At 45.8% G+C, this 72,089-nt stretch overlaps 1 protein-coding gene across 2 annotated transcripts; it reads right to left on the minus strand.

Annotated features, from left to right (window-relative positions):
• Positions 1-5,308: 5,308 nt before the first annotated feature.
• On the minus strand, positions 5,309-43,115 carry MFN2 (mitofusin 2). 2 transcript variants are annotated; one of them, XM_040326395.1, is made up of 18 exons: positions 42,932-43,115; positions 34,328-34,506; positions 30,890-31,025; positions 27,975-28,137; positions 26,389-26,513; positions 24,045-24,153; positions 23,789-23,896; positions 20,582-20,735; positions 20,261-20,328; positions 20,053-20,174; positions 17,022-17,148; positions 15,076-15,180; positions 14,871-14,973; positions 11,199-11,419; positions 10,929-11,084; positions 9,030-9,226; positions 7,565-7,699; positions 5,309-6,045 (listed from the first exon to the last, which is right to left on the minus strand). In XM_040326395.1, exons 2-18 carry the CDS (start codon positions 34,500-34,502, stop codon positions 5,976-5,978), a joined length of 2,274 nt encoding a protein of 757 aa, XP_040182329.1. In that variant the 5' UTR covers positions 34,503-34,506; positions 42,932-43,115; the 3' UTR covers positions 5,309-5,975. The 2 variants fall into 2 exon arrangements, with proteins under 2 accessions (XP_040182329.1, XP_040182328.1); XM_040326394.1 differs by having other exon boundaries at positions 42,905-43,115.
• Between the last annotated feature and the right edge of the window lie 28,974 nt (positions 43,116-72,089).

Raw genomic sequence — 72,089 nt, forward strand, 5'->3', positions numbered from 1 at the left:
TTATTAAGAAAACCAGTAATGACAGTCTCCATATTTCTTATGTTTGGTTTCCTTAAAGCGGAACTAAACCCTCCTATCATTTTCCGCCAAGGAAGCTATCCATCTAAGGCTCAGTTCACGCCTATGCGTTTGTTTAGTGCTTTTTTGCAGAAACACCCTACAGTCCATTTAACATGGTTTCCTATGGGACACGTTCACATCTATGCTTTTTTTCAGTCACTGCATTTTTGAAAATGGGTCAGTTTTTTTTTCTTAGATGCAGACCTTTTTTTAATATTTATTTTTTGGTTCAATAGACTTCAATAGAGATGCTGCAGAAAAGCATGTAGTGCGTTTTTCCCCGCAAAACAACCGAAAGCAAACAGCATATGTGTAAACCGAGCCTTAGACCCCTTTCACACTGGAGGCGTTTTTCAGGTGCTTTTTGCCTGAAAAATGCTTCCCCTGCAGTCCCAGTGTAAAAGCCAGAGTGCTTTCACACTGGGGCGCTGCGCTGGCGGAACGATATAAAAAGTTTTACAAGCAGCATCTTTGGGGCGGCGAAGGAGCAGTGTATACACCGCTCCTGCCCATTGAAATGAATGGGCAGCGCTTCGGCGGCGGCGCTACACGGGTACATTTAACCCTTTATTCGGTCGAATATTGCCGCTAAAACGACGGTAAAGCTCCGCTATAACTAGCGGCGTTTTACCGTTAACGAGGCCCGCCCCAGTGTGAAAACAGCCTTAGCATCTGTTTGATCTGCAATTGCCATGGTGCTGCACATGTAATCAGTTATGACTCCAGTCATTTAATGGGTTGACAGATTGGTTAAAGCGGGGATTCGCCCCCAAAAAAAATTCTAACATTACATTCAGCTCACTACCGACATTGACAGTATGCAGATTTTTTTATTTTGCCGTACATACCTCGTATAGCTATTTTCTTAGCCGGCTTCCGGGTAGTGAATCCCGCGGGAGTGGGCGTTCCTATGCAGCAGTTAGTGATTGACGTGATGACAAAAACTCCCACACCCGTCGCATAAGGAGCGTCACGAGTTGCCGAAAGAAGCGGAACGTCGAGTCGGCGCTATTACGGCGCCTGCACACCGACGTTCGGCTTCTTTCGGCAACTCGTGACGCTCCTTATGCGACGGGTGGGGGAGTTTTTGTCATCACGTCAATCACTAACTGCGGCATAGGAACGCCCACTCCCGCGTGATTCACTACCCGGAGGCCGGCTAAGAAAATAGCTATACGAGGTATGTACAGCAAAAAAAGATCTGCATACTGTCAATGTCGGTAGCGAGCTGAATGTAATGTTAGAATTTTTTTTTTAGGGTGAACCCCCGCTTTAAGACCACAAGCAAATGTGACAGTTAGAATTCCCAGGAAAACAGGAATGTAACTTTGAAACGGATGAATTGATAGGTTTAGTTCCCCTTTAAATTGACTGCTGCTATCCAAAAAAATGTATTAAGAATTTGCCTGCAAAATACTTCGCACCCTCTGATGGAAACCAGATCTTTACGGTCATGCTGAGCAACGGTCGTCTGAATCATTTTCATATCCATCCAGAAGTGTCAGATGCCTGATCCTCCTTGCGCTCTCTGTACTTCCATTCACAGGCCTCTACATCACTACAGAACAGTGTCAAGGTAGGGGAGGGGTGGAAGGAACCACAGAGGGAGACCAGGTATATGACACTCCCAGAAGCATTTGGATATTAAAAGTCTGCAGGCGGCCATAGTCCTACAACCAATCAAATATATGGGTTAGCACCTGCTATCTTCATCTTTGGCAACTTTTTTTTTTTCAATACAAAGAAAGAATCCAAATAGCATCACAGCTGCTTTCAAGGTCAAGGGTTAGAGGACTTTGACTATGAGAGCCGACACCAGACACTTAGCATAAAATGCAAGAATTGTCCCTTGTGCTGTTTTTTTTTTTTTTAACTAAACTTGGGCTTAAATGGTTCCTATAGAAGTAAATGTACTGAACTTTAACAAATTTAGAAACACTGGAACATTTTTTTAAATTCTTTAGCCAACTTCCATCTACCGGTCCTGTCCAAACCCTCCTGCAGCTTTTGCACCTTCCTTTTACTTTAAAGCTTCTTTCTGCAGTTTTCTGTCTTATATCTCTAACCTCCAGCAGAAGGACGACTTCCAATGTCCTAAGACATGACACAAAGCAGCCGAGTTCAGTCCTATCCCAGGGCAGCAGAAATAAAATAGATCTGCAGTTGACAGGTAACCCATAAACAAGCTGCAAAATAAAGACAATGCAGCAGGAGAAGCTGCACATCCGAATAAATAGAAAAAGGAACGTCACTGCATAGCATACTATACACTTCCTGCATGAGTGAAGCGTCCCTTTAAAGGGGAGTTCCGGCCTTTTTTTAGGTTTATTAAAAGTCAACAGCTACAAAAAGCGTAGTTGCGGACTTTGAATAAACAGACACTTATCTGTTCCACGGTCCAGCGATGCAGCCGTTCGGAGCTTCGCCCCCCCCTCTTTTTGCCGGCGCCTCCATTCACTCTGTCGGACATTTTTCGGCTTCCCGGCCGGTCACGCACTGCGCATGTGCGAGCGGCGCTGCGCACCCCGAGTGGTCAGGCGATCTCCTGGGACCTGTCACGTGTCCCAGGAGATCACCTAGAGGGAGGGGCCGCCTAAGGCGAGAGGAGGAGTTGCTGAGGCGGTCCCTGGGCAGAAGTAGGAAGTGGGACAGAAAGCCCCCAATCCCCCCCCCCCAAAAAAAATTGCTAAATGTGACATGTAAGAGGGTGAGGAGTGCTTAAAGTAGAAGTTGCACTTTTGGGTGGAACTCCGCTTTAAGTACAGTCTGGCCTTATACAGTTTCTTGCGTATGATCAGCACTTCTCTCGCCTATTTCTTTTTAATATTTTACAGGGAACACATGACCAGATTCCGACTGCTGGGTCTCGGGGTAAATCTGTACGGCAAATCACAGAGCCAGGAAGCTTCAATTCATTTTTTTGCCTGAGGTTCCCAACTAGTTAATTGGTTCCATTTTCCTGTTAGTTAATGATTGAAAGCAGACGTGAACACCCAATGCGATCAGATTCTGCAAATCGCACTGCGTTTTGTGAACCGATTTGGGGGGGGGGGTGTCAACATACAATACGGGGTGTGATTTGGATGCGGTACTCATCAATGTGAACTGGGACTAAAACCTGGATGCCGATTGGTTTCTGTGCAGAGCTGCACCAGTTTTTGCGCTCTCCAGTTTTAGTAAAATCTCCCCCATTGGGCCTTGCACACACAATTCTCTGGGCAAAGCACTGTTGTAGCCAAGGATTCTCTCTCACCTCCTATTGTGGGACAGGAAGTGAAAGGAATGGGACAAATGGCACAAAAAATAAAAAGGATCGTGATTATAACCATAGACGTGTGCACAGGGTGTGCAGAGTGTGCTTTGGGCACACCCTAATCATCCCATGTTCATTAGCATAAATCACTCTGTGTGCCAGCGTGAAGATGGGAAAGATCTTCCTTTTAGTAGCTCTGCCATAGGAGTGTTTACACACTTTTCTTTCACTGTGCCGGCGTTCTGTCGAGAAGTGCCCCCCCATCGAATAGTGCCCGGGCCGAACTGCGCATGCGTCGCAAGTCATAGCACAACAGCTGATTTTACAATGACGTAACCATTGTAGGAGGTATCTCTCGATGGGAGATACCATTTAACGTGCACAATTGAAACCTATACAAACAGCGGGGGGAGACCGTAGTTCTCAGATTGCGCCTCGCTGTTGCGGGGAAGCTTAACAGTGTGCAGATATTCCGGTTTTGTCTTGTGTTGCAGGGCGGGTTTGCCTGTGTGAAAGGGTAGGTTGCAATACAGACAAAACCAGCCCTTCACCACAGTCAAATGCCGCCCTCCAGCAGCAGCGATGCACAATCTGAGAACTACAGTCTCCCCTCGCTGTTTTTAAATGTTTAAATTGTGCCTGTGAAATGGTATCTCCCATCGAGAGATACCTCCTACGATGTGCGCATGCGCCATGGTTACGTCAGCCAAGCCGATCGCCAAATCGGCTGTTCCGTACGGCGCAGTACATCCCGGGCACTTTTCAACAGAACACTGGCAGGAATATCAATGTGCCAGTGTCTGTCTTATATTTGTACACACACCCTAATGCAATTGGATGCGCACACCTACTGTATGGCTATAACCCTCCCTTACTCTGTTCGAAATGAAAAAGAGGTTTTGCCTACAGTTTTACTTCAATGATTGCCAAACTACACTATTCCAGCAACTTCCACAGGAGCTTCTGAACCCAGAGAAACTACTGCATAAAAGTTAAAACTTTGAGAAAGGTCGGCATCAGGGGAGGGCAAGACCCAGCATCGCACGGTAGAATGCGATTTGCCATTTCTCAGTGTGGATTTCCACAAAGTCGCAATTTGCATATATTTTAGGCCCCTTTACAGCAATTTTTTTTACAAGCTAGGGGTACAAACCCACACCTAGTGCTGCCCACTCCTCACTTGCTCAGTCTGTCGATCTTGAATTGTTCTTGGTGTTATTTTACAGAATAAATACAAAGAGAATAAATTGGACTTTTCAAGGTGCAGAATGAGATGAAATAATATCAACTATAATATATAAAAGATTTTTTATTTAAAGAGCAAATAAAAAACATTTTTATAAAGGTAACAATTGGCAAGTACATATCAATAAAGAGCAATACCTTAACATTTTTTTTTTATTATTATTTGTTTATACACATATAGATGTGTGTGTGTGTATATATATATATATATATATATATATATATATATATATATATATATATATATATATATACATACACACACACACACACACACACACACACATATATCTATATATGTATAAACAAATAATAATAAAAAAAAATGTTAAAAAAGGTATTGCTCTTTATTGATATGTACTTGCCAATTGTTACCTTATAACATTTTTTTATTTGCTCTTTAAATAAAAAATCTTTTATATATTATAGTTGATATTTCATCTCATTCTGCACCTTGAAAATCCCATTAACTATAATATATAAAAGATTTTTTATTTAAAGAGCAATACCTTTTAAAAAAAAAATTTTATTTGCTCTTTAAATAAAAAATCTTTTATATATATCATAGTTGATATTATTTCATCTCATTCTGCACCTTGAAAATACCAATTTATTCTCATGCATTTATCTAACCAAGGGATGTGGTGCTAATAATAAGTTGGCGTGCCTGTGGTTATAAAGTTATTTTCTACTTTACACAATATCATAAAGCCTTAGGATTTGGAAGATGTAAAAAAACAAAACAAAAAAAAAACCACACACACATTCTATAAATTACAGAAACAAAATATAAATTAGATTGCCAACTCTAAAAGAGTCCAAATTCAATAGGGTTTGCTATATAGCTGACGGTTGGTCAATAACCAGCCTACCAATTCACATGGAGCCTGGACGTACCTCAGTGATGTCACTCTGGGAACTGATAGGCCAAACATTAACTCAATAAGACAGATTCACCCACATTGTGAAGTTGGTGAAGATTATGGATTGGGTTACGTATTATCCATATATCTATTCTGTTATTTATTTCCAAACTCCAATTGGAAATCTACAATCTGGAATGGCGCTCTTGGCACAGCGCTGATTGATACAGGAAGCAGAGACATCATACACCCGAGGTCCAACATTCTACCCCCAATGTTACCCGTGCCACTTGCCAAATTTTCATTCTGTTAAGTGTTGTTGCCAAAGCAGCATCCAAATCTTTCCCAGACACCTCTTCATCTTCCCAGCAGCAGGTTAGGAGCTGCATGAAATGATAAAACTTCCAGAAGATGGCAGGGGTGGTGATGGAAGGACAGAGCCCCCCCGGTGATCCCTGTACACAGTTCCTATGTATACCACAGATAAGGTGTGAGAAAGGTAGAGAAGAAAAACGTATTGGAAATATTGTGATTATATGAAGATACCGGACGTCCTATCGGCTCTGCTGTAAGTATTGGTGAGTGAACATGTTCAGTTCACTGTCCAGCCAGCCGGCCTTATTCCTAGAAGAAAAAAAACATTTCCTAAATATACAGCATTGCGGCAAATGTATGTTACACTATATTGGGACGCCTGCCTATACACACACACACACACACACACATGAAATTTAATGGCATCCCAGTCTTAGTCCGTAGGGTTCAATATTGCGTTGGCCCACCCTTTGCAGCTATAACAGCTTCAACTCTTCTGGGAAGGCCATCCACAAGGTTTAGGAGTGTGTCTATGGGAATGTTTGATCATTCTTCCAGAAGCGCATTTGTGAGGTCAGGCACTGATGTTTATTGAAAAGGCCTGTCACAGTCTCCGCTCTAATGCCTCATACACACGGTTGGACTTTTGACCATGCAAAAGTCTGCTGTGAGTCCGTCGGAAAAATAGAAAACAAGTTCTGTAAGGTCCGTCGGACTTCCGACCAAAAAAGTCAGATGGAGGCTACACACGGCCGGACTTTCCGAGAAAAAAAGCAGCCAGTCTGACTTTTTTTCCCCTCGGAAAGTCGGACCGTGTGTACGAGGCATAATTCACCCCAAAGGTGTTCTTATTGGGTTGAGGTCTGTGCAGGCCAGTCAAGTTTCTACACCCCAAACTCGCTCATCCATGTCTACCTCATGTGTTTAAACACCGTTTACATTTCCAGGCGCGACTTGCGTTTGTGTTTTTTGTGTGTGTGTGAGCACGCGGGGAGTGGGGACCGGGAAATTTTTAAAATGTTCCAGTCTTCTGGATTTTGGAATATTGAATTTGTTTTTTAAATCGGCAGAATTGGCTGCCGAGTAAACTGGAAGTGACGTCACTTCCAGGTTTTTACATCGGAGACCCTAACGAAGCAGATTCCTGCTTTGTTCTGGTCCCCAGCCAGCCGGCGGATGTGCTTGCTGGTCGCTCTGGCCTATTAAAGTCTTGTTTTTTTTTAATAAAACAATGTTATACTTACCTGCTCTGATCCTCCTCTTCTCGGGTCCCTCACCAATGCTCCTGGCCCCTCCCTCCTGCCCCCACAGCAAGCAGCATAGAAAGGGGGCATCCAAGCCGAGCCGCTGCTCTGTCTCTCCTAACAGACATGGAGCTGTGGATTGGCCCTGCCCCTTTCTTCTCATTGGCTCACTGACTGACAGCAGCGAACGCCAATGGAGTCCACTGCTGTGTCTCAGGCAATCAGGGGGGAGAGTCCTGGACACCTGAGGCTCTTACGCAACATCGCTGGTTTGAGATGGGGCTCAGGTAAGTATTAGGAGAATACAGAAGTTTTTTTTATCTTAATGCATAGAATGCATTAAGATAAAAAAAAAAACTTTGCCTTTAGAACCACTTTAATGCACCACAAAAATATAAATGGGCCCAAAAGGGTTCTGGGCATTGCTTCATCTTCTATAGGATATATACCCTGGGTTTGGGGGAGCATGTGACCCTCTCATCTTTCTCGCAGAATGCAGTGGGCAATCTTTAGGTCCAAACACTGTCACACGGGGAGGGCAGCCGCTCATTAAACCCAAATATAAGTGAAGCACAGAAATGTACCTCAATAGTTTAGCTCTGCTCTGCAAGCCATCCAAGACCTCGATCTTCTTATTGAGAGCGGCTATGTCCTGCTCCAGGTTCTCCCGGGTTACGTCCACCTGCTGACACAAGTGGGCGAAGGTGCCGGACAGCTCCCTGTGGGTGGGAAGGGGGTGAAGTTAGCAAAGTGGAAAGCACACAGGAATTTTAAATAGATGTTTGTATAAACTTTTAAACCGATTATCTAATGAACAGAGCTGGTAGACCTGTGTTCAGGAAATAACGTTTGTTTATTCCATAAAACAATTTGGCTATTTATACCCCCTTCCTGCCCAGGCTAATTTTCAGCTTTCAGCGCTCTCACATTTTGAATGACAATTGTGCAGTCATGCAACACTAAACCCATATGAAATTTTTATCATTTTGTTCACACAAATAGGAGATTTCTTTTGGTGGTATGTTATCACCACAGTTTTTTTTTTTTATTTGTTGCTAAACAAATAAAAGGCCGAAAATGTTGGGAAAAAAACACGCTTTTGTTGGTAATTTTTTTTGTAAATAAGTACATTTTCTCCTTCACCGATGTGCACTGATGAGGTGGCACTGATATGCAGAACTGATAGATGGCACTGATTGGCATCCCTGTTGGGCACTTGATGGGTCTGCAATAATAATCAATGCGCTGATTATCAGCACAGACCCCCCCCTGTTGAGAGCCGCTTATCAGTTCTCCTCTACTTACACCATGTCAGTGTGAATAGAGGAAAAGCCGATAACCGGCACTTCCTGGTTACGATCTGATCAGCTGCGATTGGACACAGCTGATCACATGGTAAAGAGGCTACGTCTTAGGCTCTTTACCGAGATGGGAGATGCAGCGAGTCAGTTCCTCCTCCTACTGAGCACAGGCACAGACCACACATTTTATTTTATGCCCACTGACCACCAACCCCAATGACATGGAGGCATTATCTACCCCAACTTGCCACAGTCCGGCCCTCCGAAATTCTGATGGACAGTAAACCGACCCTTTGGTTTAAAAAGATTGAAGACCCCTGCTATAGCCCAAAATAAAATAAAAAAAGCAGATAACCGGCTTCTGTTTACTTCCTGTTCAGCTGTCATTAACCGACAGCTCATCACGTGGCAAAGGGCCCGCGTGATTGGCCCTTTATCCTGTTCTGTGATCAGTCAAGTCCAAAGGTTATCACAGTGCGTGTCGGTCGAGCAGCGCATTCATGGAAAGACCTTTATTGATGCCCTCTCGGCACTGAAAGCCTGTGCTGTAGCCGTCATTCGGCTATAGCGTAGGCGGAAAGTGGTTAAGTACCTACCTTTCCTCCCATCAGGTTACACAGAAGACACGCCCACCACAAGCCTGATTTTCAACTAAAATCTTTAAACCGGCCATTTCCTCACTGTATACAATACACAATTTCCTCACGTCTGAAGCTGCTACAGAGACCGCCGGGGTGGCCTTACTCACTGTTGGACTTGGTGGCTGCAGTTGGATCCCGTGTAGCTGACAATAAGCTGCAACTTCTCAGCTGCGTATTCCACAAACTGGCGTTTGAAGGAGCGTTCTTTCGCTTTGGTGGTCCAGGTGAGACGTTCGTAGACATACAAAAGTCCATAAAGTCCAAACGACAAGGCAATAAGACGCCAGCCTACGGCTTTCCAGACCTGCAATAATGCCACAAGAAATGCATCACAACTGAGGCAAACCCACACCAAGCATAGATTGAAAATGTATGGAAATCCCAACAATTAACTTTCCCCTTTTGTCTGTTAAACATAATATTTATTTTTATTTTTTATAAATTGTATATTTTATTAAAATTTTCACAAAAATACAGAAAAGATAAACCAAACATCTGTCAGAACGTAGTAAGTATAATCATTGAAAAAGCACATAACATATGCTGAAGCCAAAAGAGATAGGGTTACAGTGCTACTAACATTACAATATCACAATATTGCAACTGTATAGGCCAGGAGGGTGTACTCTGCCTCTGCTGACAGCTGTTTCCTTGTTCCCAGCTATCTTAGGACTACAAAGCACCTCCCCGTGGTTATGTAAAAGAGAAGAGGGTGAGGTGTTCTGTTGTCCTAACAGTTCCTGTCGAAGGATGACCAGACTACTCCTCAGCAGATGCAGTACAGCGAGTGCAGGGCCGGATTTGCTCTCCCTGCCGCCCCAAGGCCAGGTTCCGCAATGCACACCCTCCCCACCAACCGAACTAACCCCCCCCATTCCAAAGCAATGGAGCATGGCAACTGGATGGCAGGGGCGGCACGGTTAGTTCAAATATTTAATTTTTTTTTTACTTTATCACTTTTTTTTATTTTTATTTATTTGTAGCTTGTCGCTTACTTTTTTTTTTTTGTATCATTTTCTTATTATTTTTCTTATTCTTTACTTTTTAATTACTTTTTTATTTTATGAATTTAATTATTTCTTATTATTTTTTTAATCAATTTTTTTCACTTTTTTGCTATCATACAGGAGAAAACAATTCCCTGTGTGATAGCAATTGGAGGTGACAGGTTCTCTTTATTGACCCTATCACCTCCAAAACAGGAGTCCTAGCACTGTGCTAGAACTCCTGTCACAGCTGAGATGGGAAGAGCACCGCTCTCCCCTCTCACTGTGTACATTGGCAGCAGGGACAGGAGACAGACTCAGTGGCCGGGGGGAGGATGGAGTTCCGAAGACAGAGCCAGCAGAGAGGTATGTGGGGTGGGGGGAGAGGGGAGGACGGACAGGAGCACACATTTACAAGTGATTTCGGTGACATTGCCGCAATCACTTGTTGACGAGCGAGCGGATTTCCTCATAACTTACCGCCCTTAACTCTATGTTACGGGCGTCGGAGGAATCCATGCCACTGCCGCCCCTTGGCGCCCTGCCGCCCCAAGGCCTGGCCTCAGTGGCCTTGTGGGAAATCCGGGCCTGAGCGAGTGTTGTCACCCTAAAACAAGAAGTGTGTTACCGGCAGGATCGCCAGGTGAAAATAAAGAGAAATAGGCTTGAAAAACAAAAGCCAAAGCAACCCCCAAATCTAAGGACCAATAGGATGCAATGGGGGGGATATTTACTAAAACTGGTGCACTCAGAATCTGTGCATAGTAACCAATCAGCTTCTACCTTCAGCTTGTTCAATTAGGCTTTGGCAATAAAACCTGGAAGCCGATTGGATTCTATGCACAACTATGAGTTGCACCAGATTTTGCCCTCCAGCTTTAGTAAAGAACTCTCAGTATTACACTTTTTTCCTTGGGTTCAGATATACTAAGTAATATCATATTAGCAATAAGAGAGACAGCTTAGTAGTAGGAAGCATAAACCAAAAAGGGTGGAAAAAAAAAAAAAAAACACACTTACCACACCTCCCACCACTAGAATACCCATGGATGTCCGGGACGTCAGCGACGCCAACCCAGTTACCATGGAAACCATCAGTTCTTCCTGTGTCATGGCACCTTGCTGCATCGGAGGCATGCTGGGATTTACTGGGGTTAAAGGCATATTTCGAGGCATCTGACAGGTAATAAAAACAGAAGAGGATGCAACAATATAAATGTTTCCCCAATAAGAGAGCCATTCCATATCCTTATACAGCAGTTCCTGCAGAGTTGGAATTCGCCTACATACCTGGTCGTTGTAGGCCATCAGGGCACGGCGACCATTTTTAGGTCCTAGGAACCGGTTGACAAGCATCGTCCAGCCCATAGAGAAGTGGAATTCGACGTCCTCCTGGAAGTCGGCGCAAAGCTTGTCACAGCTCAGGTCATAGCTAAGGTTAAAGCATTGGCGAGGAATCAGCAGGTCCATCTGTGTTCTGGAGGAAGAAGGAAGGAGAGGCAGAAGGCCCTCTGCATAGGGAAGAACAGAAAGGAGATCAGAGTCAATAACGAAAGCTGGCAAATCTATGTGCGCCATTATTATGAAAGGGAATGCATAAAAAAAGTATGCACATTCGATATCCGGAGGGGGGCCGCTGGGGATCCCGTAAGTCACTGCAGTCATCGCTGCTATAAAAATACAAGCCGTTCTATGACCGACGGAGGTGCTTAAAGGGGAGGTTCACCCTAAAAACCACTTTCTCTAATTACACTGGCCCCCCACATTACAATACGATTATGCCTGTTATGTTTTTTTTGATGCTGTACATACCTTCGTACAGCTATTCACCCGTGGCTTCGGGGTTGCGAGTCCCGCGGGAGTGGGCGTTCCTCACATGCTGTTGATTGACGTTTTGACAAAAAAACAGCTCCCCCCGTCGCGTAAGCTGCGTCACGACTGGCGAAAGGAGCCGAACGGCGAGTCGGCGATATACTGCGCAACACCGTTCGGCTCCTTTCGCCAATCGTGACGCAGCTTACGCGACGGGGGGAGCTGTTTTTTTGTCAAAACGTCAATCACCAGCATGTGAGGAACGCCCACTCCCGCGGGACTCGCAACCCCGAAGCCACGGGTGAATAGCTGTACGAAGGTATGTACAGCATCAAAAAAAACATAACAGGCATAATCGTATTGTAATGTGGGGGGCCAGTGTAATTCGAGAAAGTGTTTTTTAGGGTGAACCTCCCCTTTAATGTGCAAGCTCCTGTGCTCAGTGTGTGGAGGGAAGCTGCTCCTAGAGATCCGGGAAGATCACGTCTCTCACTATAAGTAGCACAGGCTTCTACAGTAATTTACAGCATCCCCAGTGATCTTATCAATATCAGATATGCATACATAGATCGAGCCAAGCTGGCCCAATGTATCAATGCCAATTTATTTTTATTTTTATGAGTTAAGCTTTACTACTTTAAAGCAGAGTTCCGCCTATTTTTTATTTTTTTAAAGTCAGCAGCTACAAATATTGCAGCTGCTGACTTAATATATGTCGGCACCCCGAAGCCAATCTGTCCCTCGGCTGGAGGCGCCGCCATCTTCGGTAAGGGAATCAGGAAGTGAAGCATTCGGGGCTTACTTTCTGGTTCCCTACTGCACATGCGTGACTCGCGCTGCGCAATCCCACTGGTCCCTGTCTTCTGGGACCTGTGTGTCTCCCAGAAGACGAGGGGGGGGGGGGACAGAGAAGGTGCCGGAAGTGGCACAGATATCCACGGGTGGCTTGGGTATCTGTCTGAAGTGGGAGTATTAGACAGGTATCTGCTCCCCCCTGAAAGGTGCCAAATGTGACACCGGAGGGGACCGGAAAAGCGGAAGTTCCATTTGTGGGTGGAACTCTTCTTTAATAACAGAAACACAGACTAAGTCAAGCAATCGCTCTCATGTACATCCAAAGCCCTGAAGATGGGGGATTCGGTTTTAAATATTTTTGTTCATTTTCATTGAAATAAATAAGCACTACAAAAACATCTACAGTCACATATAACATTTCTACATAACCAAACTATATAGAACCTATAACATTCCTAGAGTAGACATAACACAAAGATCATTTATAATGTCCTTTAATATATAATTATTTCTACTCTACGCCATAAGATTTTTTATTTCCCTTAAAAAATTAAATAATTTTAATTGTGATTTAATTTAATGGTGAAAACTAAGGTAAGCTACCAGTAGATACACCCAGTCCACCTAAATATACTTGACCCCATAGCAAATATTTTCCCAATTACACCATTTCCTGGCGAGTTCCTACCCCCTAGTAAGAAAAGTGCTTTTCTTCTCTCACTAGGGGAATTCTCTTAACCCCAAAACATTTTGTCTTTTAAATGATTATAAAAGCCAATCATTTTTCCCCAACAGCCTTATTGGTTCCTCCTTTTGGTGCTCCTTATCCACATCTCAGTTTTCACCCAGAGTCCCTCAGTGAGTAGATGGAAACCCGGATTTGGGAACTGACAAAACTAAACCTACAGCTATCCACATCATCAGGGCCCCAGAAATCCCTTAAGCAGTCCATAGATTACTTGATTCTCAGTGTTGATGGGGGGGGGGGGGGTGCCTCATACAGATCTATTGTATTCTGCCAGGGGAAAAGGGGCGGGGTAGCCTTTCCGGCCAGCGCGGCACACCGATTACTGCTAGTGGCTATAGCCGCCGGCAAGAATAGAATGTAAAAAAAACAGGCTGGTTGTACCCAAGTCGATTGTTGGATTGACTTGGGTACAACCAGCCTGCTCAGACATGGATCGAAACTCAACTGGTCCCTGCTGAACTGGCAACATTTTGATCCATGTATAGTTGGCTTTAGATCCGGTACCACTTTCCTCCTCATCACAACAGCCAAGCCTGAGGCTTCAGACAGACAAAGGCTGCCAAAAAAGACAGGCTTGCATCTGCCATGATGTATTTTTAGATACAGTACTAGAGCTCAGGAAGCCTTCGTTATGTTTTAAAAGTTTGCAAGTATCCCTTCGAAAAATTCAAGTCATAGTTATTTTTTCTCCAAAGAAATCAAAGAACAGGTGCAAAAAATAAATAAAAATAAAAAAGTAGCAGCACAATGTTGGCACTTGCAGTACTGGGTTCTTGGGGCCAGATTCACCAAAGAGATACGACGGCGTATCTGCTGATACGCTGTGGTATCTCTGTTTCTATCTATGCGGCTGATTCATAGAATCAGTTACGCATAGATATCCATAAGATCCGACAGGTGTAATTGTTTTACACTGTCGGATCTTAGGATGCAATACCGCGGCCGCCGCTGGGGGGATTTTGCGTCGTAAACCAGTGTCTGTATGCAAATTAGGAGTTACGGCGATTCCCGACGGATTTTCGTGTTCGCTACGTCGCCGCTAGTCTAGTTTCCCGTCGCAAAGTTAGTCATTTTTTTTGGTGCCCTAACTTTAGTCAGCAAACGTATTGCTGTCTAAAGTATGGCCGTCGTTCCCGCGTCGAAATTTAAAAATCAACGTCGTTTGCGTAAGCCGTCCGGGAATACGGAATTACGCTACACGCGTCGCCGTTTGAAAAGCAAACGGCGGGAGTTAAGAAACGGAGCATGCGCAGTAGTTCGGGAGCGCGCCTAATTTAAATGGCTCACGCCCATTTGAATTGGCCCACCTTGCGCCAGAGGCCGCCGGCGTAGTTTTCATCGCAAGTGCTCTGTGAATCAGGCACTTGCGATGAAAACTTGCGGCGGTGTAACGTATCTACGATACGTTACGCTGCCGCAGTTCTATGTGAATCTGGGTTCTTGGATCCCACCACGGACACTCTACGCAGCAATTGCATGTTCTCCACTGCAAGTGCTCTGGATTCTTCTAGCTCCCCAAAATCTTGGATCGTTGTGCAACTAAACGACTATGGGCAGCTCTGCCACCTATTTTCAGGTATACAAGTTGTCTCAGAGCTTCCTCTTACCGATCATCTCCTGCTGTGTGGTCTGCAGTGACACGGAAATGGTACTGGAGCATCGATCGGACAGGTTCCTCCCCAGCCCCTCCTCAATGTGCCGGTGAAGCTCCTGGAGAAAAAAAAAAAAAACAAACAAACAGCACGCCTGGTTACACAAGATGCCAGGACCTGAATTCAGGGCACTTCCTAATAACAGGAGCGGGCCACTCACATTTTTGTAAACCTTGAGGACAACTTGAGAAGGGTGAAACTCCAACTGGAACTCGTCCACCAGCACAGACAAACGGCGGATCTCCTCGGCCATGGCGTTGGACACCTGATATGTTATAAAATAATAAATGCCTGATTAAAAAAGTGGAGCCAATGGTTCACTGGAATTACAATTGATAGAAAATATGACACTCCTACCAGCAGGACATCAGATTACACTTCAAAAGTGATACTAAAGTCTCAGTTTTTTCATTTAAAAATAACTAACATGTTATACTTGCCTGCTCTGTGTAGAGGTTTTGCACAGAGCAGCCCCGATCCTTCTCTTCTCGGGTCCTTGGCAGGAGCTCCTGGCCCCTCCCTCCTGCGGAGTGCCCCCACAGCAAGCGGCTTGGTATGGGGGCACCTGAGCCCTCTATAGGACCAGTGGCAGTTCGTCCATAGAGGGCGCTAGAGCGCCGCCCCCTCTGGCTCTCGCCCACCACTGAGTCCAATAACATACATTCATGCATTGCATGAATGTATGTTATCGTTGCCAGCTGCCGCTGGTCTATTCAGAGATGGCCGGAACTTGAGCGCCGGCCACCTGAATAACGGCAGCTGATTGGCTGTGCGGAAGTGTCTATCAGAGCCAGCGGCTTTCCGAGTACAGCCCTCGGCTCCCGGATGTCTTATCCTCGGAACGTACGGGGGGTGCATTCCTTGGACAAGGCTGACGGCCGTCTCAGCCAATCAGGTTCCCCGATTCTGGTTATCGGTAACCCGATTGGCTGAAGCGTCACCAAGGCGGGAGAAGACATCGAGGGACGTGGAAGGAGTAAGGTAAGTGCATTTTACATGGCACATTGGCGACAACGGGCACAGTGGCGACAAAGGGCACAGTGGCGACAAAGGGCACAGTGGCGACAAAGGGCAGTGTGACGGGCCCAGTGGCGACAATTGGCACAGTGACTGCGTTTGATGGCATGGCACAGTGACTGCGTTTGATGGCATGGCACAGTGACTGCGTTTGATGGCATGGCACAGTGACTGCGTTTGATGGCATGGCACAGTGACTGCGTTTGATGGCATGGCACAGTGACTGCGTTTGATGGCATGGCACAGTGGTGACAATTGATGGCAGAGTGGCTGCATTTAATGGACACAGTGAGGCTGCAATTTTTTTCGTTTGCACGCCACTGTATAGGACTCAGACAAGGAGGCTTGGGAGCAAGCCTGCATGAGTGCCCCCATAGAAAGCAGCTATGGGGGCACACACCAGAGATGAGGAGCCAGAAGCACCGGGAGACCCGAGAAGAGAATGCGTTATTTTAACTGACAATTGCGCAGTCGTGGGACGCTGTACACAAATAAAATGTATGTCCTTTTTTCTCACAAATACAGCTTACCTTTAGTGGTATTTGATCACCTCTGCGTTTTTGCGCTAGAAACAAAAAAGGCCCGATGAGTCATGTGACCGCCCTGCGATGTCTTTCTTCGATATATGTATTCCAGAGGGAGGGGCTGAGCTCTCTCTCCGACGTCTGCTGGGAGGTCACATGACCTCTCTCTAAACATCGGAGGAAGACAGCGCCGGGTGGTCACGTGACCTCCCCTCTGTAATACAAACATCGGATGAAGACAGCGCCGGGTGACCTCTCGGCAGACGTCAGGGGGAAGAGCTTAGCCCCCCCCTCTGTAATACATACAGCAGACAAATATAAAAAGATACTGCACTAATGAATAAATTAAGCAAAAACAGTAGAGAAAGACCGCGCCGGGTGGTCACGTGACCGCTGATCAGGGATAAGAAAAAAAACGTATAAGATTTTTTTTTTTTTTTTGAGTTAACAAAACGCTTTAACCCTTGCAGTAGGGGTGCAGCTCCTCTGCAAGGGAGAATTTTAAAGGTCTGCAGAATTTGGATTTTAAGATGAACTCCACTGAAACGATCATGTCATTCATTACCTGTCGTTCCACCTCGTCTGTGATCTGCTTGATTTTCAGTCTGTAGTCCTCGCTGAGGAGCTCCAGTTGTTTCTCAATGAACTCCAATCTGTCTCTGAATTCTTCCCGCTTTTCCAGGCAATAAACTCTGCAGAAAGAAGGAGACATATTCTGATGTATATTGTGGAAAGACTGACAACCAGGACTGAGACAGTCCCTTAAACTGTGGAGTTAAAGGATACTGCTTTCTGATATCAGAGTATTATTTTCTAGCATTAAAGGCAACCAAAAAAAAGAGAACCGGTCACTATTGAGGATGTCATGCCCAATAACTGGCATCAGTGCTAGTTTCATGGTAGCGCAAAAACACCCCCAGTAGAACTGGGCTGCCGAGACCCTCAAAGCGCTGCCAGCACATGGATTTATTAACCTTGAGCACTTGACAAATTAATAAAAAAAAAAAAAAAAAAAAAAAAAAAAGAAGGAGTAAACAAAGATTGCATTACAATAATAATTAAAACTATTCAGTCAGGTTTTAACCACCTGACCTCTGGAAGGTTTTACCCCCTGACCAGGGCATTGTTTTGCTATTCAGCAATGCGCTACTTTAACTTGCACTTGCAACGCTGTACTCAAATTAGAATTTATATAATTTTTAACACAAATAGAGCTATCTAGGGGCGCGCAATCTAACGGAGGCGCAGCGTATCGTATTTACGCTACGCCGCCGCAACTTACAGGAGCAAGTGCAGTATTCACAAAGCACTTGCTCCGTAAGTTGCGGCGGCGTAGCGTAAATGTGGCCGGCGTAAGCGCGCGTAATTCAAATGTGTAAGGGGGGGCGTGTTTTATGTTAATGTGTGTTGGCCTGACGTGATTGACGTTTTGTAAGAACGGCGCATGCGCCGTCCGTGTACATATCCCAGTGTGCATTGCTCCAAATGACGTCGCAAGGACGTCATTGGTTTCGACTTGAACGTAAATTACGTCCAGCCCTATTCGCGAACGACTTGCGCAAACGACGTAAAAAATTCAAAAATCGAAGCGGGAACGTTGAGTGCGCCTCATAGAAGCAGGCACAGCGTTACGCCGAAAAAGCCTTACGCAAACAACGTAAAAAAACGAACGCCGGGCGCACGTACGTTTGTTAATCGGCGTATCTAGGTAATTTGCATACTCTCCGCCGAAAACGATGGGAGCGCCACCTAGCGGCCAGCGTGAGAATGCACCCTAAGATACGACGGCGCAAGACTTATGCCAGTCGTATCTTAGGCTAATGTCGGCGTATCTAGCTTTCTGAATACAGAAAGTAGATACGCTGTGTAAATTCTAAGCTGCACGGCGTATCTATGGATACGCCGGCGTAATTCTTTGCTGAATCTAGCCCAATATTTTCTACTTTCAGTTATAAAAACCTTTGGATCGCCAAACTTCTTAAAAATTTCTGGTTATAGGACATTTTTCCCCAATTCTACTCTCTAGCAGTAAATTTACTAATATAATGTATGTAGATGTTTGTTAATTATGTCAGTGTTTTGATATATCTTTTTAGAATAAAAATCCCCCTGAGGAAGACCACGACTATATGGGTCAAAACGCGTTGGGGTATCATTGTGAATGGCATTCTGTAATGTAAATGTTTTGATCCATTGTGTGAATACCACTATGTATAATGAAATATGTAACCAGAGCTCATATTTTAAACAAATGCAAGAATTTGATATTTTGATACAATAAAAAGATTTTTATAAAAAGTTTTTTTTTACCAAATCACTTTGCTGCTAAAAAAAACATTCTAACAGCTCCCAATCACATGATCACTGCGATAGCCAATCACAGCGATCACATAATTAGGAAGCCCAGGAATTTCCACATTTACCACCCTTAAAGGCTGATGGGAAGCCGGCAGAAAAAGGTGTACGATTGCCCAGCATCAACACATTAGTCAAAGATGGAGTTCACAGCCTTATATAAGCCACAAATCACAATTAGGCTTACACTGGGCTTCTTATTTTCCCTCTTGGGGGCTGCACAGCATAATAGGGAAGAAAAAGGAAAGTAAATGCTGCTAGGAACCATTAATGGGCAAAGCGCTGGTCCACTTTAACCACCGAATGAAGGCTACAGCGTGGGCCTTCATTACCGGGAGGCCATCAAAATGATGTCCACCGGTGCATGACCTGCCTGCGCGCCCCCTCAGATCCCGACCCCTTACCACGTGATCAGCTGTCCGCCAATGACAGCTGATCACGTGATGTAAACAGAAGATCGGTAATTGTCCCGTCCCCCCCACGCCGTCATAGTGAAGAAAAATAAAAGCCAATTCGCAGCTTCGAAGGATGAGCTCCGGCGTGTTCGCAAAGCCTGCCAGGAAGTCGGCACTGCACTAATCGCAGGCAGTGAGACATTGTCCCGATTAACGGCTGCACAGATCGGGAAATGTCTCACTGCCTGTGATTAGCACAGCGCCGACTTCTTGGCAGGGTTTGCACGTGGGCTTTGCGAACACGCCGGAGCTCATCCTTACCATTTTCTTTCAGAGGGACATCAGTCTCTCACAAAGAGTCGAGGCTGCCTCATCTGTCATCAGTGATTATCAGTGCCAACCAGTGCCACCCATTAGTGCCAACGTCACCCATCAGTGCCAACCAGTGCCCATCAATGAAGGAGAAAAAAAAAGTTAACGGTTTTTAAAATTTATTAAAAAACTATGCCCCCCCTTTCAAAATTTTCTGTTGGGGGATTAGCTCTTGCAGGGAGGAGCCGAGAGAGCCGCAGAAGGACCCCAGAAGACGAGGATTGGGGCCACTCTGTGCAAAATGAGCTGCGCAGTGGGGGGCAAGTATGACATGTTTTTTTTTTTTAAACAAAGGAAGCTTTACAACCCCTTTAAGCATGACACTGAAAACAGACAGCTGAAGGAATGAGGCTTTAGGGGAGAAAAGTCATGTGTTCTTTCATTCAGTTCTGTTTACTGCACTGACTACTAGGGGAGATTTCCCCGGCACACTCTCCTACAGCGGTCATGCCCTGGTCCAATTCACATGCTTACCTCTGTTCCTGGGCCGCCACGTGCACAGACTCCATGATTTGCCGTAAAACCTCGGCTATGTGTTTGGCTCTCATCGTATGTTGCTCAAATTTGGTTTTCACAGCTGACTGCGAAATGCACTCCTGTCCAGACAGAAATAAAAAAGTTCAATAATCTGAAATAAATGACAGAAAAATAAAATGTATCATTACTGACAAAGAAAACTTACCTCAAACCTTCTTTCAAAGTTCTGAAATTCAAACATGCGAACTTGGAACCCTTCAGCCAATGCTCCACCTGTCATAAAAAAAAGGATTATTGATAAGTAATGAAGAGCAACACAACCAAAAGGATAAAATACTGAAAATCGGTGCGACGCTGACTTTGCGGCATCACACAGATTCCCAAAAGTAGTTTCTGTACTACTTTTGGCAATTTCAGGTGCGATTTTAATTGACATCTGTGCAGAAAACTTCACAGATGTCTCTGAAATCATCAGGCTCGCATGCGGGAAAAACAAACCAAAAAAAAACCAAAACACAATGATCACCTCCTTCCGGCATTCCTTGAGCTTTCTGTATTCTAGCATTCAACACCTCTTTGGCGGACACAAAGAATATGCGATCGCTAGCCTGGGTCCGGTCCAGAACACCCAGCTCATCCACCAGGAAACTGGTACACCGCTCCATGTGTTGACGTCGCACCTGCAGAGAGATACAAGTTCTGAATACCAATCTTAAAAGGCGAAGTAAACCCGCGTGTTTTTCACCTTAATGCATCCTGTGCATTAAGGTGAAAAAACACCTTGCTGTGTCCGGCAGCCCCAGCCCCCCCCCATTTTACTTACCTAGGCTTCGAATTTCCGTGGGCGCGTCCCCGTCCTTTCCACAGAGTCCCGGCTTTGATTGGATAGAGTGATAGCAGCGCAGCCATTGGCTCCCGTGGCTGGTCCGAGTCATACACTCAGCATCAATGGACACCGAGTGTATGACTCAGGAGCGTGCCCAGAGGGGGCTATCTAATACGGGGAGGAGTCGCGAGAGCCGCCGTGGGACCCCAGAAGAGGATGTTCGGGGCCACTCTGTGCAAAACGAACTGCACAGTGGAGGCAAGTATGACATGTTTGTAATTTTAAAAAAAACACACGCAAACCTAGTGTGTCACTTTAACCACTTAAGACCCGGACCAAAGTGCAGCTAAAGGACCTTGCCCCTTTTTGCGATTCGGCACTGCGACGCTTTAACTGACAATTGCGCGGTCGTGCGACGTGGCACCCAAACAAAATTGGAATCCTTTTTTTCCCACAAATAGAGCTTTCTTTTGGTGGTATTTGATCACCTCTGTGGTTTTTATTTTTTGCGCTATAAACAAAAATAGAACGACAATTTTGAAAAAAATGCAATATTTTTTATTTTTTGCTATAATAAATATCCCCCAAAAATATATAATTATTGTTTTTTTTTTTTGCTCAGTTTAGGCCGATACGTATTCTTTTACATATTTTTGGTAAAAAAAAAAAATGCAATAAGCGTTTATCAGTTGGTTTGCGCAAAATTTATAGTGTTTACAAAATAGGGGATAGTTTTATTGCATTTTTATAAAAAAAAATATTTTTTACTACCAATGGCGGCGATCAGAGATTTTTTTCGTGACTGCGACATTATGGCGGACACTTCGGACAATTTTGACACATTTTTGGGACCATTGTCATTTTGACAGCAAAAAATGCATTTAAAATGCATTGTTTACTGTGAAAATGCCAATTGCAGTTTGGGAGTTAACCACAGGGGGCGCTGAAGGAGTTATGTGTGACCTGAAGTGTGTTTACAACTGTAGGGGGGTGTGTCTGTAGGTGTGACGCCATCGATTGTGTCCCCCTATAAAAGGGATGACACGATCGATGCTGCCGCCACAGTGAAGAACGGGGAAGGTGTGTTTACACACGGCTCTCCCCATTCTTCAGCTCCGGGGACCGATCGCGGGACTCCAGTGGCGATCGGGTCCGCGGGTCCCACAGCTTCGGACCGGGTTGCGGGCGCACGCCCGCGACCCCTCAGCTGGACTTAAAGGACAACGTTGATGTGCCATTCTGCCGACTTGAGTGGCGCTCAAGAGCTGAAATTCCTTGTAGTACGTCACTACGTTCAGGTTTGTGGCACGACAATTGTGTACCATTAGTATGCAAGACAAGATCCTGGCACACGCTCTTTGGACAAAAAAATAAATTTAAAAAAAATCAGACGCTCGGTTGTCCAACAATCGGATCGTGTGTACCAGGCTTAAGGGTGCTTTCCTTTCAAACATAGGCGCTCAGAAGGGATCTACAAGTACAGTGCCTTGAAAGAGTATTCATACCCCTTGAAATTTTCCACATTTGTTTTGTTACAACCAAGAGCATAAATGTATTTTATTTGGGTTTTATGTGATAAACCAACACAAAGTGGCACCCTATTGTGAACTGGAAGGAAAATAAATGATTATTACCATTTTTTTTTTTTACAAATAAATATGTGAAAAGCGTGGCGTGCATTTGTATTCAGCTCCTTTTACTCTGATACCCCTAAAGAGTGGAACCAATTGCCTATGTGTAATTTAATCTCAGTATAAATGCAGCTGTTCTGTGTGTTTTTTTTTTTTTTCATAATTTGCAATGATTGCAGAGTGACAATACATAACAGCCTGACAACGTTTTTTAGATTAGGATTTTTTTTAATAAATTAACCCTTTATATAAGGTAATAAGGTAGAGGAAATCTATAAATTTGGAATACCTAAGATTTAGGGATGGAGAGAAATGGGAGGAGTTTGAAGAGATGTGGAAAGTTTGGAAGGGGTACAAGCATACGATGGGATATTCAGAAGTGATGGGCGCTTAAAGCCTAAAGCTATACAAGTTAGTGGTATGAGGCAACGTTTGTGGAGAGACAGAAGCTAGTGTTAGCTGGGAAGAGTTAAAGGAGTTGTAAAGGAAACATTTTTTTTTGCCTAAAATGAATGTCTGCAAGGTAGACAGACAGAATAGTGTAATGATTCTGTAAAAAAAATGAGTAAATACCTATTAAATTCCTTCATCTATATCACCTCCGGCGTTCTAGTTTCTGTTCTCTCATTCACTTCCTGGTTTGCGGCACTCGTTCATGTAAGAACTACATTTCCCAGTATGAATTGCGGCACGCCCAGTAATTCACACCTCCTTGAAGCCTCTAACATGTAGAGAGCGTCCTGCCGCACAGATGTAGTTCCCAGGAGGGGGTGAGCACGTTACTGACCACCGCAGTAAACCCTCCCTTCACGGTGGTGAGTAACAATCAGACAAGCAGGAAGTGAACAGAACAGAGAAGAAATAGAGAAACTTCTGAGCAAAAACGAACAATGAGGAAGTGAAAAGAGGAATGTCTGCAGGTAAAGGATGCTTATTATGAAGAAATTTTTTTTTCCCTTTACAACCCCTTTAACTAAGAGAGGTCGGGAGGGGAGGGATGGGATGGGGTGGAGGAGGGAATCAATTTCCACGGAGACACAGATGTATCAATAAACCCTTTTTGATAATTAGGCACTGGATGCGCAAAAAAAAAAAAAGAAGAAGAGCAATAAAAAAAAAAAGAAATAAGAAACAATAAGGAAAGAAAAAAAACAAAAAAAGTAAGAAAATATACCACAATGATGTGAACCATATGTGAGACAGTGAATGAACGCCAAACTGAATAAGTCTCATGATAGTGTTCTCTGAGGTGGAATAGAAAAAAAATTGCTCTCACCTCATCCATATACTCTGGTTCTGAAGCAGATGCATCCCAGCGGTTGTTCAAAATAAAGATGTTTGGCCGTGACAGGCGGTCGTTCACCTTATGAAAGAACTGCTTTTCCTGAAAGACAACAATTTTGAGCTGGATTAGGGGGCAGCAGCCAGAATTTAATAGCAGTAATATGTGTAAGCAACTAAAGAGGGGATGGGGGAAGCCCAATGACCCAACGTGCAGAAGGATGAGGCGCTCTAGAAGACGAGTTACGTACGGTCTGCATGAGGGTGGACTCCGAGTTTGCCACCAAGACGAAGACATCGGCATCCAAGCAGAACTTGTCTATCCAGCTGTCCAGTTCTGTAGTCACATCAATACCGGGGCTGCAAATATACAACATACAGACTGTCAATCTTCTAATATGAATGTGCTTGAGGAACAGATGATGGAATATATATTGAGGCCACCCCCCCCATTACTCTGCTTCACCCTCATCAGAAGCACCTCTCCTATATTCCTCCACTGTGAGTTTATAGCAATATATTACATTTGTATGTACTAATCTGTAATATATGCTGGAGACAGCCGTTTTATGGTTTGAAACAGCTTTAATGGTTCCAGTTCACAATTCTCCATTGGAATCATTGTATGCGTTGTGTCATAGTGATGTCACTATTTCATGATGCATCAGTAACGACAGCGGGATAGAGACTTCCACACCCCAATCCTGGAACAACATCGCAAACGCAGCAAGCAGGATTTTTAACACAACAGAAGCGCAATAGACCAGTGTGCAGACAGAGTATAAAGGGATGCATTTTTTTCAGAAATGAAGCAGGACTGACCATCATTCCAGCCACCCAACTATATTTTTACTGGAGGTCCTTTCTCCCAACCTGAGAATTTTTATATTCCAGCATACATCCCCTTAAAGCGGGGGTTCACCCTTAGAGGGCACTTTTCCCCTTTAGATTCCTGCTCGTTTTCTCTAGGGGAATCGGCTATTTGTTTTAAAATATGTGCAGTACTTACCCGTTTACGAGATGCATCCTCTCCGTCGCTTCCGGGTATGGGCTGCGGGAATGGGCGTTCCTTCTTGATTGACAGTCTTCCGAGAGGCTTCCGACGGTCGCATCCATCGCGTCACGATTTTCCGAAAGAAGCCGAACGTCGGTGCGCAGGCGCAGTATAGAGCCGCACCGACGTTCGGCTTCTTTCGGCTACGAGTGACGCGATGGATGCGACCGTCGGAAGACTGTCAATCAAGAAGGAACGCCCGCTCCCGAAGACCCATACCCGGAAGCGACGGAAGAAGATGCATCTCGAAAACGGGTAAGTACTGCTCATATTTTAATACAAATAGCCGATTCCCCTAGACCGAACGAGCAGGAATCTAAGGGGAGAAAAAAAAAATTTTAATAAATGGGTGAACTCCCGCTTTAAGGACATTGTCCTGAGATACACAGCAAGGAATTAAAACTGCATGCCGATTCTTTACTGCCTATCTACACTGCCATCTACTGGCCTCTCTGTAAAGGATTTCTTCCACCCTGGAACCTAATCCCCTGGCTGCTGTATGCCTAGGACTACAATTGAAGGTGCACTCCGTACCCTCCTGCTGGAGGAATTTGCAGACACGCCGGCTTTGTAACCAGAGGGAGCTCTGTAATCTACAGAACGGAAAATCCTCCATGGGTGGTAAGAACTGAGCAAAAAGCAGTTTCTGCGATACTGTGATCTTCCTTTCAGCTGTACTGACCTATGGTATACTTTGCTGACTGCAGCCTCTAAATCAATCCTTGCTTGGCTTAAACAGATCCTATTACATGTTAATCAAACGTCTCACTGCCAAACTATCAGTGCTTTCAAATGATTCACCTGCTGTCGTCCACCACTGAATTGTAGTTTAATCTACTTCATCCCTATGTAGAATATATCTCCGTGAACTGGTGATAGAATTTGACTGGAACTGTATTCAGCATCACAGCTCTGTCTGTGGCTATATTATCCTTAATCCAGTCCTGTGATAACCCTCATCATGCCCCAGCTCTTTGACTGATCCCTTTAGGTGTATGTATGCAAGTTGTGTGTATGGCTGTGGTGGCCACCGGTCCAGTTTAGACCAACGTCTAATTTTACTAGTGCTGTGGAGACACTGGCATCCTTGTGTTATTTAATGTGTTTTTATGTGAATAAATAATAAATTGCAGTCCTATTTATCCGTATTCCTTTTTGACTAATTCTTTCTGAAACCGTTTGGTTTCTCTCTCTCCCATTTTTGATATGCAGTATTAATTTAGAGGAATGCAGATAGTAGTATTTAATATTATATCTATGACTACTATCAAATCGGATAATATGACCTGGTCAGTGAGACTTATGCAGGATTGCTTCTTGTCACCTACCTCTGACTGCACTGGATGAGTCACTAATGCCTATATTTTCATGAATTTATTTTGTTGTTTACCTAATAAAGAGGCCAGTGAGAGTATATTGGTGTTCAATGGCCAGCTAAAGTTCCAGAAATGCTGTCCTAATTATCTGGTGACTATTTTTTCCCCATGAAAAATTAGCAAGTAAAAGTTCACAAAATAATAGATGTGTTAAAAGTTTCTCACCTGTCCATTAGCACCAGGTCATCCTTCAGGAGGGAACACTTGGAATTTGGCCACATGACGCTGACCAGGGAGCCAGAATCCAGGAGATCATCTTGATGAAGAGCGTGGGCCAAATGATTCACAGTCTGTCATGGAGGAAAAAAAAAAGCATTTTACTACTCAGCCCTAAAACTTAGTAAAGCATGCTGGTTACACTCCCTGTGGAACCTAAGGGGTTAATCTTCCGCATTGTGTAAAAAGGCTGTTTGATCCTGCCTTATCTGATCCTCTGCTTCTTACACTGTCCCCAATCTATCTACTGATAGCACAGAGCCCTAGGAGGCACTCTGCACATGCTCAGTTTGGTGAGTATTGTAGAGGGGTTTTTTTGGGGGGGGGGGGGGGGTGCATGTTATTAGCACAGGGCCAATCTGCACTGTCCAGAGAGAGGGTCAGGGGTCATGCAGCCTCATAGGACAGTCAGAAAAAAATGAAAACGCCTCCTACAAGCTTTAACCAGACACTGATAGAAGTCACAAGACTGCTATATACCGCTGATGAGAAAAGATCTTTAGTTTAGATTTACTAAAATAATTGCATTTTGGTGTACGGTGGGAGACCAGATATAGTGAATGCAGGCTCCTGGGTTTAGTAACAATAATTGCAGAAAAAAAAAAAACAAGTCTCTTGCCTTGCCAGACAGCGTGTTAGATAGTGGCAGCATAGTGCGCCGCCGCCACCGGCACCATAGTGCGCCGCCAGCACTGGCTCAAATTCAGCTTCTGCGACGTGCCAGAACCGCACAGTGAAGAGGAAGACAGCACGAAATCCTCCGGGGCACGCTCTGCGATAGGGAAACGCCAGCCGAGATGGTGGTTGAGGTGCCTGTGATGACACGGGAGTTTAGAGTGCTTGTGGCTGCTGGGTCCCTTGATGGTATTTGTCGTGACGCCAGTACCGTTAATGGTGGTACAACCAGTTGTAGTAGCAATGTTGAAGAAGGAGGTAGACAGTGGTAGGATACAACTCACAACTTTTACTGTGACTGGTTTTGGTTGCAGTACAAACATCCAGTTAGAATACAGTCTCCGGGGAAATAGAGGAATTCTGCTGATCCACTGTTAATAGGCTTTAGTAATCCTGGACTCAGGCTGTGGTTCAGTATAATGCTTACTTGTTTCTGGTCCCTTTTGAATCCAGTGACATTGGTGAGGTCGCCGGTGGCTAAGAAATCCTTCACCTTTATTCTCAAAGGTCTTTGCTGCCTGTTGGTGGCTTTTATCCTTTGATTTGAGCAGTTCCAATTTGTCCCTTCTCTGGACTGACCTTCTCTCTCACCTTGACATTCTGCTTTCTCTCTGCACACTGACCTCCTGAACTGAACAACTGACCACAGATAAACCTGAGCTGAGATAGATATCCCAGAGTGGTGCTATGCCCATCTTGTGGTGGGAAGTATGAAGCACACTTGACCAGCCTATGAACAGGGATACCACAGGTGTAGCATTGCAAAATGACATGCAATATAGCAATGACAAAGAAGTAATACTTTTGCAGTTCCCACATGTCCTGAGTGGGACGCTGCACTTCACCTGCTCAGTAGTTACCTTGACACTCTGCTTCTCCTCGGATCCTTCGGTCAGGAGATAGGCCTCACTGCCCTCCGTTCCCTCCACCCGCAGGAAACAATTAGTGGTGTGACCGATACCAGAGGGCAGGACTTTGTCCCACAGCATGGCGTTTATCACAGTGCTTTTGCCATTGCTTGTCCTGTTTGATACATCACAGAGAGTTGGCATAAATGTAATATACATGATAACAAAAAAAGACACACATCTCCTACTGCAATAAGAGTGGGGAACATGCAAAATTAGGTGCTGGGGGCCGTAGCACAGCTTGATTGGGTTTTCATTTTATAGTCCACCTTTTTAAATTTAAAATATGCACCAACAATAAATTATTAAAAAAATGATACATGCACTACATTTTTGCAACTACGATCAGTGAGTTGTGGGTGCAGTGCAGAGGGTCCTGCATTGTTTACTCCAAGCCCCCCGATTTGTACAGAGGTAAAGACCTGTTATAGGGCTGGAAGAAGTTCACAATGGACTACAAATGCAAGGACATCACTGTTCTGCTGCCAGTGCAATCTGCATTATCGCATTGGACTTGTACAGTGGGGATCGAAAGTTTGGGCACCCCAGGTAAAAATTTGTATTAATGTGCATATCGAAGCCAAGGAAAGATGGAAAAATCTCCAAAAAGGCATCAAATTACAGATTAGACATTCATAAAATATATATATAAAAAAAAAAAAAAAGTTAGATTTTATTGCCATCATTTACACTTTCAAAATTACAGAAAACAAAAAAAAATGGCGTCTGCAAAAGTTTGGGCACCCTGCAGGATTTATAGCGACCCACGGCTGGGCACTTAAAGAGGACGTACAGGTACGTGCTTGTGCCCAGCCGTGCCATTCTGCCGACGTATATGTGCAGGAGGCGGTCCTTAAGTGGTTAAAGCAACACTAAACTTACAATTTTTAATAAAATAAATTAAATACAGTAACACCTTGGATTACGAGCATAATTTGTTCCAGAAGCATGCTTGTAATCCAAAGCACTCGTATATCAAAGCGAGTTTTCCCATAAGAAATAACGAAAACTCAGATGATTCGTTCCACAACCACTGCTGGTGTATGCAGTTCTGTATGTGGCCAGAGGTGCGGGGACGCTGGTGTATGCAGTACTGTAAGTGGCCAGAGGTGCGGGAGCGCTGGTGTATGCAGTACTGTAAGTGGCCAGAGGTGCGGGAGCGCTGGTGTATGCAGTACTGTAAGTGGCCAGAGGTGCGGGAGCGCTGGTGTATGCAGTACTGTAAGTGGCCAGAGGTGCGGGAGCGCTGGTGTATGCAGTACTGTAAGTGGCCAGAGGTGCGGGAGCGCTGGTGTATGCAGTACTGTAAGTGGCCAGAGGTGCGGGAGCGCTGGTGTATGCAGTACTGTATGTGGCCAGAGGCGCTGGTGTATGCAGTACTGTATGTATGTATGTGGCCAAGGGTGCGGAGACGCTGGTGACGCTCAGGAACGGTTGACACTTTTGGGTGCACATTACGCCCACCCCACCCAGCTGGGAGTGTCTCTGAGTTCTCCAGCACCCCTGGCTACATACAATAATACATACACAAGCGGCTTGAGTCCTGCTCGTTTTGCGAGACAGCGCTCGCAAATCAAGTCAGGATTAAAAACATTATATATATTATATATATATATATATATATATATATATATATATATATATATATATATATATATATATATATATATATATATATATATATATATATATATATATATATATATATATATATATATATATATACAGTACTGCAAGTGGCCAGAGGTGCAGGAGCGCTGGTGTATGCAGTACTGTATGTGGCCAGAGGTTCGGGAGCGCTGGTGTATGCAGTACTGTATGTGGCCAGAGATGCTGGTGTATGCAGTACTGTATGTATGTGGCCAAGGGTGCGGGGACGCTGGTGACGCCCGGGAGCTGTTGACACTTTCGGGTGCTCCAACGCACATTATGCCCGCCCCACCCAGCTGGGAGTGTCTCCGAGTTCTCCAGCGCCCCTGGACCTCTGGCTACATACAATAATACATACACAAGCGGCTTGAGTCCTGCTCGTCTTGCGAGACAGCGCTCGCAAATCAAGTCAGGATTTAAAATTATGATAGATAGATAGATAGATAGATAGATAGATAGATAGATAGATAGATAGATAGATAGATAGATAGATAGATAGATAGATAGATAGATAGATAGATAGATATCTCATCTTGCAAAACGCTTGTATACCGCGTTACTCAGCTGAAATGGCTGCACTCGATATTCAATAGAAGGACCAGCAAATTAGGCAAATTTGAAACGGGCAGATTCTTGGAGACACAATCCCGCTCATATTCTTGTTTTTTTAAGAACATTATCATAATGTTTCGCTTACAATATCTCCACAAAATATACGAATCTACACAATATCTGTTTGATAGTAACATGTATGCTACTAAGAATCCTACATTTCTATATCTTGTGTCTAACTTTTTGTTATCACTACATTGTAGATATATGATTGACCCTCTTATAGACACCCCTGAAGAAGGAGACAGATACGCTGAAATGCGTCGGTCAACTATTAGAAACTCACTGTCAATCGTTGTGGTGATTCTGTACTTTGTACACAGTAATTGTAACCATTCCAATACATTTTATCTTTATTAGTGGAGGGTAGGGGGGCATGGACAGGAACAAAGAAGCCTGAAAACCATGGCAAAAAACAAAATAAAACCCTGTGCCATGGTATACTTGATATTTTGGAACTAATGATGGAAAAAAAATTTAGTTTAGTGTCATTTTAACCAAAGCTACAATTTTGAGAAAAAAAATTTTTATAAAAAAAAAAAAAATTTTTTTTTTAAAACATAAAACAGGCAATTACTCAGAGTATCCAAGATAGAGTAACTTACCTTCCAAAAAAGGCCACTTTCATGTGGCGCCGTGCCAGCACCTCACTGATGCCCTTGACATTGGTAAGGTACCCCTTAACCTCAAGGACCTGCTCTTCTGAGGCGACAGGGTCCAGTTCTGCATTCTCATAGGTTTCTGTGAATGGACAACACAAGGACATGAAACGAGTGGCAAGCAAACGCGGGAGACTGCCAAGGTTACTTTTTTTTTACTGCCAATGATTCGACACCTTCAAAATTGAACTTTTTCTATAAACAGTCGTATAACATGCTTTACTACTGTCTGCGCTCTGGCTGTCCAGCAAATGGCTTTGGAAACTGCCAGCTATTTACCAGTGACACCATATAACTCGTGGTGTCACTCAGCCCCCTTAATGCCATTTATGTCTTTGACAGAGGAAGCGTTTTCCCATAAATCTTTTCAATCACAAGATGCAGATACCATGGGGGGGGGGGGGGGGAATGCGGAGCAATACCATGAGTTGTATGGGTTTGCTGGTAAATGGCCAACTGTTTCCAATGTCGACTGCTGGAGAGTCAGATTGTGCTCTGGTACATGTTTTATATGGCTGTTCACCTTTACAAAAATAAATGCATGCACTTTTTTGCAGGTAAAAAAAAAAAATGTGCATTTATGTTTTTTTTTTCTTTTAGGAGTCTGAAAAGCATTGCACCCACATTCAGCAGATCACAGGTGCAGTGTCAGGCTCCTGCAGACTGTCTTTGTAGCAGTACCTCCAATATGGGAAGGCAGTTACTAAACGACAGGAAGGGAGGAGTGGATGGTGTCAGTGTGGTTTTTATTTAAAAAAAAAAATTTTTTTAGCCCTGTTGGGGGGCTTTGGTGAGATATCAGGGGTCTTAACAGACCTCTGACATCTCCCCTTTGAGACAGAGAAGGGAACTAAGGACACATATTCCCCAGTCCCTTTCTCAGCTACACTGAATATGAATGGACAGGAGACAATGGAAGCTCCTCTCCATTCATAAACTGAAGCATCAAACACAGGTTACGATGTTTCGGTTATATGAATGGACAGAGTCAGTGATCACCGACTATTCATTCGGAAAAGGTAGGAGCCGGGTTAGCGGCTCCTACCTCCGCTCTCCATCCTAACAAGGGGGGCGGAGGAGGATATGGAGGGTGACACAGAGCACAGAGGGGGGGACATGGAAGGTGACATCGAGCGAGGAGGGGGACAGCAGCAGCACAGAGGGGGGACAGCAGCAGCACAGAGGAGGACGCGGAGGGGGAGAGCAGCACGGATGGGGAACTGGAGGAGGATACAGGGACAGTCAGCGGTGATCAGTGCAGCTTTGGGGGAAGTTACAAGCACCGATCACCGGGGGGGTGGGCCCGGGGAAAAGCCGTCAGGCTGTATTGAAATCTATACAGGGAGATCGATGCTTGTAAATATAATAGTTCGGCGTTGATCTTGCTTGTAACTCCCCCCGCCGCACCGATCACCGCTGACTGCCCAGGTATCGGGTGAAGCATCTGAGCATTTCCCCCCCTGAGTACAAGTACTCTGGGAAATTCTTGATATCAGAACCGATACTAGTATCGTATCAGGACAACCCTAGTAAGGTTTACGTATCCTTTAAAAGCATGGGTCTCCAAACTACGGCCCTCCAGTTGTTCAGGAACTACAATTCCCATTACGCCTAGTCATGTCAGAGTTTTACAATGCCTGATGGGACGTGTCGTTTTAAACAGCTGGAGGATCGTAGTTTGGTGATACCAGCTTTAAAGTAATAATCTCTCCTTTTTTAAATCTTTTTTAAAGCTCTTTATGCAGCTGATTTACTTAGGAATGCACGGGCATCATGCAATTTGCCTCTATTGCGAATCGCGGGCAGAATCGTGGCAATTCTGCCCTTAATTCGAAATACGGAGATGTAAACGGAGCCTGTGGCCCGGATTCACGTAGATCCGCGCATTTTTACGGCGGCGTAGTGTATCGTATTTACGCTACGCCGCCGTAAGTCAGAGAGGCGAGTGCTGTATTCACAAAGCACTTGCCTCCTAAGTTACGACGGCGTAGCATAAATGGGGCAGGCGTAAGCGCGCCTAATTCAAATGAGGATGAGGGGGCGTGTTTTATGTAAATGTTTGGTGACCCAAAGTGATTGACTTTTTTTTACGAACGGCGCATGCGCCGTCCGTGTACATATCCCAGTGTGCTTTGCTCCAAATGATGCCGCAAGGACATCATTGGTTTCTAGGTGAACGTAAATTACGTCCAACCCCATTCACGGACGACTTACGCAAACAACGTAACATTTTCAAATTTCAACGCGGGAACGACGGCCATACTTAACATTGGCTACGCCACCTAGGGGGCAGGTTTATCTTTACGCGGCGTATCTTACGGAAACGGCGTATCTTTACTGCGACGGGCAAGCGTACGTTCGTAATTCGGCGTATCTAGTCATTTACATATTCTACGCCGAAATCAACGCAGCAGACCTTCGTATCTTAGCTAGGTTTAAGTGTATCTCAGTTTGAGCATACACTTAAACTTACGACGGGCTTAGATTCCGAGTTACGTCGTCGTATCTAGTGATACGCCGGCGTAACTCTTTGTGAATACGGCCCTAAGTGTCCATGCACACATAGGCTGTTATCAGCGTTTTTTGTTAGTGGGTTTTAAGAGCAGTTTTTGAGCTTTAAAAAAAAAAAAAAAAAAGTTTATAAAAAGCTTATCGAAAAAAAAACGTTGCCATTTCGGGGTTTCAGTTTGAGGCATTGTGGGACTATAGTTTTTCTAAAAAAATAAAAGCTAAAAACGCTACAGCAGGCACCCTCAAACTACGGCCCTCCAGCTGTTGCGGAACTACACATCCCATGAGGCATTGTACAACTCTGACATTCACAGACATGACTAGGCATGATGGGAATTGTAGTTCCTGAACAACTGGAGGGCCGTAGTTTGAAGATCCCTGCTCTACAGCTACAGCTTTCCACATGCAAACACAACTGGCGGTTTTAGAACGTCCAGTGTGCATGAGGCCTTATGTTTATAGAACAAGGCTAGACTTTGCAATTTTCTTTTCATCCACCACTGGTAAAAGAAAAATCGACTGACTGGGGAATCCCTTGTGCGTAGATATTGTGTTCTGCTGATGGGGAGCCTTCCCTGCCAGCAGAACACGATGATCAGATACAGCCAGATACAGCCGGCAGCACTAATCCTTCAGAAAAGACCCGACAGGCTGGTTATACACAAGTCGATCGATAAATCATCTTGTGTACAACCAGAGATATGCCCATAGATGGATCGAAATTCAGCCAGTCCCTGCTGAACCAACCAAATTTCAATCCATGTATGGCCAACTTAAATCTTATGAGAACTTCCACTTTAAAAGATCCAAATCATCATTCAATATTTTGTTCCATCAAAGTCTGGCTTGCCAGATACAGATTTCCTCTCTCACCCTCCAGGAAGTTGTAGCTCTCCTGAATGTAGGCGCCAAGCTGGTCGAAGATGCCATTGATTTTCTTCTTGGCGGTAACAAAGTGCTTGAGCGGAGAGGCGTTGACTTCAGCCATGAATCTCTTGTCTTTCTTGCTGGATATTTTCGGCGTTGATCTTGCAAACAAAAGGGACATTGCGCTGCGAAAGAGTGGAGAGGAGAGGTGAACGTCTGAGACTCGGGCGCGGTGAATAGTGCGGCCAACATTTCGCCAAGCTTCATTCATATCATCCAGCACACTAAAGAAAAATAACCAAATGAACTCTTCTGTTTCCTGAATCTGAGGTTTTCTAGGAAAGAAAAGTTCTCTTTCATTTTAGAGAAAACAAAACTTATTCTTCCCCAAAATAAAGATAAATCAGTACAGTCGTAGAGCTGCCTCCTTCTTAAAGGACCAGCCCAGGCGTAAAAGAGGTACTGATGGGCAGCACTCATGGGCACCAAGGAAAAGGTACTGATGGGCACCGAAGAGGAGGTACTTATGGGCGGCACTGATGGTAGAGCTGTACGATTAATCGCGGAGAGAATCGCAATCTCGATTCTCCCCGCCCGCGATCTCCCCCGCGATTCTTATGTTTCACGGCTGGTTCCACGTAACCAGCGTGTTATGCAAATGGCGCCGATATCGGAACCAACGTCAGCAGCCTGCACCGCTGGATGGATGCCTGGGCTTCTCTTGCAGATCTGTACAACTGTAGTGTGTATCCATGCGCCACCCAGTGGTTGCCGGCAGTACTGCTTCTGATGTATTAATCTTTCTCGCAGTTCTGTACAACTCTGTGTATCCATGCGCCACCCAATGGTTGCTGGCGGTACTGCTTCTGATGTATAAAAAAAGAGACTAGTGATATGTCTATAATGTTAAAGACCTAATAACTCCTATGAAGAAAGCAGAATCAAATTTTGATTCTGCTTTTTTCATAGGAGTTATATGGTCTTTAACATTATAGACATATCACTGGTCTGTTTTTTATATATTTATATTTTCAGATAAATCACAGATTTGGGGGGGGGGGGGGGTTTTGAGAATCGTGAGATAATCGTGATCTTTAGTCTAAGCAAAAGAATCGGGATTCTCATTTTGACCAGAATCGTGCAGCTCTAACTGATGGGCACAGAGAAAGAGGTACTGATGGGCACCGAGGAAGGAGGTACTGATGGGCATTGAGGAGGAGGCATCGATGGTAGAGCTGGGCCCCAAAAAACAAACAAACAAAAAAAAACACCCTCGATTCCCGATGTACACCGTGCCGGTCCTAAGTTTTTAGGCGAAGCCGCGGCTTCGGCCTAGTCCGCCGCGATCCTGGGAAAAGGGAGCGGACTAGGCCGAAGCCGCGGCCTCACCTAAAAAATCCTGCCCGCAGCTCGCCGCGATCCTGGGAAAAGGCTGCAAGCAGGGTCCGTCCTCGGTCTAGTCCGTGGAGCGCCGGGTCCTATGGAAAAAAATAGATTTGGTCAAAAACTGAATCGATTTACCCTCACAACGCGATTCAAGATTCAAATCTATTTTTTTCCCCAGCCCTGATGGGCATCAAGGACGAGGTACTGATGGGCGGCACTGAGAAGGAGGTACTGATGGGCAACGAGGAGGAGGAGGTATTGATGGGCAACGAGGAGGAGGTACCGATAGGCGGCACTGATAATCAGGACACTGATGACCGGGAACATCCCACAAGTGCTGCAGTTTTGGAGTTGCTCTGACCCCAGTCATTTAGTCATCACAGTTTGGCCCTTGTCAAAGTCACTCGTATCCTTACGGTTTTGTCAATTTTTTCCGCTTTCAACACAACTACTTCAGGGATAACATGTTCACTTGCTGCCTAATAAATCCCACCCACTGTCAGATGTCATTGTAGGGAGATGATTCATGTGGTCATAATGTTCTGGCTGATCGGTGTATAGGTGAATAGAGGTACATCCAGGTATTAAGCCATTTGGTTGGATCCTTGTGTTTTCCTCCTAGGAATAAGGAGTCCCCTGTAAACGCGCAGCACGTGTCGTCTTTGGTAGCGAACTCCATTTATCCCCATTTAATAGGTTGGACGCCGTACCGCCTAAATTTACTGGATAATTAAACACTTGACATCGAACTTTCTAACATTTAGTTTAGAAGACACCACCACACCCTCTCCTATGTACCAACCCATTTACTTATTTATAGAAGCTCAATTATTATCAAGTAACTAGAAAATGCGTGGGAATGCTGAATTGCTAAAGCTCACTGGATGAATAGTTTAAATCCGTAAAAAAAAAAGTTGAAGTGAGAATCAGCATTCCCACTAATAAGCATCTTTTTAAAAGTAATTACCTTTTGCAGGAGCTGCCCCATAAAATTTCTACCATCAAAAGTGCCCCCATCATATTACCACCATCAAAACTGCCCCCATCAAATTTCTCCCATCATATTACCACCAACAAACTGCCATCAAATTGCCCCCATCCTATAGCCCCATCAAAAACTGCCCCCATCCTATAGCCCCATCAAAAACTGCCCCATCAAAAGTTCCCCATCATATTATCACCATCAAAAGTTCCCCATCATATTATCACCATCAAAAGTTCCCCATCATATTATCACCATCAAAAGTTCCCCATCATATTATCACCATCAAAACTGCCCCCATCAAAATTTCTCCCACCATATTACCACCAACAAACTGCCATCAAATTGCCCCATCCTATAGCCCCATCAAAAACTGTCCCATGCTCTCATCGACTTCAATGTGTTAAAAAGTGTAATATTTTAAAAAGTAGAAAAATTAGTAGAAAAAAAAAAGTTGAAGAAGTCCCATCATTAGCTGAAAGAGCTAAACATTTTAAAAAGTTGAATGGTTTTAATAGCTTCCTTCCTCTGATATAAGCAGGAGTCACTTCTGATGAATTTAACTGACACCGAGAGAAAAATGGTGACAGGGGAGGGATCTCCAACTGATTAACAGCCTTAGCTCTGTTCCTGTGTGCAAAGGGGGGGGGGGGCTGCCACCCGTGCCATGTTGCTGGGACATGGCACGACCCCGATCTCTGTAAACAGCCGCGTCCGCAGCTCTTTAACCATGTGATCGACTGCGTCCAAGCACAGAGATGCCGGTAATTGGCGCTCCTCGGCTCGCACTGACAGTGTGTGTGTGTCTGTGTGGCAAGGAGAGCCAATCAGCAGGATCTCCTTACAGGGGACAACAAAACATGTCATTGGTGCCCCGATTACATTATAGCGCCACCAAAAAGCAGGCCGAGTCATGTTAGTTCTCCCTGTTGTTCCCTGGTGATCTGTTTTTTTAGTTTGTTTTTTTTTTGCTGTCTTTTTTTCTTTTCCTTCTATTTCTTTCCCTCCCTGACTTGATTTATCTATTTCCAGTTATGTTTTCTGCGCTTAGACACTGCCCTGACGGGTCAGTATTTGGCGCATTATAAATCTATTAAATCAATCAATCGGTGCCCATCAGTGTCACCTCATCAGTGCCACCTCATCAATGCCCACCAGTGATGCCTCAATGCACATCAGTGAAAGAGAAAATTACTTATTTACTGATAGAAACCGAGTAAAAAAATAAACACCACCAAAAGAAAGTTCTATTTGTGTCACTTTAAGTATTTGAATGTTGCTATGCCAGGAAATCCAGCAAGCTTTCCCTTTCCTATGCAGTGTGCCTCTGCTGTACTCCAGTCCCAAGCAGCCCGAGATGTCCTCTGTGGACCACAGAACCGCTCACCCCATGTTACAGATAGAAGGGGAGGTGTTCTGTAGTTCACCGGTAGTAAAACTGGTCCCTCATGGAATGTTTCTGGTGATGTAACCAGCACCCGCCCACTAGACACGCCAGCAACCAAACTGGTCAGTCAATGCATGATTGTGGAGTGACAAGGGAGGAATGAACTCTGTCCTATCACACATTCCACCGACTTATCAGATCACACTGTCTGCCAACCAATCACAGCACAAAGCCAATCCAACTTTTCAATATACAGCCAATATCACAGGCCGACATGAAAATCTTCTGTACAGATACCAACTTAACTCATCATTACATGCGACTTTCACATGCTTTCTATTGCATATTCCTATGACAGGGGGCACAAGCCACAGGGGAGGAGGGGAGCATGAGCGAGCCACGAGAGAGGAGGGGAGCATGAGCGAGCCACGAGAGAGGAGGGGAGCATGAGCGAGCCACGAGAGAGGAGGGGAGCATGAGCGAGCCACGAGAGAGGAGGGGAGCATGAGCGAGCCACGAGAGAGGAGGGGAGCATGAGCGAGCCACGAGAGAGGAGGGGAGCATGAGCCACAAGAGAGGAGGGGAGAGGAGGGGGAGCATGAGCGAGCCACAAGCGAGGAGGGGAGCACGAACGAGCCACAAGCGAGGAGGGGAGCATGAGCGAGCAGGGCAGCCATCAAAATTTTTTGGGCCCCTTACACAACTTTAGACAGGGCCCCCCTGGAGCAGAGAAGGGGGGGGGGGGGGGGGGAATGCTGACGAAAAAAAAAAAAACACAAGTATAATCTCTTCTTACAGGTGTAATGCCTGTACCCCCCTGAAGCCACAGGAGAGGAGGAGACGGGCTGCAACTAACGATTATTTTCAGAATCGATTAGTTGGCCGATTATTGTTTCAATTAATCGGATAATAGCACTAAAAAAAAAAAAAAATTGCATTTTTTTTGGCCAGATTACAAAACACATTTGCAAAAACACATTACATGCTTTTCTGCAGCTTCTCCATTGAAGTATATTGAACCAAAAAAATAAATAAAAAAAAATAAAAAAAAAAAATAGCACCGTTTTGCGTTGAAAACTCCTTGCCCTTTCCAAATACGCAGCAGCTGAAAAAAAATCATGGATGTGAACGTGTCCCATAGGAAACCATGTAAATGAACTGTAGTGTGTTTCTGCAAAAAGCACCAAAAAACAGAGGTGTGACCCCGGGCCTGAGATGTTTAGTAAAAAACTAAAATTAGTACAAAAAGAGCAAATAATCGCTACTGTAAGGGGGTTAATTTTTTTACTGTGGGACAGTGAAAGTAATATTTACTGTAGCGATTTGCTTTTTTGTACTATAAAGGGCTAATTTTAGTTGTTTTAACCCCATTATGTTACTGGCCGTTTAATCGATTCTGAAAATTGTAATCGATTCATTTCATAATCGATTAGTTGTCGATTAATTTATTAGTTGTTTCGGCCCTAGAGGAGAGCATGAGCGAGCGAGCCACGGGAGAGGAGCCGAGCATGAGCGAGCGAGCCACGGGAGAGGAGCCGAGCATGAGCGAGCGAGCCACGGGAGAGGAGCCGAGCATGAGCGAGCGAGCCACGGGAGAGGAGCCGAGCATGAGCGAGCGAGCCACGGGAGAGGAGCCGAGCATGAGCGAGCGAACCGTGGGAGAGGAGCCGAGCATGAGCGAGCGAACCGCGGGAGAGGAGCCGAGCATGAGCGAGCGAACCGCGGGAGAGGAGCCGAGCATGAGCGAGCGAACCGCGGGAGAGGAGCCGAGCACGAGCGAGCGAACCGCGGGAGAGGAGCCAAGCATGAGCGAGCGAACCGCGGGAGAGGAGCCGAGCATGAGCGAGCGAACCGCGGGAGAGGAGCCAAGCACGAGCGAGCGAACCGCGGGAGAGGAGCCAAGCACGAGCGAGCGAACCGCGGGAGAGGAGCCGAGCGTTTTTGCAATGCTTTTTGCGGTGCTTGCTGCGTTTTTTGACGTGCGTTTTTACCGCGATTTGCTTTTTATTTTTTTTTTTTTAGCCAGTAATTTTTTTTTTTTTTACATTTCCTTTAACAATCAGCTATACATAGGTAAAACAAAAAACAAAAAAAAGGCAAATCGCGGCACTTTCGTTTTTGATGCAGGTCCATTGAATTCTATTGCATGCAAAACGCTGCTTTTTGCAGGAAAAAAAGTCCCTGACCCTTTCCAAAAATGCAGAGGCACAAAAAAGCATTGATGTGAACGTGTTCCATAGGAAACCATGTTAAAAAATTTCCCTGCATTTCTGCAAAAAAAGCATTAGGCCCCTTTCACATTGAGGCGTTTTTCATGCGGTACAGCGCTAAAAATAGCGCTGCTATACCGCATGAAAAACCTGCCCTGTAGTGTTCAGTGTGAAAGCCCGAAGGCTTTCACACTGAAGCGGTGCGCTAGCAGGAGCGCTCCAAAAGTCCTGCTAGCCGCATCTTTACCGCGGTATAGGAGCGGTGTGTTCACCGCTCCTTCCCATTGAAATCAATGGGAAAGCGCGGTAATACCGTATTAACCCTTTTCCGGCCGCTAGCGGGGGTTAAAACCTCACCGCTAGCGCCCAAATATCGCGGTAAATACGACGGTATAGCCGCGCTACAAATAGCGCGGCTATACCGTCACCGCGGCTGCACGCCTCAATGTGAAAGCAGCCTTAGAGGAGATAAAAGAGTGCGGGGTTTCCCATCAGAACTACACAGGCAGAACCAGGCAAAGCACAATCAATACAATCACTATAGAAATCAATGAAAGAGAACCAAGAATAGCAAAGCCCCGCCCCCCCGCCTACATACATGTACCTACCTGAAACACGTCTTAGAACACAATCATACAACTGATCACATATTATACTACAGATACAATCTCTCTCCATCTCTATAATCACACACGTGTATGGAGAAGCCTCGGATTCAGTAAAGTGACAATCCCCCCCCCGTGTGCAATTTCTAACGCCCTCCAAACCAGAGGCGTTCCCCGACACCCCATGACTACTATTCGGGAGACACTGCATACTGGGAATATGAGAAGATGCAGACGGGTCCCGTCCATCAGACGTGTCACTGAGAAGTTCACGGGAGGACGGCCAGCCCTGTACATACATTATACACCTGTCACCCCCCCTCCCCTCCCCTCCCCCACATGTGTACGTGATCCGGCCAACGAGCAGCCGGCACAGCCGTCCCGGGACAAGTCTGACACATCGAGATCTGTGAAGGTGTCATACCTGCCCGCCAGGAATTTACAAATATCCAGAAATGATCATCAATTCTCTCAGTGAGATCTACAGAAAGATAGAGGAGCGGGGGAGGGGTTATTACAGAGACATGGAACCCGGGGGAGGGGTCATTACTGTACAGAGACATGGAACCCGAGGGGGGGGAGGGGTTATTACTGTACAGAGACATGGAACCCGAGGGGGGGGCGGGGACCACACACACTATACAATCTTCTAGGATGAGAGTCTGAGTGATTACATACAAACACACAGTACAGCGGTTTAGGTCTTTTGCCATATTCGTTTTGGTAATGCTAAAAGAGATTGTACAATCAGATTGTACGGTGTATGTCCAGCTTTACTCTCCCAGATCTGTGCGAGACGTTCCCTCTGTGCAGAGCTTCCTGTCATAAAGACCAGACATTGCTGATTTCTCCTTCTGCAGGGTCACTGGTCTTGTCTCCGCCCCCCTCCTGTACTTTTCTGCTCAGGCTATGTACAGCACAGTGGTGATGTCATCACTACTTTTGCAAGGTAATATGTGGATTGCAAAGGTATTCTGCGCAGCACACCGGGTCCCTGTCCCCTCTACTGTGTCCCCCACACCGGGTCCCTGTCCCCTCCATTGTGTCCCCAACACAGGGTCCCTGTCCCCCCTACTGTGTGCCCCACACAGGGTCCCTGTCCCCCCTACTGTGTCCCCCACACAGGGTCCCTGTCCCCCCTACTGTGTCCCCCACACAGGGTCCCTGTCCCCTCTACTGTGTGCCCCACACAGGGTCCCTGTCCCCTCCATTGTGTCCCCAACACCGGGTCCCTGTCCCCTCCATTGTGTCCCCAACACAGGGTTCCTGTCCCCCCTCCATTGTGTCCCCAACACAGGGTCCCTGTCCCCTCCATTATGTCCCCAACACAGGGTCCCTGTCCCCCCCATTGTGTCCCCAACACAGGGTCCCTGTCCCCCCTACTGTGTGCCCCACACAGGGTCCCTGTCCCCCCTACTGTGTGCCCCACACAGGGTCCCTGTCCCCTCCATTGTGTCCCCAACACTGGGTCCCTGTCCCCTCCATTGTGTCCCCAACACAGGGTTCCTGTCCCCCCTCCATTGTGTCCCCAACACAGGGTCCCTGTCCCCTCCATTATGTCCCCAACACAGGGTCCCTGTCCCTGGCACAGGCTCCCAATGCCCCCCACTGTGTCCCCAACACACAGGGTCCCTGTCCCCTCCATTGTGTCCCCGGCACAGGGTCCATGTCCCCTCCATTGTATCCCCGGCACAGGGTCCCTGTCCCCTCCATTATGTCCCCAACACAGGGTCCCTGTCCCTGGCACAGGCTCCCAATGCCCCCCACTGTGTCCCCAACACACAGGGTCCCTGTCCCCTCCATTGTGTCCCCGGCACAGGGTCCATGTCCCCTCCATTGTATCCCCGGCACAGGGTCCCTGTCCCCTCCATTGTGTCCCCGGCACAGGGTCCATGTCCCCTCCATTGTGTCCCCGGCACAGGGTCCCTGTCCCCTCCATTGTGTCCCCGGCACAGGGTCCCTGTCCCCCCCATAGTGTCCCCATGCCTCTCATACAATGACAGAGCCTCTTACATGCAGGCCGGGCGGGGGTGAGCACACCTTCATATCACACCCAGCGGGCTCAGCGCTCTCCTGTAGCCGGGCTCCGCCTCATCACTCGCCGCTCTCTCTTCCTCTCGGACACCGGGGCGGCCTGTGAAGGGTACAACGCAGGAAGAAGCCGCTAGAGCGCAAACACACCCTCTACACCGGACACGCCCCCCTCACGGCTCATTCCTTAGAGGCCCGTCCTAGGCTGAGAGCACGAGGGCGGAGCTACGAACACTAGAGGCAAACACTTCCTCAATTCAGCTGTCCCTCCCCGGCCGCCATCTTTATGGAGACCTGTCACATGTCTGCAGGGATAAGCTGTCACTGAGGTTGGGAGGACTGTGGAGGTCAAAGGATGGATGTCAGTCCCTGACTCCCTGCAAGAAGGGACAAGGACATTTACTGATGACTCATAGACCGACCATAGACACAAGAGAGGGGTGTGAAGTGCAAGCATGATACAGCCTCCAGTTTGCTGTAATTGAAAACATTTGTGTCAGATGAATCTAGGGATTCCGGAGGAGACAGGAAATACCAGAGATCAAAAGGTTTCTGCTCAAATTTTTTTTGGGGGGGGCGCAAACAGACGAAATCATCAATTACAGTCATCAATTGTTGCCACTGTGCCATCACACGCAGCCACTGTGCCATCAATTGTCGCCACTGTGCCATCAATTGTCGCCACTGTGCCATCAAACTCAGCCACTGTGCCATCAAACGCAGCCACTGTGCCATCACACGCAGCCACTGTGCCATCAATTGTCGCCACTGTGCCATCACACGCAGCCACTGTGCCATCAATTGTCGCCACTGTGCCATCAATTGTCGCCACTGTGCCATCAATTGTCGCCACTGTGCCATCAAACTCAGCCACTGTGCCATCACACGCAGCCACTGTGCCATCAATTGTCGCCACTGTGCCATCACACGCAGCCACTGTGCCATCAATTGTCGCCACTGTGCCATCAAACGCAGCCACTGTTCCATCAATTGTCGCCACTGTGTCATCAAATGCAGCCACTGTGCCATCAATTGTCGCCACTGTGCCATCAATTGTCGCCACTGTGCCATCAAACTCAGCCACTGTGCCATCAAACGCAGCCACTGTGCCATCACACGCAGCCACTGTGCCATCAATTGTCGCCACTGTGCCATCACACGCAGCCACTGTGCCATCAATTGTCGCCACTGTGCCATCAATTGTCGCCACTGTGCCATCAATTGTCGCCACTGTGCCATCAAACTCAGCCACTGTGCCATCAAACGCAGCCACTGTGCCATCACACGCAGCCACTGTGCCATCAATTGTCGCCACTGTGCCATCACACGCAGCCACTGTGCCATCAATTGTCGCCACTGTGCCATCAAACGCAGCCACTGTTCCATCAATTGTCGCCACTGTGTCATCAAACGCAGCCACTGTGCCATCAATTGTCGCCACTGTGCCATCAAACGCAGCCACTGTGCCATCAATTGTCGCCACTGTGCCATCAAACGCAGCCACTGTGCCATCAATTGTCGCCACTGTGCCATCAAACGCAGCCACTGTGCCATCACACGCAGCCACTGTGCCATCAATTGTCGCCACTGTGCCATCACACGCAGCCACTGTGCCATCAATTGTCGCCACTGTGCCACCAAACGCATCCTCTGTGCCCATCAATTGTCACCACTGTGCCCATCAATTGTCACCACTGTGCCCATCAATTAATGCCAGTTTGCCCCTATAAAAGGCTGCCAGATTCCCCCCAAAATACCGCCAGATTTCCCCCCCCCTGCCGGACACCTACCTTTCTGGGGTCAGCCATCCTCCCTCCACACTCCCTCGATGTCTTCTTGTGCCCTTGATATCGCTTCAGCCAATCAGGTGACCGGTAACCAGACCCGGTGAACCTGATTGGCTGAGACGCGTGTCAGTGTTAACCAGGGAACGCACACCCTTTGTGTCCCCTGGTTAACCATTTGGAAGCCTATCAGAGCCGCTGGCTGTATTTATTTAAATGCAGAGGGAGCGCCGCAAGGGCATCCATAACCGTGGCAAAGGCTTCCGGAAGTGGGGATAGCATACCTGTGAAAGACAGGTATCCTGTCCCTACCCCCCCCCGAAAGGTGCCAAATGTGGCCAGAAGTACAATGAGCGGAAGTTCCACTTTAAATTAAAGACGTAGCTGGGTGTAGTAAGATGTCCGTTGCCACCTTCTTCTGACTACGCAAACCTGGTAGCGGTGGAACACTCACTTCCTGTCCCTGGGTGGTTACACTCACTTCCTGTCCCTTGATGGCTACACTCACTTCCTGTCCCTGGGTGGCTACACTCACTTCCTGCCCCTGGGTGGCTACACTCACTTCCTGTACCTGGGTGGCTGCACTTACTTCCTATCCCTGGGTGGCTACACTCACTTCCTGTCCCTGGGTGGCTACACTCACTTCCTGTCCCTTGATGGCTACACTCACTTCCTGTCCCTGGGTGGCTACACTCACTTCCTGCCCCTGGGTGGCTACACTCACTTCCTGTACCTGGATGGCTACACTCACTTCCTGTCTCTGGGTGGCTACACTCACTTCCTGTCCCTGGGTGGCTACACTCACTTCCTGTCCCTGGGTGGCTACACTCACTTCCTGTCCCTGGGTGGCTGCACTTACTTCCTATCCCTGGGTGGAAACACTCACTTCCTGTCCCTGGGTGGCTACACTCACTTCCTGTCCCTGGATGGCTACACTCACTTCCTGTCCCTGGGTGGCTACACTCACTTCCTGTCCCTGGATGGCTACACTCACTTCCTGTCCCTGGGTGGCTACACTCACTTCCTGTCCCTGGGTGGCTACACCCACTTTCTGTACCTGGGTGGCTGCACTTACTTTCTATCCCTGGGTGGCTACACTCACTTCCTGTCCCTGGGTGGCTACACTCACTTCCTGTCCCTGGGTGGCTACACCCACTTTCTGTACCTGGGTGGCTGCACTTACTTTCTATCCCTGGGTGGCTACACTCACTTCCTGTCCCTGTCCATAATAGTTTTTCTGCCCCATCATCTTGAACTGCACCAGGGATCGCTCTGAATAATCCCTGGCTGTTGGTGAGCTTGCTGAATTCTGATAGGCCACGGGCCTGCAGTACCCCTTCTTGACGGCCTAGTTATTTAGCAGAAATAAATGATAGATGTCTACTGATCGACTTGCAAATACTGTGCCCTCAGGCCACATCGTTTAGTCACAAAACCTCACAGTCTCTCCTCTGGCTCTGCGCCCAGCTCCCCTGGCATGCCTCTTCCAGGTATCCACTGTGCTTCACCCACCAAACTTCTCCTGCCCTGAGTCCTTCATGAAGAATTTACCCGGACCGTGTGTACCGACTGCTTCTCCTGCTCCTTTTCCAGGACACCTTCTCCATGACCATGTAAGGAGAGGCACCCAGGGCCGTTTGAAGGAATTTGGGGGCCCCAAGCAAAATGGACATGGAGGCCCCCCCCCCCCGCACGCAGGCACGCACGCAAAGCCTACAGGAAATTGGTTCTCCCTCCCTGTGTTCTCCGCACCCCCTTTCCCTGTGTTCTCCTCATCTCCCCTTCTCCTCACCTCCCCCCTCCCTGTGTTCTCCTCACCCCCCCCCGTGTTCTCCTAATGTCCCCCCCCCCGTGTTTTTCTTTACTCCCCTCCCTACTCTACTGCGCGGCAGGAGTAGGGTGACCACGTGTCCCGGATTGCCCGGGACAGTCCCGCATTTTGCAGGTCTGTCCCGGGCACCTTCATTCCAGGACAATACAGTGTCCCGGAATGAAACTGACACAGACACCCTCCCGGGCCAATCTGATGTCCCCAAAAAATGCCGCTACATCACCGCTTTACTCACTGACAGTACTTGTCCTGGCCGGGAATGCCTGGAGAAGCACAATCCCCGCCCCCTGCTTGTGATTGGAGAAATCATAAATCCCGCCTCGTGTTCAATCACTGTGCTGTGATTCGTTACAGCACAAGCTGATTTTTGGGAAGGGGGGTGTCCCTGAATGGTAGTTTGGAAATGTGGTCACTCTAGGCATGAGATTCCGTTTCCTGTTCCCGGCCGGACTGAAATGAAGTAAGCACTCAGTGTGCACTTCCTGTCAGTCCGGTCGGGAACAGGAAACTGAATCTCCTGTACCGCGGTACCCGGCCAGACTGGCAGGGGGTCGGAGGAAGGAAGAGGAGCTCGGCCACGCTACAGGGAAAGGGAACTGGGGAAGTGACGAGAGAGGCAGCACTATAGAGCGCTCAGGCGGCTGTTATAGGAAGCGCGGCATGGGCCCTGCTTGGGGCCCCAGGCCAGCACGTGGGGGCCCCAAGCAATTGCTTGGTTTTCTTGCCTTGTCGCGACGGGCCTGCCTGCACACACCCCCCCCCCCCCCCCAGATGGGGGTGAGCCTCCTGCTGCAGTCTAACACTTCATTCTTCATTTTACCCAGCCGACAACTCCCCCTTCAGTGGGCTGGACCTGAGTTTAAGTAGAAGGCCTGCCTCCTGCCAATCCTAGTTGGATCCCAGAAGAGGAGGATCGGGGCCACTCTGTGCAAAACCCTTGCACATAGGACGTAAGTAAGTATACCATGTTTGTTATTTAAAAAAAACAATGAACCTTTACCAGTGCTGATCCTGACCTCCCTGGGGCCCTAAGCAAAGTGAAAGTGACATGTCACATTAAAGTTGAGAAACGGGGGGGCTGCCGACAGTGACATGTCACATTAAAGATTAAAGTTGAGAAGCGGGGGGGGGGGGGGGTTCTGCTGTCGGAAATGACATCTTACATTATAGTGAGAAGTGGGGGGGGGGGGTGCTGACTTCTTACCTCTTCTCCCATGCAGCCAGCCAGTGGAGAAGCGGGGTGAGGGCCCGAAAATGACTTCTCACCAGGCGGGGCCTCTAGTAATTTGGGGGGCCCTCCGCAGCTTTGTGGGGTTTGCATAGTGAGCCTATAGGGCGGCTCGGCCCTGACCTTTACAGGGTGACCAGACATCCCCAGTTTCAGGGGACAGTCCCCTGATTGAGGACACTGTCCCCGGACCAAGTCTGTCCCTGGTTTTGTCCCCAGATTGGATTTAATAGGTGGCAAGGGCAATTTCAAAGACAATCAGTGCAGAATTTAAATAAAGAAATTTGAATTACACACCCCGCTCCGCCGTGCCTACTAGCATAGGGGGGTTGTATTTTTTCCATTATCTGTGCCCCTTTCTGATGATCTTGTGCTGGTTGGAGCGGAGGGAATATTTCTTCAGTTTCGGGAGCATGCCCATTCTGCTCCGCTCGCATGTTCTTCTGCCTTGGCTCAAATCCTGGCCAGCCGCCTGCCTACCTCCTTGCCTTCCCTGGCGGAGTGATCTTCCTCCGTTCCCCACCCAGTAGTAGCCGGGGGCCCGAAGAGTAAGACTTGAGAGGCTGTGAGGCGGGCGGCGACGGGCAGAGAGTCGCTGATTGTTGCCATTACTAGTAAAGAAAAAATATGTCCCCGGATTTCATTTTAAAAATCTGGTCACCTTACTATATGGTGCAGAGAGTGCATTATGGTTAAAAACCTTTACAACCACTTTAATTGGCTGCTGTCTAAATTGTCCCTGGTATGTATGCTTGTGAGATCGGCACCTTAGACTTTATGCTCCTAGAGATCAGGAATTGATGTGAATGCACTGTAGGTAAAGCGCTGCATATATTGGTGGTGCAATATAAGTTTTAGTCATAAAAAAAAAATAGTAATGATGTTGCAGTATCCTTAAATCACCAGAAGAGGTCGCACAATGCAAAGTTCTTACTTGCAGTACAGCAAGAAGTGGAGCAGTTTCTTCAGGTAGCAGAAAGTTCTAGTTATCTTCTTTACTGCATGCAGAAGGTAAATATGCAGAAATACAAAGAGTGACATTAATGGAATGCAGAAAGAAAACAGAGAGAGAAAGAGAGATGATAAAATCATAACCGGCCTAAAAATCTTTGCATAACTGGCAAGAAACTTCAGATTTAACCACTTAAGGACCGGAAGGATTTCCCCCCTTAATGACCAGGCCATGGTGTAATGGTGTGGGGGGATATTTTCTTGACACACTTTGGGCCCCTAAGCCCCCGTTCACACCTAGGCGTATATACGCCTGTAGTGCGACGCCGCTGCAGCCCCGAGACGCTGGAGGGATGATTTAACATGCACCTCTATGGAGATGGTTCACATCTCCACGCCGAACGCCGTACGCCTGCCGCCTGAAAACAAGTCCCGGACCTTTTTTTCAGGCGGTTTTCGGCGTTCGGCATAGGAGATGTAAACCATCTCCATAGAGGTGCATGTTAAATCATCCCTCCAGGATCCAGGCTGCATTCACAATCGCTGCGTTTTGTCGCTGCAAATCGCGGTACAAAACGCTGCAATTTGTTGCCCCAATTCGCGGGACAAAACGCTGCGATTTTGTACGCCAAGGTGTGAATGCAGCCTTAGTACCAATTGAGCATTGATTAGACACCACGGCCTACCTGAGTATTGTTGCTGACCATGTCCATCCCTTTATGACTACAACTAGCTAGATTCAGAGAGACTTACTGATACGCCAGCCTAAGTCTGAATGTGCGCCGGCGCTAATTTAAGCCTATTCTGGAAACCAGATACGCTTAAATTAGGCTCAGATACGAGCGGCGTAAGTGTCTTACACCGTCGTATCCTAAAGTGTAATTTTTAGGCTGACCGCTAGGTGGCGCTTCCATTGCGGTCGGCGTAGAATATGTAAATCACTAGATACGCCTATTCACGAACGTACGCCCGGCCGACGCAGTACAGATACGCCGTTTACGTAACGCATTATCAGGCCTAAAGTTATTCCATCAAATAGCTGGAATAGTAATGTTAAGTATGGCCGCCGTTCCCGCGTCGAAATTTGAACATTTCGTATGTCGTCCGTGAATAGGGTTTTACGTCATTTACGTCCACGTCGAAATCAATAGGACCGTGCGGCGTACTTTGCCGCAATGCACACTGGGATATGTAGGCGGACGGCGCATGCGCCGTTCGTAAAATACGTCAATCGCGCGTCAGGTCAAGCCCCATTAACATAAAACACGCCCCCTCAGCTAAATTTGAATTAGGCGCCATTACGCCCACCCGATTTACGCTACGGCGCCGTAACTTAGCAGGCAAGTACTTTGTGAATCATGTACTTGCCTCGCTAACTTACGGCGGCGTAGTGTAAACACGATACGCTACGCCGCCGCAAAGTTAGGACGCCCTTTCTGAATCTACCCCACAGATTCTCAATGTGATTTAGGTCTGGACTGTGACTGGGCCATTCTAACACATGAATATGCTTTGATGTAAACCATTCCATTGTAGCTCTGGCTGTATGTTTAGGGTCGTTGTCCTGCTGGAAGGTGAACCTCCCCCAGTCTCAAGTCTTTTGCAGACTCTAACAGGTTTTCTTCTAAAGCCTCGTACACACGGTCGGACATCCGACAAAATTTCCCTTGGATTTTTGTCCGAAGTGATTTGTCCGGTCACACCCATAGCATACACACGCTCGGACTTTTCTGCAAACTTTTCTAAAACTTTCCCAACATCACGTGGTTTTTCTGCTCTTTATCGCCACCCTTTGGTTAACTTCCGATATTTTTGGTTGATTTTAACTTTGGTTCTGGGCATGCGTGTTTATACTTCGGACAAATGTCCGATGGCTTGCTGTACACACGGTCGGACTAGGCACCATCGGACTTTTGTTGTCGTAAATTTTGATCCGTTTGCAGACCGAACTTTTTGTCCGATGAAACCCGAAAAAGTTGGTCTGATGGAGCGTACACACGATCGGACAAAAGTGAAAACTTGTTGATTTTGAAGTTTGTTGGCCGAAAGTCCGACCGTGTGTACGGGCCTTAAGATTGTCCTGTATTTGGCTCCCCACAACATGATGCTGCCACCACCATGTTTCACAGTGGGGATGATGTGTACAGGGTGATGTGCAGTGTTAGTTTTCCCCCACGCATAGCGTTTTGCTTTTAGGCCAAAAAGTTCTGACCAGAGCACCTTCTTCCACATGTTTGCTGTGTCCCCTCCCCCACATGGCTTCTCACAAACTGCAAACAGGACTTCTTATGTCTTTCTTTCACCAATGTCTTTCTTCTTGCCACTCTTCCATAAAGGGCAGATTTGTGGAGAGCACGACTTATGCCGCGTACACACGATCGGTGTGTGGGCCCCATCGGTTATTTATCCATCGGTTAAAAAACTAGGAACTTGGTTATCTGATGGTTAACTAACCGATAGAAAAAACGATCGTCTGTGGGTACGTCCATCCTCGGAAGCATCGAACTTCATTTTTCTCAGCACGTCGTGGTGTTTTACGCCACCGCGTTCTGAAACGATCGTTTTTTTTAACCGATGGTGTGTAGGCACGACTGATGAAAGTCAGCTTCATCGGATATCTGATGAAAAAATCCATCAGACCGTGTGTACAGGGCATAAGAGTTGTCCTGTGGACAGATTCTCCCCCCTGAGCTGTGGATCTCTGCAGCTCCTCCAGAGTTACCATGGGCCTCTCGGCTGTTTCTCTGATGAATGCTCTCCTTGCCGGCCGGTCAGTTTAGGTGGACGGCCATGTCTTGGTAGGTTTGCAGTTGTGCCATACTCTTTCCATTTTCGGATGATGGATTGAACGGAGCTCTGTGAGATGTTCAAAACTTGGGATAATTTTTTATAACCTAACCCTGCTTTATACGTCTCCACAACTTTATCCCTGACCTGTCTGCTGTGTTTCTTGGCCTTCATGATGCTGTTTGTTCACTATGGTTCTCTAGCAAACCCCTGAGGGCTTCACAGAACAGCTGTATTTATACTGAGATTAAATTACACACAGGTGGACTCTATTTACTAATTAGGTGACTTCTGAAGGTAATCAGTTCCACTAGATTTTAGTTGGGGGTATCAGAGTAAAGGGGGCTGATTACAAATGCACCGCCCACACTTTTCACATATTTAGTTGTAAAAAATTATTAAAACCATTTATAATTTTTCTTCCACTTTACAATTATGTGCCACTTTGTGTTGGTCTATCACATAAAATCCCAATAAAATACATTTACGTTTTTTGGTTGTAACATGACAACATGTGGAAAATTTCAAAGGGTTGAATACTTTTTCAAGTCACTGTATATATATATATATACACAGGGCTGGATTCAAGAAGCAATTGCGCCTGTGTAACCATAGGTTACACAGCGCAATTGCTTACTTGCCCCGGCGTAACGAATGCTCCTGATTCAGGAACCTCGTTACGCCGACTGCAGCCTAAGATATGCGTGGCATAAGGCTCTTATGCCCGCATATCTTAGGCTGCATTCTTGCGATGGCCGCTAGGTGGCGTTCCCGTTGTGCTCAGCGTATAGTATGCAAATTGCATACTAACGCCGATTCACAACGTTGCGCGAGCCCTGGGTACGCAATTTACGTCGTTTCCGTACGGCGGTTTTTGCGTAAAGGCTGCCCCTGCTATTAGCAGGGGCAGCCAATGTTACGTATACCCGTCGTTCCCGCGTCGTGAAATTTGAAATTTACGTAGTTTGCGTAAGTGAATCGTGAATGGCGCTGGACACCATTCACGTTCACTTTGAAGCAAATGACGTCCTTGCGACGTCATTTGCCGCAATGCACATCGGGAAAGTTTCCCGACGGAGCATGCGCTCTACGATCGGCGCGGGAACGCGCCTGATTTAAATGATTCCCGCCCCCTACGGGATCAATTAAATTGCGCGTGCTTGCGCCGGGCATTTTGCCGGCGCGCCCACGCAATTTACAGAGCTACTGCTCCGTGAATCAAGGGCAGTGCAGCAAATTTGCGGGGGCGCAGGGCAAAATCGTTGCCCTGCGCCTCCGTAAAAAATGCGCAATTCTACCTGAATCCAGCCCACAGTATACACAGTGGCCCAGATTCAGGTAGATCCGCGCAATATTTGCGTGGGCAAAGGGCAACGATTTTTGCTCTGCGCCCACGCAAATATTTCGATTTGCCCGCGATTCACGGAGCAGTAGTTCCGTAAATTGCGCGGGCGCTATGCTAATTAGCCCGGCGTAAGGGCGCCTAATGTAAATGATCCCGCCGGGGGCGGGAATCATTTAAATTAGGCGCGCTCCCCGCGCCGAGCGAACAGCGCATGCTCCGTCGGGAAACTTTCCCGACGTGCATTGCGGCAAATGACGTCGCAAGGACGTCATTTGCTTCTAAGTGAACGTGAATGGCGTCCAGCGCCATTCACGAATCACTTACGTAAACGACGTGAAATTTAAATTTCACGAGCGGGAAGGGCGGCTATACTTTAGCATTGGCTGCCCCTGCTATTAGCAGGAGCAACCTTGCGCTAAAGTCGCCGTACGGAAAGTCCGTACCTTGCGTGCGCAGGGCCCGCGCAACTTTTGTGAATCGGTGGTAGTATGCAATTTGCATACTATACGCCGATCACAATGGCCGCGCCCCCTAGCGGACAACGCAAGAATGCAGCCTGAGATATGAAGGCATAAGGAGGCTTATGCCTGTCATATCCTAGGCTGCAGTCCGCGTAGCGATGTTCCTGAATCAGGGGCATTCGCTACGCGGGAGCAAAACACCTATGGTTGCGCGGGCGCAATAGCTTCTTGAATCTGGGCCAATGTATATACATGTACATATTTGTTTTTGAAAAGCACTGTGTAAAAGATCACTCCATTGCCTTTACTGCACTCCCTTGTTTAAAAGAAAACAAGATCGTCTCTACAAATTCCACGCGCAGTGAGCATTGCGGTTGTTTCTTCCAGGTTACATCAGACTGGCAATTCCAGTTCTGGGTTCTTACTGCAGTCAGAAAGCTGTTTTTAGAGTTTCCTTCAGGCACGCTAGTGAAGTAAAAATACTTTAGGGGTTTGTAGACAAGAGAGGAAAAACGTAATTTTTCAAAGTTAATCTAAATACAGTAAAACCTTGGTTTGAGAGTAACTTGGTTTGAGAGCGTTTTGCAAGACATGCAAAATGTTTTTCTATTTCAAATCAATTAAGTTTCACTGGGCAAATTGCTATGCATTTTTTTCTCTAAATACGCCCATAGGGGCAGATCCACAAAGAGAGTACGCCGGCGTATCTACTGATACGCCGGCGTACTTTCAAATTTCCCGCGTCGTGTCTTTGTTTCGAATCCTCAAAACAAGATACGACGGCATCTGGGTTAGATCCGACAGGCGTACGTCTTCGTACGCCTTCAGATCTTAGATGCAATACTTCGGCGTCCGCTGGGTGGCGTTCCCGTCGTTTTCCGCATCAAGTATGCAAATTTTTCGGCGTATAGTTAAAGCTGCTATTTAGTGGCGTACGCAATGTTAAGTATGGCCGTCGTTCCCGTGTATAATTTAAAAAAAAAAATTTTGTTTGTGTAAGTCGTCCGTGAATCGGGATGGACGTAATTTACGTCCACGTCAAAACAATGACGTCCGTGCGACGTCATATAGCGCAATGCACGGCGGGAAATTTAGGGACGGCGCATGCGCAGTTCGTTCGGTGCGGGGACGCACTTAATTTAAATGAAACACGCCCCCTACTCGCCGATTTGAATTACGCGCCATAGACTACGCCGCCGTAACTTACGGCGCAAATTCTTTCTGGATTAGAGGCAAAAAAAGTAAGTTACGGCGGCGTAGCGTTTCTCAGATACGCTGCCCCGGGCAGATCTTTGTGGATCTGCCCCATAGTATGTCTCTTTGGCAATAAAATTCCTTCCTGCTTACAAGTTTTTAAATTCCAGATTGCGTTCCGCCTAAACAAAGCCACAACTTATTAGGACTGTATGCGCAACAACCCCTCCCCCATTTCTCTTATAGGATATGGACATGGTTGCTCAAACACTGAGAACTGAAGGATGCAGAGGGGCAAATCATGCGATAGTAAAGTCTTAACATTCATCATTTTTCGGGTGTATAAAGCCTGACCCCGCCCACTTCATTCTGCCGATTCATCAGTCAGCTTCACAGAATGGCGAACTGATAAGAAATCTTTCTTTCTGCACATTTTCTACTCATGTGATTTGTGATTGCCTGTCTCTTGCCAGAATGCTTCAGAGCGGGACCTTTACTTTCTGTAGGGAAGCAGTGATCTCTTTGCAGAGGTCCTCTACTCAATCAGAGCCAGGGCTCTCCAATCAACAGGGAGCATGAGATTTGGTGATTGCAGAAGTATAGGTCTGAATCAGCAGGGGACATGTCAGACCACTGCACTGAGACCGCTGCTTCCCCAAAGAAAGCAAGGGCACCACTCTGCAGCTGCTGGTAGGGGGCAGTCTCTTTTACTCAGGTTGTGGCTGCTTTAGAAAGAAAATGAACTGTAATACCTTGAACACCTCTTGTTTGATAGAAGAGCCCCAGGGCCATCCTAAATTTTTATGTTTTTTACAGACACACATGGGTGGACTGCAAGCTCAATGCCCTGCGCTCGTAGTTCACCATTTTTGAAGCCTATTAGAGCCTATGGACTCTAATCAGGTGCTTTAAATAAAACACCCCCCCCCCCCCCTCCCCGCCTCTGGAATGCAGGCGCCCGGCGTCCGAAAAGGGGCCGGGCGCCTGAATAGGGGGTGGCTACAGCGGCCATGGATAGATTCATGCTATGCATGAATCTATCCATTTTACATAGAAGGGGTAGCTGAAGAAATGGGGACCCGGTGTGCGTGCCCGGCGGCCGCAATGTTCGCCGGGCACCCGCAATCACGGCAGGACCATGGATATGTGTGTGTAAACACACAGATCCATGTCCTGTCAGCGGTGAGGAGACCGATGTGTGTTCCCAGTACAGAGGAACACACATCGGTCTCCTCCCCCCTACAGTTAGAACACACTTTAGGGAACATATTAACCCCTTCAGCGCCCCCTAGTGTTAACCCCTTCCCTGCCAGTCACATTTACACAGTAATCATAGCAGTTTTATAGCACTAATCGCTGTATAAATGTGAATGGTCCCAAAAATGTGTCAAAAGTGTCCGATACGTCCGCCGCAATGTCACGGTCACAATAAAAATCGCAGATCGCCACCATTACTAGTAAAAAAATAAAAAAAAATAAAAATGCCATAATTCTATTCCCTGTTTTGTAGATGCTAGAACTTTTGCGCAAACGGATCAAATACGCTTATTGCGATTTTTTTTTTACCAAAAAGATGTAGAAGAATACGTATCGTCCTAAACTGAGGAAAAAAATGTGTTTTTTTTTTTTTTTTTTTAAATTATGATATTTATTAAATCAGTCGTATCTCTCTTTTTTGACCCGCGTATCTATGCGAGTGATTCATAGAATCATTTTCGCATAGATACGCTTAAGATCCGACATGTGTAAGTCACTTACACTGTCGGATCTTAAATGTAATTACCCCGCCGGCCGATAGGTGGCGTTTACGTTCAGGTCTCATTTGTTTATGCAAATGAGCCTGATACGCCGATTCCCGAACAAATTCGCGTCGCGTAACCGTCGCTAACGTCGTTTGCGTAAGCGTAAGGTTACCCCTGCTATATGAGGGGCAACCTTACGCCAGTCCCACGTACGCCATGTTAAGTATGGCGTCGGGTCCGCGTCGTCTTTTCCCGTCGGGTACGTCGTTTCCCTAAGTCGTTCTTGAATACGTTTTCCGCCGAGAACTGGAGCATGCGCACTGGGCTATTTTAAGCCCGGCGCATGCGCAGTTCGTTCGAATCGGAGGCGCGCTTAATTTAAATACAATATATATATATATTCGCCAGCACACCAGGGATCATCTTTTTTTTTTTTTTTTTTTTTTTTTTTTTGACCACCTCAGCTTTTACCAAATTCTAGAGACCAGCTCATGATTTGATGCTTCTTACGTCTCAGTTTGTGGTTTGCATCATGTGTGGTATAATTTCTGTGATTCCCCTTTTTGTTTTTTTTTTTGTTTTTTTTGTTTTGTACTCTTTAAATTGTTCATGAACATAACCATTCCTGTAACGGCCACCCACTGGGACAGTGAGGTCATGACCCCCCCTCCGGCCCCCCTCCTCCCAGCTTGAGTGGTCGAGCCGATTGCCATATGGCCAATTTTCGATTTTTTTTTTTTTTTTTTTTTTTTCCCCTTTTTTAAATAACACCCCCCCTCCCCCTCATGGCTCCCAGGAATCTCCTAACTTTTCCCCAAATTGAGGGAAAAACTCAAACGTTCATCCTGACTCTCTCAGCATAACTCCATGTTTTTTTGTATTCCTTCCATTTTTCCCATTTTTCCTTATATTCGCCTGTTGTCTCTAGATGACCATCCTTTAACTCTTCAAGCCTATACGTTTCCTCCACTTCGTCTATCCAATTCCAGACGTGTGGGCTTTCCATCTCCTGCCACTTTTTGGGTATAAGTCTCTTAGCTGCATTTAGAAGATGTGGGAGTAGCGACTGCTTATATTTTTTTACCCCCTCTTGGCTGCAATGAAAGAGCACGACCCAGGGGTCCTTCTTTAACTCTTCGCCCGTAATAACTTTAATTTGACTCAGAATTATGTCCCAATAGGTTTGAATTTTTGGGCATAACCACCAAAGATGGGCCATTGTGCCTCTTTCTAAGCAGCCCCGCCTACACTCTGCGGTCTGATCTGCTTTAAATTTGTTAGCTTTATCCGGGGTGATGTACCACCCTGAAATACACTTATAATTTGTTTCGGCAGTTCGTGTGTCGATTGCAGATGAATGTGTTAGGTGCATGATCCTTTTATAATTTGTCCCTCTTGTGATTCCTAACTCTCTTTCCCATTTCTCTATGAAGGGTGCTTCGCTCCGAGAGCCTATCTTTACCAATATCCCGTATAATTTAGTGATAGTGCCCTTTGAGTTCTGTGTTTTGCAAATCTTTTCAAGTGGAGTTAGCTCCGCCTCCGTCCGTAATGGGCGGGGGAGGTGCCGAACAAAGTGGTGCAGCTGGGAATAATGCCACCTATCCAGATTCCAATAATCCGTTTTGGATCTCAGATCTTCATAGGTCCTTATCTCTCCATCTTTAATGATATCTCCTAAGTGAACAGTGTCATCCTTAATCCAATTCCCTCCAATTTTACTTTCCCCTGGTGCAAAATAAGGATTTTCTTTTAAATTCATCAGTGGGGAGTTAAATTTCCCTTCTAATTGTGTCTGGGTCCTATCCCACATTTTTAAAGTGTCCCGTGTTAAATCGTGTATTTTGTGATCTAGTGCTCTATGTTGTGCGGGAATCCAAATAATATTTTTTAAATGTTTGCTTGTTAGTGCTTTCTCAATTTGCACCCACCTTTTGTCGGTCCTATCCCGTGCCCATTCAACTGCCCGCGATAGTACCGCCGCCTTATAATAACTTTTAATATCCGGAACTGCCAGGCCGCCAAATGACTTACCCTGCTTTAGGGTGGAGAGAGATATTCTATGCTTCTTATTTTTCCAGACATAATTTAATAACAAGGCATTAAGGATTCTCAAAAATTGCTGGGGGAGGGCTATAGGAACTAATGAAAATTTAAAAAGAATTTTTGGGACTACCACCATCTTCAGCATATTGATGCGTCCGATCCATGATATAGGTTTATTAACCGTTCTTTTTAATTCGCTCTTGATCTCATTTAATAGGGGGACATAATTTATTTTATACATCTTCTGCTCTGTGTTAGCCAATTTGATACCTAGGTACTTTAGTTCTTTGGTCCATGGGAACGCGCAGATTTCCTTAACACGGCATACCTCCTTTTTATTTAAATTAATGTTCAAAATTTCTGATTTGGTTACGTTGATTTTAAAGTTTGAAATGGCGCCATATTGTTGCAAAACTCTAGTGAGCTTGGGGATCGACTTGACCGGGTTGGTTAAATAGAACAAAATATCGTCGGCAAAAGCCGATAATTTATGTTCCTCCCCTTCAACTCTCACTCCATTTATGTCGGGGTCGTTACGAATAGTGGCCAATAGAGGCTCTAAAGACAAAATGAAGAGGAGGGGAGACAAGGGGCACCCTTGTCTTGTCCCATTTTTCATCTCGAAGGGCTCTGATAGCGTAGCATTAATTTTAATTTTTGCAGTGGGATGATAGTAAAGTGTTTTAATCCACCGGGCCATCCTGTTTCCTAATCCCATGGCATTAAGCGTCTCCATCATGAGCCCCCAGTCTACCCTGTCAAAAGCTTTTTCAGCATCGACTGACAGGAATAGTCCTGGGGGCTCATTCTGCCTTACGGTCTGTAGCAGAAGGATTGCCCTAAGACTATTATCTTTGCCCTCTCTGTTGGGCACAAAACCTACCTGATCTGGGTGTACCAAGGAGTGCATGACCCCTTTTAGGCGCCCCGCAAGAATTTTCGCAAAGAGCTTAATGTCTGTATTTAACAGAGAAATGGGTCTGTATCCCGAACAGAGAGAGCTATCTTTGCCTTCTTTCAAGATTATTGTAACCACCGCCGCTATAGCTTCCCTGCTAGTTTCAGATTCAGACCCCAGCCCATTAAAGTATTTGCACAGCCTCGGTATCAAAATGTTGCTATATCTCTTGTAGTACAGGTTGGAGAACCCGTCCGGCCCCGGGCTCTTTCCGCCCGGGGTGCTATTTAGGGCTATTTTTATTTCTTCCTCAGTTATAGGGCGGTCCATATTCAAGCTTTCTGTCTCTTCTAATCTAGGGAGTCCTGCCCTGTCAAGGAAATCTCGGATCCTTCCCTCCCTTTCCCCTACCTGCCCCCCTGGGTGTTTTAATGTGTATAATTCCTCGTAATATTTTTTAAATGTATCCGCAATTTCCCTGGTTGCGTAAACCATGTTCCCATCTTTCCTTTTAATTTTATCAATATAGTTCCTAGCTTTCTTTTTTTGGGCCATCTTAGCTAGGAGCTTGCTTGGTTTGTTACCCCATAGATATCTCTCTTTGGAAATACAGTTTAATTTGTACCTCGCTTCCTGTTCCATAATCTCCTTGAGAGCATCTCTTTTTATAATTAAGTTGTGATGAGTCTCTTTTAATCTCTGCGCTTTATGTTGGCGTTCTAGGGACTCTATCTCCTTAATCAGGGTGTTTGCTTTATTTTTCCTCTCTTTTATTTTTTTAGCTCCCTCTGCGATTAAGATTCCTCTAATATAAGCTTTGTGCGTCTCCCAAAGGGTAGCGCTGGAAATCCCTTCTGTATCGTTAATCAGAAAAAATTGTTTTAATTCCGCCTCCACCCTATTTGCCCCTCCTTCGTCCCGAATCAGGCCATCATCTAGGCGCCACAGCGGCCGCTGTCTCTTTTGTGTGGATAATTTGATTTTCATAGAGATTGGAGCATGATCTGACACAGTCATGATTCCTATACCCGTCTCCGTTATAGAGTCCAGCAGCCTATGATCCGCCAGGATGTAGTCAATTCTAGAGTATGTTCCGTGGGGAGGAGAAAAAAACGTGTAATCGTGTTCATTTGGGTGAAAAATCCGCCAAACATCCACTAGTTGGTGGTCATGAATCTTTTGTTTAATTCTCTGTAAGTGCCCATTTTTGGTCTCCTTCCCACGGAACGTACTATCTTCTTTCGGCTCTAAGACAAAGTTTAAATCACCCATCAGGATTATATATCCCTCCGCAAAATTATTCAGTTTACCCAGGATTTTTCCTAAATATTGGGTTTGGTGAACATTTGGGGCATAGATATTTGCCAAGGTATAGACGATATTATCAATCCTTACCCTAAGAAATATAAATCTCCCTTCTGGGTCTGTCATCCTTGCCTCGAGGGTAAACCCAAACCCCCTTATGAACCCAATTGCCACACCCCTAGCGCGCTTTGAGATGGAATCCCCATAGAACCAAGTGGGGTATGCAGGGGAGTAAAGCTTGATATTTGCGTCTAAGGTTAAGTGGGATTCCTGGATGTATACAACATCCGCTCTAAGTTGTTCAATCTCTGCGAGAACCTTGAGTCTTTTAACGGCTGAATTTAATCCCTTTACATTATAGGATAAAAATTTTACTTCTGTCATTTTCCGTAGCTAGGTCATTTCCTACTGAGTTTTCCAAGAGATTCCTTGGGAGCCATAATCCCTTTTCCCTCCCTATTTTGAAGGAGGAGATTCCCTCTCCCCTTCCAAACCCACCCCCCCTCCACCTCGCCTCCCCCTCCCCCCTCCCACCCCCTTGCCCAGGCCTATACATCGCCTCTGAACCGTAGGGATCCTTGGTACCCCCTACCCGTCGGTTCTTATGGATGAGGTGAAGCGCCACTGCGCCCCTCCCACCCCTTTTCACCAGGGTATTATTGGGGACTTGATCTTATATGGGTGGGGTAACGGATCCAACCCCCCCCTTCCCCTCCCTAGTCCTCCCCTCCCCCTCCCCCCCTCATCCCCCCACAATGCCCAATTGCGTTACTCCGGACCACCCCGAGGGCCAGGCAATCTTCCGCGAACTATTCAACCCATCCGGGTAGGTCCACAACTGGCATATCCAATCTGCGGCAGAACCCTGCCAGGTCTTCAGGAAATATTAATTTTGCTGACACCCCTTCTTTGTGGCCTATCAGACAGGCCGGGAACCCCCACTTATAATTTATATTATGTAATCGCATCTGTTCCAGTAAGGGTTTTTGGAGTCTTCTTCTGGCCAGGGTTTCCCATGCCAGATCCATGAAGATCTGGATCTCCATCCCGGCATAGGATAAGGGAGGCTTTCTTCTCAATTTTAGCCAGATCTCCTCTTTATGTTCGAAATGTCTGAACCTAGCAATAATGTCCCTGTGCCAATTGCCTCCTCCCTCCCTGATCTTCCCCACACGGTGTACTCGTTCCAATTTGAGGGGACCTTCCGCGCCATTGTCGAGAAGGGGCAGGAACAAATCATTAAGAATTTTTCTCAAGTCTTCTCCCTTCTCCTCCTTAACAGATCGTATTCTTAAATTTTGCCTTCTATTACGGTTCTCTTGATCTTCTAATCGGTATTGCAACCGCCTCTGATTTTGTTTCATAGTCAAATGTTGATTTTTTAATTCAGTAAGGTCGAGGTCCTGCTTTTCTATTTTTTTCTCTGCTTCCTCTACTCGTTCTAATATGTGAAATAGGTCCGTTCTTAATGTGCTGATTTCCTCCCTTATTACATTCTCCACCCTCTTTAACATTGCGTCCATTTCCCCCGTAGTGGGGATATGAGAGTCCAGGCTAGGGTCATCCATTTGGTTAGATACATGCTCAGATTCTGTTGAAATATCAGTAATAAGGGTTGCCGTCCCCCCCACACTCTTCTTATTTGTCCCAGTTTTTTCCACTTTTTTTATCAGCCCTGGGCTCTTAGAACTCCCGTCCGGGGTCATATAGTGTCTGATCGTACTCGTGGAAGAGGTCTCTTTGGGTATTTTCGGGGCAGCCCCCCTTGTTGACCTATTCATATTATATTTCTTTGTCGTTCTAATTCGTTTCCCCAGTTTGAGCAGAAATGGGCAGGTCTCCACCTCCACCTCCCCCCCTTTTTTTTTTTGTAGTTTTTTTTTTTTTTTTTTAAAGCTCACTGGGGGGCTGGTTGAGAAAACTAGGAGGGGTGTTGGTTCCTTCCGAAAACCAAAAAGATGTCTGACCCCCGGTATTTCCAGGGGTCTTTCAAGGTTTTGGTGAACTGCCCAGTACGTTAAGGTGTATGCGTAAAAGGAGGATTTCGTACCCTCTAATTTAGAGGGGGGTCCACATCCAAAAACACTCGGGACCGTCTTTGGAATTTTTTCCCCTGTAAGGAACCTAAGAGTCTTTAGGGGGCGAAAGACCGGGGGGGGGACTGTATTTCCGCGTCCTCTTTATATATACATATATAAATATACACATATATATATATATATTTTTTTTTTTTTTTTTCCCCCGCCCTTTCCCCTTGGTGTACGCAAAACCTTTAGACAGAACAGGGCTACTACACGCTATGCCCTATATTGTCCTCTGGTCGACCAGCAGAGAATCAAGGAAAATCTAGGTTAGGCCTGGTGAGGTGGCGACATCTCTGGTATTGCCACTAATGCTCCAGTCCAGTCCCCCAGTAATTTAACAAAGACCTGCGGAAGTAGGTATAGTATCTCTTATGTGGCTGGTTCCTTTTTCTCCCTGTGCCACTGGGGTTTTTTCAGCAGCGTGTATGGTCCACAAAGTAATGTTCCATGTAAGCTTAAGCTCCTGTTATGACACAGTTACACTTTTCCCCCTTTTTATTTGATTATTATTTATTTTCAACCAGTAGCCGGTCTGGATAGATTAGGCGTATTGTAAGTAGGCGTCTAATGTTTGCCACCTATACTCCAGGGCAAAAACCCCCCTCAATGATTTCTCTTATAATTAACAAAGGTAAGTACAGTGGCACGGGGGTATCTAATGCTTTTCCACCAATCCCCAACAGGCGGTATAAGTATAAGTATCCACCTCATACAAGTGTGAGCTCATGTAGACCATAAATGCTTGTCCAAGTTTGGTCAATGTGAGGAGTAGAGAGAAATAAAACTTTTACATGTCCACTTATAACGCAGGGATCATCTTAAAACAACGTCCAAAGATTTAATGCATATCTATTGATCCAAAAGAGCTCTTTTTTTATATATATATATATGATTTGCTTTCCGGTTCCCAGCCGGTGATCGTTTCAGCACCCTTTTACTACTTGGCCATTTTGCCGGAAGGTGTGCAATCGGAATATTTTTGAGATAATTTAAATACAAGCCGCCCCCTTGGAGTTACGCGGGTATACGCCGGGCCAATTACACTACGCCGCCCCAAACTACGGAGCAAGTGTTTGGGGAATACAGCACTTGCTCCTGTAGGTTGGGGCGGCGGAGTGTAAATGGCTTACGCGACGCCCGCCCAAAATCTACGGGAATATGGCCCTCTGAGATTAAAAATCTGAATTCTGAGTTTCAAATTCTAACCGTGAAACCTCAAACTCAGATTTCTGACTTTTAATCTCACCATTTTGATTTTTTTATCTCAGAAATTCTGACTTTGAAACTCAGAATTCTCACTTTTAAGCTCAGAGGCCCAGATTCTCAAAGGAGTTACGCCGGCGTATCTCCAGATACGCCGTCGTAACTCTGAGTTTGAGACGTCGTATCTATGCGCCTGATTCTTAGAATCAGTTACGCATAGATTTGTCTTAGATCCGATCGGCGTAAGTCTCTTACGCCGTCGTATCTAAGTTGCATATTTACGCTGGCCGCTGGGTGGCGCTTCCGTCGATTTACGTGTTTTTTTACGTCGTTTACGTAACGCTTTTTTGGGCGTAAAGTTACCCCTGCTCTGTGAGGCGTAGATGAGGCGTACCAATGATAGGTATGGACGTCGGAACAGCGTTGAATTTTTCACATTTTACGTCGTTTGCGTAAGTCGTCCGTGAATGGGGCTGGATGTAAGTTACGTTCACGTCGATTAGTGCATTTTTATAGCACTGATCGCTGTATAAATGTGAATGGTCCCAAATTTGTGTCAAAAGTGTCCGATACGTCCGTCGCAATATCGCAGTCCCAATAAAAATCGCAGATCGCCGCCATTACTAGTAAAAAAAAAAAAAAAATTAAAAAAAATAATAATTCTGTCCCATATTTTGTAGGCGCTATAACTTTTGCGCAAATCAGTCGCTTATTACGATTTTTTTTTTTTTTTTTACAAAAATACGTCGAAAAATACGTATCGGCCTTAACTGAGAAAAAAATAGTTTTTTTTAAAAAAAAATTGGGATATTTATTATAGCAACAAGTAAAAAATATATATATATTTTTTTTAAATTGTCGCTCTTTTTTTGTTTATAGCGCAAAAAATAAAAACCGCAGAGGTGATCAAATACCACCAAAATAAAGCTCTATTTGTGGGGAAAAAAGGACATCAATTTTGTTTGGGAGCCACGTCGCACGACCGCGCAATTGTCTGTTAAAGCGACGCAGTGCCGGAAGCTGAAATTTCGCCTGGGCACGAAGGGGGTTTATGTGCCCAGTAAGCAAGTGGTTAAAAGCCAGCAGCTACACTTTTTGTAGCTGCTGACTTTTAATAAACATTAAAAATGACTGGAACACCCCTTTAATTGAACAAGCTGAAGTTAGAAGCTGATTGGCTACACACTGCACCAGATTTTGCACTCTCCAGTTTTAGTCAATCAACCCCATTGTCAGCAAAGCGCAGCCCCCCCAGGACAATCTATATGCGGTGTCATTGTCAGAGGAGATGACATCAGAGGTGGTTGTCCTGTTTATGTCAGGAATTTAATAGCCGGAGGGTGTGCGGTTCCTCCACCAATGGCCGCGCTCCCTCACATATGTCGGGTCAGAGTTCACTGTTGTTTTTAACGCTGCAGGGGGGGGGGGAGAGGGGGACGTGGCCACGTTAATAAGGTGTTTTTTTGCACTGGGTTTGTCACTCAGGTAAAAGTGCAATAGGATGTTCCCCAGGCGGTCCCGAGAAAGATAAATACGAGGACATTTCGCTGGGAACAAAAATAAGAACTATGACAACAGCTGCAAAACAACAGCGCTTGTGTCAAATCAACAATGCGTAAAAACATGTTTTCGAAAGATATTAATAGTATTGTGTGCATAGAACATTCCTAGAAGACGTTATTTAGGTTGGAGTTGTCCGTTTTCTCAGCACATTCTTCTTCTGTACTGCTGACTTGATTCGGAGGTCTCTCCAATGCTGAGTGTATTGAGTGAGGAGATTCCCAACGACGTCTCCGGAGAGAAGACATAGAAATCTTACAGCTTCCATAGAATATCCTTAATACTGAAGTACCCTAAAGCCCAGTTTTTCGGATTGTAAAAAATGGTCGTGTGTGGGCTTTAACGACGTGAAAAAAACGTGCATGCTCAGAAGCAAGTTATGAGACGGGAGCGCTCGTTCTGGTAAAACTAGCGTTCGTAATGGAGTAAGCACATTCATCACGCTGTAACAGACAGAAAAGCACGAATCGTCTTTTACTAACACGAAATCGGCTAAAGCAGCCCAAAGGGTGGCGCCATCCGAATGGAACTTTCCCTTTATAGTTCCGTCGTACGTGTTGTATGTCACCGCGCTTTGCTAGAGCATTTTTTTTTAACGATCATGTGTAGGCAAGGTCGTTTTAATGATGAAGTTGAAAAAAACTTTGGGCCAGATCCACGAAAGATTTACGCCGGTGTATCTATTGTTACGCCGCATAATTTGAAATTTTGCGCGTCGTAACTTTGTTTTGTATCTACAAAACAAGATACAACGGCATCTCGGATCGACCCGACAGGCGTACGTCTTAGTACGCCGTCGGATCTTAGGTGCAATATTTTGGCGGACGCTAGGTGGCGTTTCCGTCGAGTTCCGCGTCGAGTATGCAAATTAGCTTGTTACGGCGATCCACGAACGTACGTCCGGCCGGCGCATTTTTTTACGTCGTTTGCGTTTGTCTTTTTCCGGCGTATAGTTAAACCTGCTATTATGAGGCATACTCATGTTAAGTATGGCTGTCGTTCCCGCCTCGCATTTTTAATTTTTTACGTCGTTTGTGTAAGTCGTTCGCGAATAGGGATTTGCGTGGAATGACATCACCGTCTTAAACATTGGCTTGTTCCAGTTTCATTTCGAGCATGCGCACTGGGATACCCCCACGGACGGCGCATGCGCAGTTAAAAAAATACGTTGTTTACGTGGGTCACGACGTATTTACATAAAAACCGCCCTCATCACAGAGATTTAAATGCAGCCAAAGATACACTACGCCGCCGTAACTTACGGCGCAAATTCTTTGAGGATTCGAAAAAAAAAAGAAAAAGTTATGGCGGCGTAGTGTATCTTAGATACGCTGCGCCCGGCGAAAAGATGCGCGGAGGTACGTGGATCTACCCCTTTGTTTTTTCTGAAAAACGTTGTTTTTTACAACCCGAAAAATGATCGTGTGTACGCGGCATAACACTAGACATGTGCATTAGTTTTCGTCTGAATGCATTTTCTCCTAAATTTCTGGGATTTTTGCATTCGTTTTAACAAATAACAAATGTGCAGAATCCGAAATCCGAAAGATCTGACATAAAAATGCTTTATTTTCGTTTCGCTGCGACAACATTTCTATATAGATAGAAGATTCGACATGACAATAGCGATCTGTGTCTATCAAATCTGCAGTTGAATGTGCCTAACCTAACTCTATTAGTCCAAGATTATTCGACATAGAGAGAAAAGATTCGACATTATAGAGACATAAAGATTCGACGAAGCAGCTAAAAACATATGATCGCCATGAGCGGACATTTATGGTCAAATGCTCCGCCCATAGGCTATAGAAGAATTCCAAGGTTTGTTGACCAGTAATAATAATTAATAAATATAATTATTACTAGTGTCATACAACATTAGAATTCTTCTATAGCTTGTGGGTGGAGCATTCGACCGGAAATGTACGATTGCAGTGTCGTACAGTTTAGCTGCTTCGTCGAATCTTCTTAGAACATTCAACAGACACCATAAGCTTTCAATTGACAGATTCTTCCTTCGACCTTCATTAATTCAGATTTTCGAACGAATGCATTTTATAACGAAACAAAATAATTAAAAACAAACTCTATTAGTCCAAGATTATTCGACATAGAGAGAAAAGATTCGACATAGAGAGAAAAGATTCGACATAGAGAGAAAAGATTCGACATAGAGAGAAAAGATTCGACATAGAGAGAAAAGATTCGACATAGAGAGAAAAGATTCGACATTATAGAGACATGAAGATTCGACGAAGCAGCTAAAAACATATGATCGACATGAGCGGACATTTATGGTAGAGAAAAAGGGGATTACTCAAAAAAGAATAACCAATGGTCGGACTTTGAAGGCAGAACAGAAATAGCAAAAAATATATAATTTTATTACAAAAAATATACACCACACAATGTTTAAAGATAAAAAAACATACAAGATGTTAACAGTATGAGTTGTGTCCCTTGTGCGTTTACGCGTTTCGTCGTGAGGCTTCTTCAGGACGAGCAACAGAAGGGGACAGTGACAGAGAACAAAATCTCACTATCTAGAATGAGATACACAATATTGACATACTCAAATTAAACATAAAAATACATGATAATGGTAAAAAAAGAAATTGCAGACATTTAACATGCATTTAACATGCATCCGCTCCAGCGACACACAATCAGCATTACCTTTGGATGTATAATCAAATGAGTATATCCAAGTAGTAAAGTTTTCACAAATATATATGATGTTCCACAAGAGGTACCGTATTTATCGGCGTATACCGCGCACTATTTTGCAGACGACGCTGGACCCGACGAAGAGGACACCCGAAGCCGCAGACGGACGCCGGACCCGACGAGGCCGCCGATGGACGCCGCGCAAGACACCAAAACATATTTTTTCCACAGGAATTCGGGTAACTTTAGGGGAGCGCGCTATACCCCGATAAATACGGTATATCTCAGAGCTCTACTGAATATAAAACATAAAAAAAGCAAAAAAAAATAAAAAATACCAAAAATGAAATGACCAGATGGATATAAATAGAACAGTTACATACCAAGGAGCAAATTAGATGAAGAAAATATTATTAAGCAGACCACTCCCTTTAAGGAAAATATCCAATATAAGGAGATGCCGTACAATGAGCATGGCGTCCATGAATCTTAATGGACCCCTAACACTTATCCTAGACATGTGCATTAGTTTTCGTCTGAATTTTGAGGATTTTCGCGTTCGTTTTAACAAACAATAACGAATGTGCAGAGTCCGAAATCCGAAAAATCCCGACATAAAAAATGGTTTATTTTTGTTTCGTTGTGACAACAGTTGGCGCTGTTGGCGCTTCTGTGCCCCATCAATTGCTGCCAGTGTTCATTCATTCACTGTTGTAACACACCTGAGTGGGCTCCATTCGCATTCTCTGCGACCCAAGCCCATCCTATTTTGAAGCCTTTGGCTCTAATAGGCTTTTTTTTAACATTATTATATTTTTAAGGAAACTGCATGTCTGCTTTAAATGGTTTAACTTGACTATAATACAGTATAATTCAAATTTTATACATATTTGGTGGTGAGTTTGGAAGCTGTTCTGTATAGAGTCTCACTTTCCCCCGGGATTGGTGGTTGTCCCGTTTTGTAGTGATGTGTGGATGTGACCGGGCGCACACACCCCTCTCACAAGCGTTTTCTATCTATATACACTGACATGTAAATAATACTCCGTGACTGGCATACACATTCCATATCCTGTCCTGCATTTACCTCTTGATTCCTGATTAGATCACCACAGATCGGTTTTCAGGAGCTTCCAGAGAGCGTTATTTTTTTCCCTTTGCTCTTTAATAAACATGGGGCTAGATTCAGATAGCCCGGCGTAATTTTCTGCGGGCGTAACGTATCTCAGATACGTTACGCCGCCGTAACTTAGGGCGCAAGTTCCGTATTCATAAAGAACTTGTGCCCTAAGTTACGTAGCGTATGTGGTCCGGCGTAAGCCCGCTTAATTCAAATGTGGATGATGTGGGAGTGTTTTAATATAATTTAGTGTGACCCCCACGTATTTGAATTTTTTTTATGAACGCCGCATGCGCCGTTCGTGAAAGAATCCCAGTGCGCATCCTCGAAATTACGCCGCAAATCGTCAATGCTTTAGACGTGAACGTAACTTACGTACAGCCCTATTCGCGAACGACTTACGCAAACAGCGTAAAATTTTCAAAATTCGACGCGGGAACGACGTCCATACTTAACATAGGATATGCCTCATATAGCAGGGGTAACTTTACGCCGGAAAAAAAGCCTAACGTAAACGACGTAAAAAAATGCGCTGGGCGGACGTACGTTTCTGAATCGGCGTATCTACCTAATTAGCATATTCCTCGCGGAAATCAACGGAAGCGCCACCTAGCGGCCAGCGTAAATATGCAACTAAGATACGACGGCGTAAGAGACTTACGCCAGTCGGATCTTAGCCTAATTTCGGCGTATCTTGCTTTCTGAATACAGAAAGAAGATACGTCGGCGCAGCTTTGAATTTACGCGGGGGGATCAATAGATAAGCCAATGTAAATTCTTTCTGAATCTAGCCCATGAACAGTAAACAACAAGCCTATAGTATATATAAATTACAGTGATCCATTCAGCAGTTATAGATTCATCAAACACAAAAAAATATGGTAATAAACCCAAAAGCAAATATTTATTACATTATAGCTTATGAATTCTTATATGTGGTGGCTGAATGTGTTTTCTTTTTTAGGCTTTCTTTCGCTTAAGGGTAAAAGAGAGAAATGTTAATGCCTAAGCGTAATTTTGCAACTTTGACATGTGTTAGTAAAACTGTACATATCATCACACTTTGTGCATTTAGGTGGATTATCCCTGTCATGACTAAGCCTTTTTCTGACATTTGGGGCCAGATCCACGAAGCGCCGCGCTTCTCTCCGTCCGGCGTAGTGTATCTCAGATACACTACGCCGCCGTAACTTACATTTTTTTTGTATCCTCAAAGAATTCCCACCGTAAGTTACGGCGGCGTAGTGTAACTTAGGCGGCGTAAGGGCGCGCAATTCAAATGTATGTGATGGGGGCGTGTTTTATGTTAATACATTGTGACCCAACGTAAATGAAGTTTTTTTTGAACGGCGCATGCGCCGTCCGTGGGGGTATCCCAGTGCGCATGCTCGAAATTAAACCGGAACAAGCCAATGCTTGCGACGGTGACGTCATTCTACACAAAGCCCTATTCGCGAACGACTTACGCAAACGACGTAACATTTTCAAAATTCGACGCGGGAACGATGGCCATACTTAACATAGGATACGATACGCCTCATATAGCAGGGGTAACTATACGCCGGAAAAAGCCGAACGCAAACGACGTAAAAAAATGCGCCGGCCGGACGTACGTTCGTGGATCGCCGTATCTAGCTAACTTGCATACTCGACGCGGAATTCGACGGAAACGCCACCTAGCTGCCAGCGTAAATATGCACCTACGATCCGACGGCGTACTAAGACGTACGCCTGTCGGATCTAGCCCACATTCAGTCGTATCTTGTTTTGTGAACGGGGGAACTTTGAAATTACGCTGCGTATCAATAGATACGCCGGCGTAATTCGTTTGAGGATCTGGCCCTTGGTGTTTACAAGTTAAAATCCATATTTTTTGCTCGAAAATTACTTTGAACCCCCAAACATTATATATATATTGTGAGGGATTAGCTCGTGGGGATCACCTTTTCTGAAATCACAGTCTGTAAGCAGGCACTTTCTTTTAAGTCTGGCGGATGCCAGATTTTATTTATAAACGGTTTGCAGATTAAAATAAACAAAACAGTAAATTAAATCCTTGCCGTCCGGCGCTAAACTAAACAAACAGGATCTCCTCTCTATACAGTGTGGGGCTAGTCCCTGACACCCACAAAACATGTAGTAAAGCAAACCTTTTCAGTCCAGCACTCAGCGCTCCCCTCACTCAGGTCCCTTTCCTGAGTTTCAAGCCAGAGCCCAGAGGCTGTAAAACCCGGAATGGATTCCGGTTCAGTCTCTCATGATAGAACGTATGCGAGGTGAAATGTACCTATGATCATGTATCGCACCTCGCATACTGTCACATATCCTCCCCCTCTGCTCAAGCCCCTGCGGCTGAGCACTTGACCCAACCATACAGTGCACACGGGAGAGGGCATCTGCATTATTTTGGAGCTTCCCTGGCCTGTGCTCCACCGCAAATTTAAAAGGCTGTAGAGCCAGGAACCACCTTGTCACACGAGCATTTTTCTCCCTGTTGTCACACATCCACTTCAGGGGAGCATGGTCTGTGACCAGCTTAAATGACCTCCCCAGTAGGTAATACCTCAGGGAGTCTAAGGCCCACTTAATGGCGAGACACTCCTTTTCTACGATGGCATAATTTTTCTCGTGCTTGTTCAGCTTCCTGCTCAGGTATACCACTGGGTGCTCCTCACCATCCCTGATCTGTGACAGTACGGCCCCTAGACCAACCTCAGAGGCATCCGTCTGTATAACAAACTCCTGGCTAAAATCCGGGGTTACTAGTACGGGTACCATACAAAGAGCCTGTTTTAACTTCTGAAATGCCCCCTCGGCTTCGGGGTTCCATTTGACCATGACCGACCCCTTACCCTTCGTTAGATCGGTCAAGGGGGCGGCAATGGTGGCAAAATTGGGTATAAAACGCCTGTAATACCCCGTAATGCCCAGGAAGGCCCTCACTTGTTTTTTATTGACTGG

Source organism: Rana temporaria, chromosome 10 (genome assembly GCF_905171775.1).
Source record: "Rana temporaria chromosome 10, aRanTem1.1, whole genome shotgun sequence".
Taxonomy (NCBI): Eukaryota; Metazoa; Chordata; class Amphibia; order Anura; family Ranidae; genus Rana; species Rana temporaria.

Coding starts and splice junctions, on each gene's coding strand:
- MFN2 (XM_040326395.1), bottom strand. CDS start 34,502: ATGTCCCTTTTGTTTGCAAGATCAACGCCGAAAATATCCAGCAAGAAA. Junction 31,026..34,327: donor GAGCTACAACTTCCTGGAGG/GTGAGAGAGGAA, acceptor GTCCATTCACAG/AAACCTATGAGAATGCAGAA. Junction 20,175..20,260: donor ACTTTGAAAGAAGGTTTGAG/GTAAGTTTTCTT, acceptor CTGTCTGGACAG/GAGTGCATTTCGCAGTCAGC.